This window comes from Nicotiana tomentosiformis, chromosome 1, assembly GCF_000390325.3.
Source record: "Nicotiana tomentosiformis chromosome 1, ASM39032v3, whole genome shotgun sequence".
NCBI classification, from domain to species: Eukaryota; Viridiplantae; Streptophyta; class Magnoliopsida; order Solanales; family Solanaceae; genus Nicotiana; species Nicotiana tomentosiformis.
In genome coordinates this window covers 90570578-90642666 of record NC_090812.1, presented here as the reverse complement: position 1 = coordinate 90642666, position 72089 = coordinate 90570578, and the positions used below count along the sequence as shown (strand labels likewise).

The 72089-nt window shown below is 36.6% G+C and overlaps 5 protein-coding genes and 1 long non-coding RNA gene across 8 annotated transcripts; 5 read left to right on the top strand and 1 right to left on the bottom strand.

The window, feature by feature from the left end:
• Positions 1-9479: 9479 nt before the first annotated feature.
• LOC104116329 (uncharacterized) lies at positions 9480-14821 on the top strand. The gene is made up of 2 exons (XM_009627160.4): positions 9480-10275; positions 13890-14821. Exons 1-2 carry the CDS (start codon positions 9694-9696, stop codon positions 14646-14648), a joined length of 1341 nt encoding a protein of 446 aa, XP_009625455.1. The 5' UTR covers positions 9480-9693; the 3' UTR covers positions 14649-14821.
• On the top strand, positions 10898-13453 carry LOC108948526 (uncharacterized). The gene is made up of 2 exons (XR_001973259.3): positions 10898-13140; positions 13352-13453. It is a non-coding gene; the product is annotated as an uncharacterized lncRNA (long non-coding RNA).
• Positions 14822-15862: 1041 nt separating the features above from the next.
• LOC104116330 (myricetin 7/4'-O-methyltransferase 2-like) lies at positions 15863-17642 on the top strand. The gene is made up of 2 exons (XM_009627161.4): positions 15863-16639; positions 17010-17642. The coding sequence occupies exons 1-2, from the start codon at positions 15878-15880 to the stop codon at positions 17319-17321; spliced, it is 1074 nt and encodes a 357-aa protein (XP_009625456.1). The 5' UTR covers positions 15863-15877; the 3' UTR covers positions 17322-17642.
• A 21182-nt stretch (positions 17643-38824) lies between these two features.
• Positions 38825-39493, top strand: LOC138907154 (secreted RxLR effector protein 161-like). Its single transcript, XM_070197452.1, has one exon. It carries the CDS (start codon positions 38825-38827, stop codon positions 39491-39493), a length of 669 nt encoding a protein of 222 aa, XP_070053553.1.
• Positions 39494-48863: 9370 nt separating this feature from the next.
• Positions 48864-49533, top strand: LOC104097279 (small ribosomal subunit protein uS9-like). The gene has a single exon (XM_009603835.4). The coding sequence runs from the start codon at positions 48927-48929 to the stop codon at positions 49368-49370; it is 444 nt and encodes a 147-aa protein (XP_009602130.1). The 5' UTR covers positions 48864-48926; the 3' UTR covers positions 49371-49533.
• Positions 49534-52396: 2863 nt separating this feature from the next.
• On the bottom strand, positions 52397-63699 carry LOC104097280 (CSC1-like protein At3g54510). Of its 3 annotated transcripts, none has more exons than XM_009603837.4 (10): positions 63208-63699; positions 61983-62123; positions 60774-60837; positions 60133-60345; positions 59221-59412; positions 56877-57175; positions 56075-56237; positions 55424-55702; positions 54240-54473; positions 52397-53063 (listed from the first exon to the last, which is right to left on the bottom strand). In XM_009603837.4, the coding sequence occupies exons 1-10, from the start codon at positions 63486-63488 to the stop codon at positions 52908-52910; spliced, it is 2022 nt and encodes a 673-aa protein (XP_009602132.1). In that variant the 5' UTR covers positions 63489-63699; the 3' UTR covers positions 52397-52907. The 3 variants fall into 3 exon arrangements, with proteins under 3 accessions (XP_009602132.1, XP_009602131.1, XP_009602133.1); XM_009603836.4 differs by having other exon boundaries at positions 55958-56237; positions 63208-63698; XM_009603838.4 differs by lacking the exon at positions 54240-54473 and having other exon boundaries at positions 55958-56237.
• Between the last annotated feature and the right edge of the window lie 8390 nt (positions 63700-72089).

The following is a 72089-nucleotide window of genomic DNA, read 5'->3' as shown; positions in this document are numbered from 1 at the left end:
ATGAAGATGCAAAAGATGCTCCGCCAGAACTTGAAGCAGGGGTGAAGGCAACGATGGATGCATTAAAAAAAATTAACCTTGGCACTGATGAAGAACCAAGACCCACCTACCTAAGTACTTTACTAGAAGTTGATGAATAAAACATGAACAAAACACTTATATTGAGTTACTCAAGGAGTTTAGGGATGTCTTTGCTTGGAGTTACAAAGAAATGCCTGGCTTGGACCCTAAAGTAGCAGTCATCACCTTGCAGTCAAGAATGACGCTCGTCCTGTTAAGCAAGCTCAAAGGCGCTTTAGGTCGGACTTGGTTCCCCTAATTGAAACCGAAGTTAACAAACTCATTGAAGCTGGATTTATTCGGGAAGTTAAATACCCAACATGGGTTTCAAGTATTGTCCCTATAAGGAAGAAGAATGGCCAGATTGGAGTATGCGTTGACTTCAGGAATCTCAACAATGCGTGTCCCAAAGATGAATTCCCGCTCCCTATTCCAGAGTTGATGATCGATGCTACTACTGGTTACGAGGCAATGTATTTCATGGACGGTTCGTTGGGCTATAACCAAATTCGCATGGCACCAAAAGATGAAGAGCTTACTGCATTCCACACCCCCAAGGGTATTTATTGCTACAAGGTAATGCCTTTTGGCTTGAAGAACGTTGGTGCTACTTATCAAAGGGCTATGCAAAATATTTTTGATGACCTTCTCCACAAAAATGTCGAATGCTATATGGACGACTTGGTGGTAAAGTCAAGAAAGAGAGGCGACCACTTGAAAGACTTGAGAATGGTGTTTGAGTTGCTTCGGAGGTACCAACTTAGGATGAATACATTGAAATATGCCTTTGGAGTTACTTCTGGAAAGTTCCTTGGTTTCATTGTCCGGCATCGAGGGATCGAAATTGATCAAGACAAAGTGGATGCCATTTTGAAAATGCATGAGCCTCGGGATATTCATGAATTAAAAAGTCTGCAAGGAAAGCTAGCATACCTTAGAAGATTCATCTCGAACCTGGCTGGGAGGTGCCAACCATTTAGTCGCCTCATGAAGAAAGGTGTTCCTTTCAAGTGGGACCAAGCTTGTAGCAATGCCTTTGAAAGTATCAAAACCTACTTGATGAAGCCTCCAGTTTTAGCAGCTCCTATACCTGGAAAGCCATTGATACTATACATTGCGGCGTAAGAAAGATCTATTGGAGCACTGTTGGCCCAAGAAAATAGTGAGGGGAAAGAAAACTCTCTTTACTACTTGAGCAGGATGATGACACCAAATGAGTTGAATTATTCGCCAATTGAAAAGTTGTGTTTGGCGTTAGTCTTCTCAATTCAAAAGTTGAAGCACTACTTTTAAGCTCATGTTGTCCGTCTTATTTTTAAAGAAAATTCCATCAAGTTCGTGATGTCAAAACCTGTTCTTAGTGATCGACTAGCGAGATGGTACCTCCAATTTCAACAATTCGAGATTTTGTACATCCCTCAAAAGGCTGTAAAAGGACAAGCATTGGCAGATTTCTTGGAAGATCATCCGATACTTGATGACTAGGAGCTAATTGATGAACTACCTGATGAGGACGCAATGGTCGTTGAAGTTCAACCTCCATGGAAGATGTACTTTGATGGTGCTGCGCATCGTGGAGGAGCTGGTGCTGGCATAGTATTTGTCACTTCCCAAGGTGAAGTCTTGCCCTATTCCTTCACCTTGACACAACTCTGTTCCAACAATGTTGCCGAGTATCAAGCATTAATACTTGGGCTTAAAATGGTCGTTGATATGAAGCAATTGCAATTGCAAGTCTTTGGTGACTCCCAGTTAGTGGTCAATCAATTTTTAGGTAGTTACGAGGTCAAGAAGCCTGAACTACGCCCATATCATGATTACGCTAAAAATATAATAGGGTGGCTCGGTGATGTGACTATTCAGCATGTGACAAGGAAAGAAAATAAGAAGGTTGATGCTTTAGCTGCCCTAGCTTCATCGTTAACCATGTCTGATCAAGCGCAAGTTATTGTCTGCCAAAAATGGGTAGTACCGCCGCCAAATGAAGCTGAAGGTGAAGAAAATAAACTCAATCATCTTGTCGCTATTTCCGAAGTTGAGAAAGAAGAATGGCGACAACCCATTATCGACTACTTATGCTATGGGATACTTCCAGAAAATTCAAGAAGAAGGACTGAAATCCGTCGTCGTGCACCTCGCTTTCTTTACTACAAAGATACTCTATGTAGAAGGTCATTCGAGGGAGTACTCTTACGATGCTTAGGGGAAGAAGAATCACTCCAAGCTTTGCAGAGGCACATTCTGGGTATGTGGGTCACACCAGTCTGGACCAAAGCTTCACTTCCATATAAAAAGGATGGGATATTATTGGCCAACGATGGTAAAAGATTGCTTGGACTACTCTCAAAGATGCAAGGCTTGTCAATTCCATGCGAATTTTATTCATCAACCTCCTGAAGTGTTACACCCGACTGTTACATCCTGGCCATTTGACGCTTGGGGATTAGATATTGTTGGACCACTGCCAAAGTTCTCTAGTGGGCACCTATACATCTTGGCTGCAGCTGACTACTTCTCAAAATGGGCTGAAGTTGTTGCTCTTAAGGAAGTAAAGAAGGAAAATGTTGCAAGTTTCATTCGAGTAAACATTATCTATCGCTTTGGCATTCCTCATTACATAATAACGGATAATGACAAGCCATTTGACAATAGGATGAACAAGATTTGTTAACTCTTTGGCTTCAAGCAACGTAACTCTTCTATGTACAATGCTGCCGCCAATGGTCTAGCCGAGCAACTTGTTAAAGAAAGTCGTCTCCAAATCCAAACGGGATTGGCATGGAGAAAGCTCTGTGGGCATATAGGATAACTCACTGCACGCCAACACAAGCGACCCCTTATGCACTCATTTATGGAGTTGAAGCTGTCTTGCCACTCGAGCGTCAAATACCTTCATTACGATTAGCTATTCAAGAAGGCATCACTAATGAAGAAAATGCTCGACTTCGATTACAGAGTTGGAGGCTCTTGATGAGAAAAGGTTGGAAGCTCAACAGAGTCTTGAATGTTATCAAGCTCGATTGTCTCGCGCCTTCAATAAAAGAGTTCACCCAAGATCCTTACACGTAGGATATCAAGTCCTTGCCATAAGAAGACCCATCATTACTTCCCATAAACCTGTAGGGAAGTTCACTTCAAAATGGGATGGGCCATATGTCGTACAAGAAGCTTATTCAAGTGGGGCTTACAAGCTGGTTGATGCAGATGGCATGAGAATTAGCCCTATCAATGGCAAGTTTTTGAAGAAGTATTATCCTTGAAGTTGCAACGCTCCTTAACGCATGAGCCTAAACCGCATGTTCCTACACTCATGGCCCGCATGAGTTTAAATTGTGCACGGCCCACCACAAAAAAAAAACAAAAAAAAACTACCCATTCTGAACTACGGTATGACTTGATCCTCTTCACTGAGGTACGTAGGCAGCTTAGAGTTTCATTCTGAGTTCAGTCGCGTAAGTTCAAAAGATACATAATCCCCAATCGTTGTCCAAATAAAGTACGATAGAATACAATCCATTCAATTAGCACTTGAAAAACGAGCCGAGATACCATTCTTTTGTTGAACTTTGGATCCCATTTAAAAGGGGCAAACATCTGTGATAAATTTGTATCTTCAATGGAATTATTTTAGTCTTTTAGGAGGCTACTAAGTATTTGCATTGAAGCCCGGAGATTCACTATGTCTTCATGTTTACCAAATCTTTAAGTCCTCCGGTCTTCAAGTTCACCGCTCTTCAAGTTAAAATATTTAAATCCTCCAAGTCTCCAAGTTGAAGTCTTCAAGTCCATCAGTCTTTAAGTTGAAGTCTTCAAGTTTGCCGCTCTTCAAGTTGAAATATTTAGGCCTGTTAAGTCTCCAAGTTGAAGTTTTCAAGTCCGTCGTTCTTCAAGTTGAAGTTTTCAAGTCCGTCGGTTTTCAAGTTGAATTATTTAAGTACTCCAAGTCTTCAAGTTGAAGTTTTCAAGCCTTCTAATTTTTTAAGTTGAAGTTTAAAAGTCTATCACTCTTCAAGTTAAAGTCTGCGAAGTACGCCAAATTTTCAAAGTTCACCAAGTGTTCGAGTTGAAACTTTCTAATTTTTCAATCTTAAGTTGGACATTTAAGTCCCTTTGCACCTTAAGTTGGCCTCTTCATGGGTTTGTCCTTAAAAGGAAACTATAACTTTCCAATCTTAAGGTGGACATATAAGTCCCTTTGCACCTTAAGTTGGCCTCTTTGTGGGTTTGTCCTTAAAGGAAACTATAACTTTCCAATCTTAAGGTGGACATATGAGTCCCTTTGCACCTTAAGTTGGCCTCTTCGTGGATTTGTCCTTAAAAGGAAACTATATTTTCCAATCTTAAGGTGGACATGCAAGTCTCTTGAGAGTAATCTCTCCGATAGTCGGACCATATTGAGAGTAATTTTTTCGATAGTCGAGTCACATTGAGAGTAATCTCTCCGATAGTCGGGTCATTTTGAGAGTAATCTCTCTGGTAGTCGAGCCATATTGAGAGTAATCGCTCCGATAGTCGAGCCATATTGAGAGTAATCTCTCCGATAGTCGGGTCATATTGAGAATAATCTCTCCGGTAGTCGAGCCACATTGAGAGTAATCTCTCTGATAGTCGGGTCATTTTGAGAGTAACCTCTCCGGTAGTCGAGCCACATTGAGAGTAATCTCTCCGATAGTCGGGTCATTTTGAGAGTAATCTCTCTAGTAGTCGAGCCACATTAAGAGTAATCTCTCCGATAGTTGGGTCATTTTGAGAGTAATCACTCCGGTAGTCGAGCCATATTGAGAGTAATCTCTCCGATAGTCGGGTCATTTTGAGAGTAGTATCTCCGGTAGTCGAGCCACATTGAGAGTAATCTCTCCGATAGTCGGATCATTTTGAGAGTAATCTCTCTGGTAGTCGAACCACATGAGAGTAATCTCTCCGATAGTCGAAATCTTTTTGAGAGTAATCTCTTCAATATTCGGGCAAGGATGAGTACTCATCCCCTCACACCCTGAGATCATCATCTTCATGCAAGAATTTGTACTTGCCTTCTCGGCCTACAAAAAAAAATACAAAGAAAATGCAGAGGAATTAAAAAAAAATTACCTTTGTGCAGGCTCCCTAAACGTCAAAGGTCGAAGTAAAATTGACTTTGAGGATGACGCTGGTTGTAATCAATTACCATGAGAATGAGGGGTTTATATAGCTAATGAAACATGGAATTACAAGGTTGTTAGGCGATGTGGGATCAGGTGTGAGGCGGCATCAACAATTTGTTCCCAACATGGAAGGGAACATAAATGGATGTCTCGCTGACTGGCAACGAAGGCAGCGGAAAGTACTTGTTTGAGATTAACTGAAAGTTGGATACGTTCATTCACTTACGTGTCCTAGGCGGAATCTAATGGAGTTAAGCCAAACTCCACTGAACGCATGCAAATGATACAAATTTATCTCCAGCTAGGCAGATTAGAGTAGAAAATCTAATTCTTGAATTTAAATGAAATTATAATATCTTTTAATTGGAGGCTAATATAATGGTGCTGGATGTTGCTATCTTATTGTACAAAAAAGGGGTCAAACTTTGAAGGGCTGTAATACTTCGAGCCTCGTCTTCATGATACAAAAATATACATACCCAACAAGTTTTGAAGTACGGGCATTTGTAGACATAAAATTTTGTTAAGTTTAAATCCATAAGAAATTTGGATTTAATCTCAAATTAATTATATTTTGGCCTAAATAAATATTATGGGCTAATATATGTTGACTTAATTATTTAAATCTAATAAAATTGATTTAAATAAAGGTCCAATATTATCGGGCTAGCCCATTTAATTAGGCCACGAATAATGAGCCCACTTTTTAAGCCCAAGATGCCATCTTCCTATCGGCCCAGATTGGTGCCACGTGTCAAATGACATAGCGCGCCAAGTCAAACGGAAGAGCCGATAGGATCATGCCAAGTGTCAAAATGACAAGGCATGTCAAGTCACATTAGAAGGCCAATGAAACCGCGCCACGTATGCAAGTGACATATTTTGGCCAATCAAATGCGGCCATGTCACACTTCAATTTGATTGGTCGGAAAAAGTTTATTCTTATCACAACTCCTCCCTTCCACAACTATAAATAGGGGTCTTCATAACTCAGAAAAGGGACCAGAAGTTATAACAAGAAGCAAGAAAGAGCTCGTGGATCAAACACTGCAAATTCCTCCACAAGTTTCAAGTTCAAGCAATCAAGTTCAAGTTTAAGCTCAAGAACGAAGAACAAATCAAGTTCAAGCTCAAGAACGAAGAACAAATCAAGTTCAAGTTCAAGCAATCAAGCTCAAGAACAAGATCATCGTTCGTGGCAACAACTACATATTCAAGATCAAGCTCGAAGGCCCTTGAATTTATTTACTATTGGAAAGAAAAATCAGAGGATTTATAGAGATTATACACACATATTATTTGAAATCAAATACTACGATTATTGCGATATTTTTCGGTTTTGATTTTATTTTCTTGATGCAATTTATTGTCTACAGCTGCTACTGAGATTTCTGCTAACGAAGCCCACAAAAATCAGATTGAAGTCTCAAAAGTCTCCTAAAAATCCAGTACTAGGCTGTGAAGGTCGTCAAGATTGAGCATTGTAAACCTGGATAATAATGGTGTGGTTAATAGTATAGAGAGAAGGGTTACACGTAGTTCTACTCGGGACCCACCTGTCAGTAAAGTACTAGGTTGTGCTTTCACTCACAATTCAGTTAAGAAAAAAAAGGGTGATTTAAAGAATGAGCCAAAGATCCCTACAAATGCTCAAGAGACTAGTAAAGAAAGTTTAGCTGGCCCATCATCTGAAGTTGCAGGTTGTCAAAATGATAATAATGGCACGAGAAAGAAAGAGAACTAACCAAGGAACAGAGGAGAGCAGTAGTGCTAACGGGTGAACCAACAAACAGGGGATGGCATTGCAGAATGCTTATTTTACGGCAAAGGCAATGCCTAACTTTTGGAAGAAAGTTGCTAAGATGGTAATTTGGCACTGATCTTTAAATTAGCTTATGTTTCATTTTGTGTTTTCCATAATTCTATCTTCATGACAAACTAATTTAGCTGAGCATTGAGCATTTATATACTACTTGATGATATATAAGGAAAGTTATCTTTAGGATTTATGGTTTTAAGTGTCATAAGCCAGGTAGGATTTCAGGTATGATGCAAATTGCCTGCCTGGACGATTTCTGGGTCTTATATTCAGACCTACCAAGTGATCTTAGTCTATTGGATATGTTTGCATATCAACAATATCAATGTAATAAAAAAATAACTTTTGCAAGTATGGGAGCTGATAGGTTGGGGATGGTTTAGTCAATTTTAGTCTGAAATTGGGTCTCTCGGAATTAAGTTGATCTTTGTCCAGGAGAAACTAAGAATTTCAAAAAAAGTCTTTTGATGGTCTTAAGATGCACGACCGCCCGACCTGTAACCAATGTAAAGGGTTTAATTTCACTTTTTCCTCTTTTTCTTTCAAGGGTTTACCTCACCCTCCCTCCCCTCCTATTGGAAGCTAAATGTGCATGATCACTTGTTTGCTGTAAAAATGTAGTTGTATAACTTTGGACCTAGACAAGTGGATTGGCTCTTCTAGGAGCAGATGGTAGTGTTATTGGGTTTGTAGCCATCTCATAAAATCATCCTATTGTCAAATATATATAAGGGTAATCGCTTCTCCATTTATCTTATGATTGTAACACTCGATCCAAAAATCCACTAGTAATGAGGATTGCCTCTTTCATTGTCAGCCAATTGGATAATGAGCAACCATAAGTAACCAAGATTTGACATTTTAGGAGTCTATGTTGTGCCCCGAAAAAAACCTCTTTTACACTAGTGTAATGATTATTTTTTCTCTTACCTTCTGTAAGAAATCTAACTGCACAGATACTTCTTGTGGGTAAATTATTTTCACACGTGCATGCTAGGCTATTGCTTTTTGTTGTAATGAAGGTTCCCAAGTAATGAACCTACCTACGTCAACGAAATTAAGTCTTAAATCATAATATTGCAATTTGACCATGCTCAACGTGTGCCCTGTGTCTGTTATTTGAGATTTCTACTTGGAACTCCAACCTGTGCTGTGTTTATAAGATGATAAAAATGCATTTGTAAGGTTGTTAAACAACATGAATGCGGTAGACGAATTTATGTTATTTGAAGTGTGTGCATTATCACTCTTCAAGTTCTTTAGCCTTGCAGAAATGCAGACGCAAGTTCATTTCTAAGATGCAACGGAACAATATAAATTCTGCTACTTAACTCTAAGAAGTCATAAAGATATTTTTATTTTTATCACATAAACAAATTTTTTCTAAGAATTATTTTTGTTGAAATTGCACCGATATTTATAAAACTAGAGAGTAGTTAAGACTTAAAAGTGAGTGTTTGGATTGGATACAGATACGTATCCAAACGTTACCTTTTGTTCTTGCTCCCATAGAATTTTGTGTTTCTTTCATTTTCTTTTCCCTGATTTGGTTTCATATCAACGATCTTCTTTGATATAGGTTTGTAGACATTGACCTCAAGTTACAAAAGAGTCCTAAAACATCAAGTAAGAAGACAATTATATTAAAACAAAGACCGCTTGTGAATTTCAAGAAACCGCTCTCCCTATATGTTGTGCCAAATCTATTCTCCTTTCTATAGGGAGTCGCAATTTACGTTTGGGATTGACAATATGAGTTTAACATTTGAACTTTGTTCAATATTCCTTAGACTTATAGCTTTTGACAATCCAAAAATCTTCCTCACGACTCAAAATTCGAAGGCCATGACTGACACTCGACGTTATAAGTTCCACGGAGTGAACCCATTAAACCGTCTATAAGTTTAGAAATTTACTTGTATTTACCGTATGAGTGATCTAATGTAATTATTTTCTACAATATGCGTAGAATTTAAACTTGTAGGCTTAGTAAAAAAAAAAAAGAAATACCCAAGACCGAAAAACCATTCAAAGTTGAGAACCAATCTTGGGCAAAGTACACCAATAACCACTTTTAAGCATGCTATTTAAAATATATCCACAATTACAATATATTTAAAGATTAGCCAATACACCCAAATTTCATAACTAACTATCCTGAATTTTTAATCTGTTAATTTGAAATTTAGAACTTAGTGTCCTAAATTTTGAGTTGTTAATTTGAAAGTCAGGATTAAGTGTCTTGAATTTCTAAATTACTAATTTGAAATTGAGGACTAAATATCCTGAATTTTTGAACTGTCAATTTAAAATTCAAGACATAAGATTCAAATTTCTGGACATAATTTTTGAACGTTAGAATACGATGACCTAAAATTTAAGCAAATTGGATCATCTTTAAATACATCGTAATCTGTGTATATATTTTAAACACTATGTTTAGTGGCTACCCGGCGTCATTTCCGCACCAATCTTGAGGCCGTTACAGTTGGACCTTCACTACGGGTCCAGTATTCACCTTCTTCTTTTTTTTTTCCGAAGAAGTCCAGTATCCAGTTTGTCGGCCCTTGATTTTCCCCCTGCTCACAATTTCGAAGCAGCATATTCTGAAGTTTTCCATCCCTAGTCGGTGTGTGCCTCGGCTTCATTTCCGTCACTTATCTGTTTGCGAAAATGCCCCAAAGAAACTCGAGAGGCCAAGAAAAACCAACACCCACTCTGAGAAGATCACAACGGTTTACTGCCGCTGCTACTGAGATTTCTGATAACGAAGTCCACAAAAATCAGATTGAAGTTTCAAAAAGCTCCCAAAAATCCAGTACTAGGCTGCGAAGGTCGTCAAGATTGAGCATTGTAAACCTGGAGAATAATGGTGTGGTTAATAGTATAGAGAGAAGGGTTACACGCAGTTCTACTCGGGACCCACCTGTCAGTAAAGTACTACGCTGTGCTTCCGCTGACAATTTAGTTGAGAAAAGAAAGGGTGATTTGAAGAATGGGCCAAAGATCCCTAAACATGCTCAAGAGACTAGTAAAGAAAGTTTAGGCGGCCCATCATCTGAAGTTCCGGGTTCTGGAAAGGATGATAATGGCACGGGAAAGAAAGGCACGGGATTGAAGAGAAAGAGAACTAACCAAGGAATGGAGGAGAGGAGTAGTGCTAACGGGTGGACCGACAAACAAGAGCTGGCATTGCAGAATGCTTATTTCGCGGCAAAGGCAACGCCTAACTTCTGGAAGAAAGTTGCTAAGATGGTAATTTGGCTGTGATTTTAAAATTAGCTTATGTTTCATTTTGTGCTTTCTATAATTCTATCTTCATGAAAAACTAATTTAGCTGAGCATTGACCATTTATATACTACTTGATGATAGATAAGGAAAGTTGTCTTTAGGATTTATGGTTTTAAGTGTCAAAGGCCAGGTATAATCAAAGGTGGGATTTCACGTATGATACGAATTGCCTGCCGGGACGATTTCTGTGTCTTATATTCAGACCTACCAAGTGATCTCTATTGGATATGTTTGCACATCAACAGTTTCAATGTAATAAGAAAATGAATTTTGCCAGTATAGGAGCTGATAGGTTGGGGATGGTTTAGTCAATTTTAGTCTGAAATTGGGCCTCTCGTAATTAAGTTGATCTTTGTCCAGAAGAAACTAAGAATGTCAAAAAAAGAGTTTCAGATAGTCTTTGGATGGTCTTAAGATGCACGACTGCCCAACCTGTGACCAATGTCAAAGGGTTACTTTCACTTTTTCCTCCTTTTCTTTCAAGGGTTCCCTCCCCTCCCTCCCCTCCTATTGGAAGCTAATGTGCTTGATAGCCTGTTTGCTGCAAAAATGTTGTTGTATAACTTTGGGCCTAGACAAGTGGATTGGCTCTTGATTTTTACAATAGTTAATTGGGGGATTTTATTTGGTTACAGAAGAGAAATAGTTGATGGGTAGAGACAATTTCATTTCATCTTTCCCATCAGTAAAAGTACCCGTAAGGGATATTATTCTTATATATAAGACAAATAACAGCTGTATATTCTCGTATCTCACTCCTTTCTCTATTATCCTCTTTTTCAACTTTCTCTGACCAAATGTAGTTCGTTTATGTAATCCAAGGACCTCATTTCAGTTTTATGATTCGTCCTCTATAGATTCTTAGATAGTCACTCTTTCTATTTTTGTTTTCCAATTTGGTTCAACATACCGAGTGTTCTAATATGGTTGTCTCTGTGGATTTTAATCCGTTTCTACCACCTGATCCTCCAGCAGCGAGTATTTTTAGTATGATACGACCTAATTTTCCAGCACTCTTCATTGGCCTCCTCCCTCTACCAGCTCTACTATGGTACTATTTTACCCGCTTTCTTCCATGTATGCTTATTTTACTTGAACAATCAATGTCATCTTGACCAGTAAACTACTTTCACCTTCCAAATTGCTACCATATCTTCAACTCGCTGCTAAGTCGGCTGGTGGTTTTGAATGGAAATAATAAATAAAGCCATACCAGTGTATTCTCACAAGTGGGTCCGGGGAAGATAGTGTGTACACATACGTTATCTCTACCTTGTGCAGGTAGAGAGGCCGTTACGATAGGCCCTCAGCTCAAGGAAAACAAAAATCATAGCAGTTTAAAAAGAAATACGATAGCGAAGAAGACATGGAAGAAGAAGTGTTAACAATGCAAGATAATAAGAGAACCAAAGCATAAGAAACATCAGGCAGTAATAGAAATATGAGGTTAAGGGAATACGAGACTGATACTAGTACTACTGATAAGGGAAGGAAATGCGCTCGACGGTTCTGAATGGAAATAATAAAGAGGAAATTGATGGATTTGCTTGCAGCTGGAAGAGGGGAGAGAAAATTAGATAAAGGTGGAGACTAGAAATTGGGAGAATTGTCTCTTTAGGATTGAGAGTTTTTAGTTGTTCAGATATTCTCTTGTCACATTTTTATAGACATCTAGGGCACAAAAGTAGAAGAAGCATAATTCTTTAAAATTTGAGCTGACGTGTCGAGTATTAATCTACGAAGTAATATGGTAGTCCATTAATACTGAAAGGAGAAATTTTTAATTAAAGTAGACGACATTCTGGAGTGGCTTGAAAGGAACTTAAGATAGTTTTTTGTTACATTATCAAAAAAGGAAAACAACTTAAGATAGTTTTATTTGGACAAAGGGGTCGGAGTAGGAAAAATCATTATTACGCGCATGATGATTTTATTTTCCCTGCTTATACCATGAAATATTGGAATAGCAAGATAAATTATTGCAGGAGGGAGAAAAGGAGAGAGACATAAAGGTTGATCTTTTACACTTTAGAAGATTGTCATGTTGCCAGAATAACTTCCTCCTGCAGTTAGATAGAACTTGTGGTTCATCAGCAGAGAGGGGGAGGGAGAGAGAGGGAGGGAGGGAGAGGGAGAGGGAGAGAGAGAGAGAGAGAGAATTGATCTCTTGGGGTACTGTAACATCAATGCGGTTGGAGCATCAACATTAATTCCAGCATTAAGTGAGAAATAGTACAAATTGCATGGGAAGAGTGGAAGACTGATTAGTGGACTCATTTCATCTGGGGAAAGTGACTTTTAACAAGAACATTTGAAATCTGTGAGCAGCATGACTGTAATGGTGCTGACGAGCAGTACTTGATACATCAGCCACCCAAGTATCTTACTGGTATATCAATCGCTTGATGGTTGTACGAGGGCGTGTCCAAAATAAAAGTTAGGTAGCAAGTTGATAATGCATAGAACCTTTACTGTAGAAAGAGGGTGAAAGGCTAGTTTATTGTGAGGCTTGGTGATACTTCCGGAGCCAGAGGATGAACTACAGTGAATGACATCAGGTGATGAAAAAATAAATAACAGCGCTATCTCATTCTATAAAGTAGGACTTTAGTTTGTCCAGCGTAGTACTTATAGGTCCATCCCATCTTCTTTGACCTTTTTTGTCACTACTGATCATGTCTCTTTTGTAATGAAGTAAAGGACAAAGTAAAGGCCACAGATGATGCTGTCGGACTTGAAGAAAGTTTGGCTGGAGCATTTCATCATTTGACGTAATATTGGGTTTTGGGACTATATCAGCAGATAAGTCAACAATATTGGGTATTCAGGTGACAAGAGTGGGTTGCTCTAGTGGTGAGCACCCTCCACTTCCAACCAAGAGGTTGTGAGTTCGAGTCACCCCAAGAGCAAGGTGGGGAGTTCTTGGAGGGAGGGAGCTCTACCCCAGGGTAGGGGTAAGGTCTGACACACTACCCTTCCCAGACCCCACTAGTGGTATTATACTGGGTTGTTGTTGTTGTTGTTGTATTGGGTATTCAGGTATTGTCTAGCTAGAGGGGTTGATCCTGGGGTTTACCAGCTGTGACTGGAGGATGTAAACAGGTGCCAAAAGCTAAGCTGTTGTTTCGTATTAATATTTTTCCCAAGATGAAACCTATATATGAATGACATGGTAGTGGATTAGCTAGAATTACTTATGGTGGTATATTTGTTCTTAGATCCAAATATTTTTGCATACCTACAGCTCATTTGGACACAAGCTGCTAGCCAACAAGCCTTGAGATCTGAGAAGTAACTTAGTATATACTTCTACTCCTCAGCTTCCGATTAGGAACTATTAGGATCACGCTCCACCTAGAAATCCATGAATGTGGATTCTAGGTCCTTTGTTGACATCAATATATTAGCAAATGGTGCTTGTAACCTGTGAATTTTCTGAACACTGCAATTCAAATATGAAAACCAAAGAAAGGTATGGTAGTTATCATTTCTGGTTCGTTTTAGTTTTCCTTGTAATTTTGAACGCCAGCTTGCGACATAAATGGTCATCTCAGTAAACTTTGGACTTGCTTTGCAGGTGCCTGAAAAATCAGCAAAGGAATGTTTTGACAAGATACATTCGGATTTCATGACCCCACCTCAGCCTCAACCACGTTCAAGGATTAAAAAGATGAACACGTCATCACTTTCTCCTTGTGCAACTAAACTGCTCCTGTCTACGGGGAAACCCATCAAAAAGCTCAGATATAGCAAGCCGAAGAGCCATCTCTCACGGAAGAAAGTGAGACAACTACTGCAAAAGCAAAACGACGTAGATCGAGATAAGGAGGCAGACTTCTTCAATGTTCTTGAATCAACAGATCCAACTGCTAGGGCATTTTGCCAGAATACAGAAATTTTCACCCCCGAGCGCAACAAAGAAGGTTTGCATTATCTTAGAAAGTGCCTGGAGAGATCCTCTTCAGCCCATAAAAAGCACCTTTCCCGATTAAGTGATTCATCAGTAGCAGCTCTTACCAGCCCACCAGTGCTAAAGCCAATTAAGAACAAGGTGCTACATGAGAGGTACATTGATCAGCTACATTGCAGGGAGGCAAAGAGAAAAGCAGCCACTTCAAGATCAGCAAAGGGCCGCCAAAATAAGAATGATCACAAGGATGAGAGTGTCAGAAAAATGGATGTGATTAAAGTTGCAAAAAATGCTCTCATATCCAAAGCAAGAGATGCAATCAACCAGTTTCAGAGTATACAGATACATGCTATGGACATCTTCAACGATGGCGATGATGATCATGATGAGATTCATAATTCTGATGATGACGCCGAGGATGTCTGATGAAAGGTGGACCTTGACATTTCCACCCCATGATGGTGATCACATTTGTATTGTTAACTCGATTTTCAGTTAGCTAACCCGAACTGTATCACTTTGAGTTAGGATTCTGTAATAAAGCGTATTGTGTATATGTGAATCTGAGTCTCTTCTTGAAATTCAGCAATTCTTTAGTATAGGCATGTGTAGTGTATAGTGTATTTCAAGTGATAAGCTACCCGATGAAGTTGAAAAATGACATAAAATAGTAAAATATCTGATAGGAGAATAGTTTGATACTTTCGTAATAAAAACTAAACATTCATATAGCTTATGCTTAGTAGATTTATAGGGTGTTAGGCCAAGCTATTATTTTGAGAAGCACTTTTGTCAGCTAAAATTGGAAAGGAAAATCTCGCACTTCATGTTAAAGATCCGATAATTCTAGCAAGACTGGAAAATCTTCTATCTTGTATTAATGCATACAGGCATATTTAAATTACTGCTCCAATTTACTAGCCGGCACCTATACAGTTAGACATCTCTATAACAACATTCTCATTTAACAGTCATTCACTATAAAAACTATATTTTTCTTGGAACCAATTTTTATATTATGTTTTAATATATGTTTTCTATAACAAACTTCACTATAGCATCCAAAAAAATATCGAAACAAACGAGACTGTTATAGAGAAGTTTGATTGTACTCTCTCCAAAACACTAGTTGAATTAGGAAATATTGCACCAATGGAGCAATCCGTGACTTTGACAGATTCAGTCACCTGCAAAATACAGGAATCTCTACTGTTTTCTTTTTCTGCTACGTAATGGATATAAAGCTGAGTGAGAGCCCTATCGTTATTGCATAAATAATAAAATATACTCATTGTAATGGAAATACGAGAAAATTAATTACAACAACGGAAATGGAGATTCAAGAGAAATAATTGGAGGGGCTCAGATTGTGGAGGCCAAACTTAAAAAGATAAAAAAGAACATAGCAAATTGAAAAACAAATGCTTCTTTTATTCATCTTGGTTAATACTTTCGAGAATTTACCCACGCTCAATATTCTCATACAGAGTATCGATATAGTATTTGTGAGACAACATGACTAGTCCCCACCATGTAACAAGATTAAACAATCGTTATATTATCTTAATTTCAACTAGAGAAAAAAAACGTGGATTATGGATAGTTCTCATTAGTTCTATAAATATGCAAGTCTAAGCAAAAGAAGTCCCTTAGAAATGTCAGCGAGTGAGAGTAGCACTGAGCTTCTCCGCGCGCAAGCTCAAATCTGGAACCATATTTTCAACTTCATAAGTTCTTCAGCAGTAAGATGTGCACTTCAACTAGGCATTCTTGATGTTCTCTATAAATATGGTAAGCCCATGTCTCTTTCCGATCTCTCGGCTGAACTTTCCCTAGTAATCAACCCTTCAAAGGTTTCTTTCTTGCCAATTTTAATGCGATTTTTAGTGCATTCTGGTTTCCTAAATCAAGATGATCAAGATCACCACTATTCTCTTACCCCAGCTAGTTGCCTTCTTGTGAAAAATGAGCCCTTTAATGTTAGATCACTCTTGGTTATCAACCATGATCCAGTCTTTTCAAAAGCATGGTTTGTGTTAAGTACTTGGTTCCAAAATGATTCTCCCACTGCTTTTCATACTGCTAATGGCAAATCTTTATGGGACTATATTGTGGATCAAGAATCAAGGGTACTAGGTGATATTTTCAATGATGCATTGGCTAGTGACTCGAGGTTGAATACCAATGTGCTTATTACGGAGTGTAAACATGTGTTTGAGGGGTTGAATTCATTGGTGGACGTTGGTGGTGGCACTGGTACTGTTTCAATTGCTATAGCTAAAGCTTTTCCTAACATAAAATGCACTGTACTTGATCTCCCTCATGTTGTCGAAGACTGCAAAGGAAGTGGAAATTTGGAGTTTGTTGGAGGAGATATGTTCGATAACATTCCCCATGCTAATGCCATCTTACTCAAGGTACGAAAACATCTTTATTCATGTGAACCTATTCTTTTCCGTGCGTTCCAAAAATAAAGATCTATTTCTCAATTTGAAAACAATTTAACTTCAATTTCTCATTTTACCCTTAATGAAAAGCTTTATAGCCACACAAATATCATGACATGTAACCACAAGTTTCAAAAGTCTTACAGCCAAAAAAAATATTGTCGCATGTGTAATTAGACCACTAGATTTCAGAAGTCTTCCGTTCTTTCTTAAACTTTATGTCCAATAAAATAGGTCGTTAACATGAATTGAAACGGAAGGATCGGATCGGAGTAGTTGGTGTTCCTGTAATTTTATACTACCCCTCTCCCTTTCAACTTAATTCTTCATTGTTGAACAGTGCATTCTGCACGACTGGAGGGACGAAGATTGTGTGAAGATACTGAAGAAATGCAAAGAGTCAATTCCAAATAGGGAGAAAGGAGGGAAAGTGATAATCATAGATACAGTGATGGAGGATGATACAAAGAAGCAGAGTAATGATGAGTTTATTCGAGCACAACATAATATGGATATGTTGATGATGGTTCTTTGTGCGTCCAAAGAGAGAACTAAGAAAGAGTGGGAAAAGCTCTTCACTGATGCTGGTTTCACTGAATATAAAATAATTTCCGCACTTGGCTTAAGGTCTCTTATTGAAATCTATCATTAGCTCTATTTCAGCTAATTCAGATTCGTGCCGCCGATCCATTCAACGGGAACACCCGTACTAATATTTCTCAATTATCAAGACTTGAACCCGATATCTCTTGTTAAGGATGGAGGAATCACATCTATCCCGCCAAATTCCGCTATGCATTGTCTTTTATATATATATATATGTGTGTGTAGTGATGAGATTGTTATATGTTATTTTTCTTTCTCATTATAATCTTATTTGTTACTATTTGATAACCTTATTTTTACCCTTTATCCTTTTGGATGTCTTCGCGATATATATTTTAACATGCTTCTTGTCACTCCGAGTATTAACTTTCCCTTCTCTCTCTTTTTTACATATTATTTGAAATATTGTTGTAATTAAATTTATGAGTTTGTATGAATTTAATACTTTAGTATACTGACAAGGCATAATTAGTGAAAAAATTAGGAGACAGAAAAAGTTGTCTTAAATTATGTGGAGTAATTGTTGATAAATCCTGTATGCACACAATATGTAAGGACATATTAGCTGATATATTTATCAGTTGTTGTGCAATATAAAACAACGAAATAACTAACAAGAAAAATTCTTATTAAACTAGAGCCACGATTGTCTATACAATACAAAACAAAAATAATATGAAACAATGAAAAATCTCATACATATGATACGATATCTTAGAACTTGCTTTTCAAAAAAATTAATTCTGTCGTATGGTGACAGTGGCCCTTTGTAGATTGAAACCAAATTACAACAAAGGAGGATACTGGATAGTGCTCTAACGAATCCAACCCTATACCAACAATTCACATGAAAACTTCAAGCAATATTCTAGTAGCATACCACCTAATTACCAACCTCATTCAAAACCAAAATTCACTCAGATCCATATTTATATTGCAATAATAATGTCATACATTATCGATTTACGTCTTTCATTTTTCTGCAATTGATGTAGCAAATTAGACAAAAAATATATTCTTTCCATGATAACCTATTTTTTAGTCTGTTTCGGAAAACAAAGGCTTCTTTCTAAGAGCAAGCTTTTGGAAAATGCGGTCACCGCGTGGCACGGCTCCGTTTCGTTTTTCTCTTTCTTTTTGTTTGTTTCTTCCTTTTTCTTTTCTCGCCCATAAGGTGTCCCCCAACAAGCATGTGACAAACACGATACGGCAGCAAGCCCATGTATTGCTTGGATATAATCATATAATAATGATAATTGTAATATAGCCATTATTTTGTCAAATAGAGTCCATCTCACATAAGCATAAGCATCTTTGCAGAGTGTAGACTTTGTTGACAATATTCTTTGGGACCCAAAAATATTGCATTGTGTGTTGGATATCATTTGCATAAGTTGTATCTCTTCTTTTACACATAAGAGGTCAAGACTTTTTTGCATATAAAAGGGAAGACCATCAGTTCATTTTAAACACACCAACAAGACTAGAGTCTTCATTTCTTGTTTCTTCCTTTATTCATTTATTATGAGTTTTTTTGTATGAGAGTTAGTGTTGGGAAGCATTTATGTGAACCCTTTCTTTGGAGTGATCTTGTGAGGTTATTCCCTTAGGGTATTTGGGATTAATTAGAGTATTTACTCTAATTTTGTACTCTTATTGTTATAGTGAAATTACCCCTCTCCGCCTGTGGACATAGGTCACTTTGACTGAATCACGTTAAATTTGTGTCTTCTTTATCTATTTTAATTATCGTTGTTATCAACTTCCATTGTCTTTGTTATTGTCATTATACCGTTGTTTGGCTATATTCCGCAATACTCGGGTTCCCGATCCTAACAATAGTAAACCAATTTCACCAACACATTTATTTACTGATTAGTGAACTTAAATCTTGCAAATAGCAATAATAACAGACTCAGTGTAATCAGCAACTTACATCTCGCAAATCATGCGATACTAGAGCTCGCGATGCGAGAGCTATCGCATGCTCTCTCTTGCCTGACTGGCAACTAATTCTCTAGCTCACGGCCATCAAGAGTTCATTATCCCTCAATTTCTTGATGTCTTCTCTTGCGGTTATGCACACAATGCGTTAACCCACTTTTTCAATTTATACCCATTTTTTAAAAAACTTTTAACTTGTATCCAAGTTAGGAGAAACTTCAAATAGTTGTTGATGATGCTACTGCTTTTTCTTTTCCTTTTTTATTTCCTTATTCATCTGGTGGAGATCGACATGGAAGAAGAACCTCCTTAATCACAAATTCTAGTAGTATACCACCTAAGTCCTAACCAACCCCATTCATGTTATTCCCGCCAATATTGCTGTATTTGTAAATAATAATTCTGCAAAATATAAGTTAGCGTAATGAAACAGTAATTAATTCGAGCCCACTGAATTCACAGTGTTTCCTTAAGGAATTTAATCCCCTCCTAGTACCCAAGGTAATGGATTATTTCCTCCCAGGATAGAACGAATCACACACTGGTGTAGCGGTACTTCAAACCCCAGTGTTTCAGCGAACACAAAGTTCGGTAGCAAATCACACTTACAATTGCTTTGTTTGAAGTTAAAACAATGCAGAACGAAGGAGTAGAAACTCAGAAAATCGTATGGAAATGCTGAGAGGAAGGAGTGCAATGTATAGCCAAATCTGTTGAGCGATTTCAGGATTTCAGTTTGTGTGTTGTGTGTTGAGTGTCTTTCTTCAACATCTGCTGCACATATATATAGCAGCCAGTGTTGAAGAAGACCAAACGTCCACCCTCCATGGTGGAGCAAGCATTAGCTTGTTTGTGGAGCAAGCACATTCATGTTTGTGGAGCAAGCACATTCATGGTGGGAAGAGCATTAGGCGGCTGCCAAATGGTCAATACACGGATTGAAAAATATCCGTTACAAATGCGGATAATCTTACGTTAATATTTACTATTAACAAATAAATTTGGTCCAAAAAATTAATCAATCAATCGATCATTTGACCAAATCCAAATCCAAATCCAAATCCGAAGCCGAAGCCGTAGCCGTAGCCGAAACCGAGCCGAACGAGCGACGACGACGACGGCGCGAGGCTTACTTTCTTCTTAACTCTTTAAGAGCTACAAGAAGAGCAATTATATATATATATACCCACCAAAAATCTCTTCCTCTTCCAATATGGGACAATGTCTCATTGTCAAGAGAGGAAAACTTAAAATTTTACTCAAAAATTTTATTTTCCCTCCATTTCCCATTCACCCTCATTTTAAGACTATTTCATCTTAAAAATAAAACCTCAACAATCCCCCACATGAATGGGGAATGGCTATATCACGGAAGTATGCATGAAAAAACTGTGTGATTTACAAGCAAGGATTAATCGCATCTGGATAAGTAGGTTTCCCTTTGAACTTTCCGTAGTAAACTTATGTCGGATATACTCGGTCAATCGGTAGATTTGATATCTTTGAACCGTCGATCTTTGGTGTATACCTAGACAACCATAAGTCACACAATCAACCCTTAACCGTCTTTGGTTCTCATTGTTGTGTTCGTTTCAGCCATGAACACCGCCTGGTTTCATAAGTGCGTAGAGAACTGGCCTTACAAAGTTCTCCTTGAAGCGGCTAACACTTCACACTTACATAGGTGATTCCTAAACGTGTCATCCTGTAGATACACTATTTGATATACCCCGTATCAAATTTAGAAATCATTAAAAAGCCTTAATGTTTTATCCTTGGTACTGAACATTGTCTCATCACGAGAACGGACTAAAATTTTATTTGACAATGTTGAACCGTCATTAATGACTTTGTTTGATCTCCTTGAACCTAGATCTTGGGATCTCCAGTCTTCTAGGTAGAGTTACCGCCACAATGACTTGTTCTCGGCCATAGCCCCATTCCCCTTGATGATTTCTCAACTACCTCTCTAGTTAGGCCTTTTGTAAGTGGATCCGACACATTATCACTTGACTTTACATAGTCAATTGTGATAATTCCTCTAGAGAGTAATTGCCTAACGGTTTTATGTCTTCGTCGTATATGACGAGATTTACCGTTATACATAACGCTCCCAGCCCTTCCAATTGCCGCTTGACTATCACAATGTATGCATATTGGTGCCAACGGTTTGGGCCAAAATGGAATGTCTTCCAAGAAATTCCGGAGCCATTCAGCTTCTTCACCGGCTTTATCTAAGGCTATGAATTCAGCCTCCATTGTAGAGCGGGCAATACATGTTTGTTTGGACGACTTCCAAGATACCGCTCCTCCACCAATAGTGAATACATATCCACTCGTGGACTTAGAATCAGTTGAACCGGTGATCCAATTTGCATCACAGTATCCCTCAATCACTGCAGGGAATTTACTGTAGTGCAATTCAAAGTTCTGGGTATGTTCTAAATATCCCAAAACTCGTTTCATTGCCATCCAATGAGATTGGCCTGGATTGCTCGTATATCGACTCAGTTTACTTATAGCACAAGCTATATCTGGTCGTGTACAATTCATGATATACATTAAGCATCCCAACACACGAGCATAATCCAATTGTGATATGCTTTGGCCTTTGTTCTTTGCTAATGCAAGATTCACGTCAATTGGAGTCTTTGCAACTTTAAAGCCCAAGTGCTTGAATTTTTCAAGTACTGTCTTAATATAATGAGATTGTGACAATGCCAGACCTTGAGGAGTCTTATGGATCTTAATTCCCAGAATTAAATCAGCAACTCCCAAGTCTTTCATATCAAACTTGCTATTGAGCATACGCTTAGTAGCATTTATGTTGGCAATGTCATTACTCATTATCAGCATATCATCCACATATAGGCAAACAATGACTATGTGATTTGGAACATTTTTAATGTACACACATTTATCACATTCATTTATCTTAAAACCATTTGACAACATTGTTTGGTCAAATTTCGCATGCCATTGTTTGGGTGCTTGTTTTAGTCCGTAAAGAGACTTAACAAGTCTACATACCTTCTTTTCTTTACCTGGAACCACAAACCCTTCAGGTTGTTCCATGTAAATTTCTTCCTCCAACTCTCCATTTAAGAAGGCCGTCTTAACATCCATTTGATGAATTTCAAGACCATACACTGCAGCTAATGCTACTAACATCCGTATGGACGTAATTCTTGTAACTGGAGAGTATGTATCAAAGTAGTCTAGACCTTCTCGTTGTCTATACCCTTTGACTACGAGCCTTGCCTTGAATTTATCAATAGTGCCATCATCTTTGATTTTTCTCTTAAAAATCCATTTAGAACCCAAAGGTTTATTTCCAGGAGGAAGATCAACCAATTCCCATGTATGGTTGTTCAATATGGATTCTATTTCACTATTGACTGCCTCTTTCCAAAACAATGATTCCGAAGAAGTCATAGCTTCTTTAAATGTTTGAGGCTCATTCTCCAATAAGAAAGTCACAAAATCTGGTCCAAATGAAGTAGACGTTCTTTGACGTTTACTACGTCTTGGATCCTCCTGATTACATGTACTTTCTTTTGTTTCTTCCCGAGGTCGTTTAGATCCTTCACCAAACGACTCACATTCCTTTTTATACGGATATATATTTTCAAAGAACTCAGCATTATCTGATTCTATAACCGTATTATTATGAATGTCGGGATTTTCTGATTTATGAACCAGAAATCGATATGCTTTACTATTTGTCGCATATCCTATGAAAACACAATCAACGGTTTTCGGTCCTATCTTTACCCTTTTGGGTTTAGGAACTTGCACTTTTGCCAAACACCCCCACACTTTAAAATAATTCAAGTTGGGCTTCCTTCCTTTCCATTTTTCATATGGAATGGATTGTGTTTTGCTATGGGGCACTCGATTTAATATTCGATTAGCCGTAAGAATGGCTTCCCCCACAAGTTCTGTGGCAAACCAGAACTTATCAACAACGCATTCATCATCTCCTTTAATGTGCGATTCTTTCTTTCCGCAATCCCATTAGATTGGGGCATGTAAGGGGCTGTTGTTTGATGAATAATTCCATATTCTAAACATATTTCTTCAAAAGGAGATTCATATTCACCACCCCTATCACTTCTTATCATTTTTACTTTCTTGTTAAGTTGCGTTTCAACTTCATTTTTGTATTGCCTGAATGCGTCTATTGCTTCATCTTTACTATTCAGTAAGTAAACATAGCAATATCGAGTACCATCGTCAATAAAAGTTATGAAATACTTCTTTCCACCGCGAGATGGTATTGACTTCATGTCACAAATATCTGTGTGAATTAAGTCTAAAGGATTTGAATTCCTTTCAACTGACTTATAAGGATGTTTAACATACTTAGATTCCACACATGTTTGACATTTTGATTTTTCGCATTCAAACTTGGGCAGTACTTCCAAGTTAATCATTTTCCGCAAGGTTTTATAATTGACATGACCCAAACGTACATGCCATAAATCATTTGACTCAAGTAAGTAAGAAGAAGCTGAAATATTATTATTGTTTTCCACAACCATTACATTCAGATTGAAAAGGCCCTCGGTGAGGTAACCTTTTCCTACAAATATTTCATTCTTACTAATGACAACCTTGTTGGACACAAAAATGCACTTAAAACCGTGCTTAACAAGAAGTCCAGTAGAGACTAAATTCTTTCTCATTTCGGGAACATGAAGGACATTGTTCAAAGTCATGACCTTGCCAGAAGTCATTTTCAGAAATATCTTCCCATATCCTTCAACTTTTGCTGTTGAAGCATTTCCCATATAAACTGTCTCTCCGGGTCCAGCAGGAGCATAAGTAGCAAAAGCTTCTCTAACTGCACAAACATGGCGAGTGGCTCCTGAATCAAACCACCACAGTTTAGGATTTCCCACCAAGTTACATTCAGAAAGCATGGCACACAAGTTATCAACATCATCATGGTTTACTACCATGTTTGCTTGACCCCTTTTCTTGTCTTTCTTCGGAGCACGACACTCCGTAGATTTGTGTCCGGTTTTCCCACAGTTGTAGCAGTTTCCACTGAACCGCTTCTTGCTTGGGTTGTATTTCGGACCAGAAGCCTTCTTCCTCTTTTTGTTATCTTCAACAATATTTGCTCCCATTATTGTTGAATTTCCACCGGCCTCTCCTTTCAGCAGCTTTATTGTCCTCTTCGATTCTCAACCGAACAATGAGATCTTCAAGGGACATTTCCTTTCGTTTGTGTTTCAAATAATTTTTGAAGTCCTTCCACAACGGAGGCAACTTCTCAATCATTGCTGCTACTTGGAATGCTTCGTTGATGACAAGACCTTCAGCAAGTAGATCATGAATAATCACTTGCAATTCCTGGACTTGGGTAATAACAGACTTGCTATCTACCATTTTGTAGTCCAAAAATTTTGCGGCAACGAATTTCTTCATCCCGGCATCTTCAGTTTTATATTTCTTTTCAAGCGCATTCCACAATTCTTTTGACGTCTCCACGCTACTGTATACATTATACAGATTATCATCCAGTCCGCTAAGAATATAATTCTTGCATAAAAAATCAGAATGCTTCCACGCTTCAATCACGAGAAAGCGTTCATTCTCTGGAGTTTTATCTGGCAGATCAGGAACATCTTCCTTGATGAACTTCTGTAGACATAACGTAGTTAAGTAGAAGAACATCTTCTGCTGCCAGCGCTTGAAATCAATCCCGGAAAATTTTCCGGGTTTTTCTGCCGGTGCCAACGCCGGTGTTCGGCTTGTCGATGCGTTGACAGTCACCATCGGAACAACTTGGTTTTCGCTTTCAGTCGTTATTTTTTTCTGTAAAAGAATGACACAAACAAACGTTTAATACACGTTTTCAAACTGGAGTAAAAATCACGTAGATTTTAATCTCCAACAAAATGCCACGAAGGCTTTACTCTCCAAAACGGGAGTACACAAAACCACAAAGGTTTTAGTTTGCAGAATAATAAGAATAACACAAATACAGAAATAAATATTAAATTCCTTAAGATTGTTATTCCCGCCAATATTGCTGTATTTGTAAATAATAATTCTGCAAAATATAAGTTAGCATAATGAAACAGTAATTAATTCGAGCCCACTGAATTCACAGTGTTTCCTTAAGGAATTTAATCCCCTCCTAGTACCCAAGGTAATGGATTATTTTCTCCCAGGATAGAACGAATCACACACTGGTGTAGCGGTACTTCAAACCCTAGTGTTTCAGCGAACACAAAGTTCGGTAGCAAATCACACTTACAATTGCTTTGTTTGAAGTTAAAACAATGCAGAACGAAGGAGTAGAAACTTAGAAAATCGTATGGAAATGCTGAGAGGAAGGAGTGCAATGTATAGCCAAATTTGTTGAGCGATTTCAGGATTTCAGTTTGTGTGTTGAGTGTTGAGTGTCTTTCTTCAACATCTGCTGCACATATATATAGCAGCCAGTGTTGAAGAAGACCAAACGTCCACCCTCCATGGTGGAGCAAGCATTAGCTTGTTTGTGGAGCAAGCACTTCATGTTTGTGGAGCAAGCACATTCATGGTGGGAAGAGCATTAGGCGGCTGCCAAATGGTCAATACACGGATTGGAAAATATCCGTTACAAATGCGGATAATCTTACGTTAATATTTACTATTAACAAATAAATTTGGTCCAAAAAATTAATTAATCAATCAAGCCCAAGCCGTAGCCGTAGCCCAAGCCGTAGCCGAGCCGAGCGACGACGACGGCGCGAGGCTTGCTTTCTTCTTAACTCTTTAAGAGCTACAAGAAGAGCAATTATATATATACCCACCAAAAATCATTTCCTCTTCCAATATGGGACAATGTCTCATTGTCAAGAGAGAAAATTTAAAATTTTACTCAAAAATTTCATTTTCCCTCTATTTCCCATTCACCCTCATTTTAAGACTATTTCATCTTAAAAAATAAAACCTCAACAATTCAAACCAAAATTCACTCAGATCCATATTTGTATTGCAAATTTGCAATAATAATGTCATACATTCTCGATTTACGTCTTTCATTTTTCTGCAATTGATGTAGCAAATTAGACAAAAAATATATTCTTTCCATGATAACCTATTTTTTAGTCTGTTTCGGAAAACAAAGGCTTCTTTCTAAGAGCAAGCTTTTGGAAAATGCGGTCACCGCGTGGCACGGCTCCGTTTCGTTTTTCTCTTTCTTTTTGTTTGTTTCTTCCTTTTTCTTTTCTCGCCCATAAGGTGTCCCCCAACAAGCATGTGACAAACACGATACGGCAGCAAGCCCATGTATTGCTTGGATATAATCATATAATAATGATAGTAAACCAATTTCACCAACACATTTATTTACTTCTTCCGCGGTAATAAAAACATTAACTAATTAACTTTTTATAATAGCCAAATATTATACTATTCAAACTAAAATTTGAAATACTTTTTTATTCTTCAAGTCTAATAAATTTATAAAGGTGAAACATTTATTTCTTAGTTTTCTTATAAAAAAAATGTAAAGACAGAAAATGATCAAGAAAATTTGATCTCTTTACGTTCATATGTATATTAATTTGAAAATACGATTTTGTACTCTGTCATTTAATATGTGTATATAAATTAAGTTTTCTCTTCAATATTAATGCTTTCATAAAATAAGAAGAATGAAATAAAAAAGTGCAAAATCAAATTCATCTACCTTGCTCGTTCAGTTTTAAAAATAAAAAGAAATATCAACCAACCTTTACTATAAAATAATTTCTTTTCATCCTCAAAGTCATTATATTATACTAAAATTTCTCAAAATATTAAAAATATATTAAATCCCCTGACAGTTTTCCTATAAATTTAACATACACATAAAAGAAGTGCAGAGAGAATCCTAAAAGAGTTCAAATGGATAATATTCCAAGCTGCAATCTCTTTGAGAAAAATCTTTCTGTTCATTCATGTGAATAGCTTATCACATCAGAATTACTAAATGAGAAAAATAAAATAACCAAGAAAAGAATATAAAAAAATGAAACAAAAAGAAAAGAGAATAAATAGGAGATAAACTTTGTTATTTAGATCAACTCCGGACAAACTCTTCGTTAGCGATAAATTAATTCAAGAGGCAGACACCTTACCCGTTCGCTATAATCATTTTTCATTTAAAAGAATAAAATAGAATAAAAAGAAGTATGTCATACATGTTCCATGTTATAATATTTGCTAAAAGTAACCACTTCATGCAATATTTCAGCCGATAAAAATAGCACTATTATGTGAGAGCTTAAACTATATGATGTAAATATATGATATAAAGTAATTAAAAAACTTATATTGAGTCATTTACAGACCTTACTTCTTTTCTCCTGATGCAATGCTAATTATTACCTGAGGACTGCATTAGATCATTAGAACAGAGGACATTAGAAAAGATGCAGTAACATGAAGCCAAAAAACTGCAATACTAATCTATTATTATACTCTAGGAAGCCTAGTTAGCAACAAAAGGTGGAAACAAATGGACATAACAGGTCCTCCCGAAATGGGGATTGACAGCATATATATATATATATATATATATATATATATATATATATATATATATATATATATATATATGTGTGTGTGTGTGTGTGTGTGAGAGAGAGAGAGAGAGAGAGAGAGAGAGAGTTTGAGGGAATAGGAGAAGATAGAGGAGGTGAATTTAGGGTAAGGATTTGATATACACCCTATTTGAATAGAAAAAAAGATAATTGAGTTTCTTGGTCAAAGAGATGTGTCAAGTCATCACTATTTTTTCCTCCTTTATATATATATTAGGTGAACTTATATCTTGCAAATAACAATAATAACAGACAGAGCTAGTGTAATGAGCAACTTACAACTTGCAAATCGTGCAATATTTGACAGCGTAAACAAACGAACATACAGGTTAAAAAAGGTCAATTGGTCTGTGTAGACGTGAGAGTATAGCACTAGATCTCGCGATGCGAGAGCTATTGCTCTTTTTTTGGTCACCCTATTTTAACTTATACCCATTTTTTAAAAAACTTTTAACTTGTATCCAAGTTAGGAGAAACTTCAAATCGCTGTTGATGATGCTACTGCTTTTTCTTCTCCTTTTTTATTTCCTTATTCATCTGGTGGAGATCGACATGGAAGAAGGACCTCCTTAATCACAAATCTTTGAGCGCTTTGGTATTAAAAACACCATCCAAAAGAACTTTGTTGCCTATTATATTTAATTTCCAGATCGATCGTTCCCAAGTATGTCTATTTTCCTTTCTGTCGGATATTGAGTTTGGATCTCGGGTCGCTCCATGTGGGCTGACCCGACCCATCTAAAAGAGATAAGGTGAAAGGAAGTTACTAAAAAAAACCTACCATACACAATTAAATAGTGATGGGGTTAATCAGTTTTTGAATGTGGGTTAACTTCTCTTTTATATATATCACTTAAGTTTCCTTCTTCTCAACAAGATATAGAAAAATATAAACTTTCTTCTGCTTCCAAAAAAATCACACAAGGATAAAAGACACTTAGTTCGTGAAAATTCTAACTTTGTTTCCAAGAGATTCAAAGTTCGACTTGGGGCAATTCTTTTTGTGGCGAGTTCAACAATCTTCGCTGCGACAAAAAGTTACACAACTTGTTGTTCTCACCCCTTGTTTTATCTAACAATGGTATCATTAGCCATTATTGTGTATTCTATTTACATAAATATGGATACACAATGAAATTTTTTTCTGGAAAAAAGAACACTTTTTTTTTGTTTTTGCATTAACAGAGAGCTGATTTTGTATAATTGTATATTACCAATATGTATGACGTTCAGTAACCTTGAGAAGTCAATCCAGAGCTTCACACTGGTTTAGAAGAAACATACCATTCTAGTACTCAAAGTGATGGGTATTTAAGCAATTCTAATCACTCATAGTGGTGGAACTTTATACATGTCGTATTTATCTTACTTCCGGATTTTTTTATTTTGCTTATATATGTGATAACTCCAGACTAGACTCTCAACATGTTCTGCTAGGAGTGCCATAAATATAGGTACAATAAAAATACCATCATACTGACTTGTTCATCCTCTTGGTTAACCGGTGAAATCAGTGAATTCTTGTGTTAATCACCTAAAATATATTGTTATACTTTCCCTGTTAAGTTATCCACAATTGTTGTCAAATATTTTTGGAAGGAAGTATTGATTCTAATGGTCCTTCATATTTTTTATTTGGTTGTATATTTCATCACTCGATGTTATTCACTACCTTTTGGGACATACTGCTGATATATATAACAAAAGGTTTCATATTGATCAAAAGATGTCTGCATCCTGCTAGAGAAAGAGATTTCAACGTGTGTTATTCTGTTTTTTCCATTTCTTTCTCTTTTGTCCTTTCTCAATTGGTGAAATAGTGGAAAGACGATAAAGATAGGAACGACAAAAGATATTTAGAAAATTCAAATCTTGAAAGTATGGATTGTATACAACCACAGAAACTTGCCTGAAAAGAATTTTTTCTTTGTGTGGACTATGAACTGATATAAACTGGCCCTAATATATCTTAATATCTTCTTACTATAGAAAATTAGTTTAACATTAATCCCTTACATTGATGTATTTCTACGAGTTATTGTGACATATGTTGTCACATTGGATGGTTGTAGCCATTCTTATTATTTTCTTGATCCTATTTCAGATATGGATGAACAGGGACAAGTTCGAATTACTCCAAGTGGGAGTTCTCGAAGTCAAGGAAGGGGACAACATAGAAGGGTACATCGTCGCAAGACTTATTTCTATAATGATTCAGACTCGGAGCTTGAAGTCATCAGGAATGTCCCAAGGGCGAGACAAAATGAGTTAAGGGATCGAAGGGCTGAACGAAGGGAAAGAAAAACAAAATTTAGGGAGTTTAAGGAATTTAAAATGGGCCCTAATATTTCTATTCCTGAACATGTACACCTTTTTCAGTTAAAAAGAGTTGAATTGGCTAATTACATAGAAATTACTGATTGGGAAGCATTAGCTATTTTAGCGGACTCTCTTCGAGAGCCTTGGGATAAAATTTTAACTGAGATTTATCATGATATTTGGCCCAGTGCACCTTTTAGCATGTATGTGTAAGAGTTAGTGTTCGATTGGTACATGTATGTCCTAGCAAATATGTAAATTATTAATTATGTATTTTATCTTAATGAAATTTAAATTATGTTACTTGTCTCACCAGTTACATACATTGTTTATCATTTTTTTGTAATGGATTGAGACTTGAAATAAAGTACACACTAAGAAGTGATTTTAATATTAATTAAAATATTTAGATATAGATGATGAATAAAAACATAGTAACCGTTCGATTCTATACTAAATGTAGAATTAATATTATAATTAATTTACTTAAGTGTGTAATCACATGCATAAATTGACTGAAGTATATATTGATGAGTTAAACTTGTAATATTGTCTCTAATAACAGACATGTCATCGAAAAGTATCATTGCTGACTTGAACAAGGGTGACAAACTGAATGATGAAAATTACGATATTTGGAGTCATAAGATGTGGTATATACTCGAAGAGCAAGATGCTCTTGAAAGTATTAACCATGTTATGAGTTACCCAGAGGAGGGTAACACTGCCCAACACATGAGGGATCCGAAAACTTACAATATTTGGAAGAAGAAAGATTCCACTGCATGTGGAATTATTGTAAGTTCAGTTGCTGATGATCTCATCCACGAATGCGAACAATATCCTACTGCTCAAGCCATGTGGGCACATTTAAAAGAGGCATATGGAGGTACAACTGTGACTCGCCTTCGACAGCTGACAATCAAGTTTGGCACGTACAAAAAGCGTCATGATCACAGTGTCAAACAACATCTAAGGGTGATGTCAAATATGATTTCTCAACTCAAAAGTGTTGTCCATGTTCTCTCTGATGAGCAGCAGGTTCAGGTAGTGATTCGGTCTCTTCCCAATAATTGGAAACATCTTAAGGTTAACTTAACCCACAATTATAGCATCAAAACTTTTGCTGATGTTACCCGTCATGTAGAGCTTGAAGACGAGCATCTTGGTGCTGCGAAAGCTGTACCTAATGCCTTTGTGACAGAATCAAGTGGTACAAAGAGATCAAGCTTCAAGCGCAAGAGAAACTGGAAAAATAACGGAAAGGGTAAGGAGAACGGAGAAGGATCTTCCAAGAAAAGAAACAAGCCAAATTCCAAGAAAGGAAAACGGTTCTATAAGAAGAAAGACAAGAGCAAGATGAAGTGCTACAATTGCCAAGTCCCGGGGCATTTTGCTCGTGAGTGCACTGAGCCGAAAAAGGTAGCATTTCAAAATGCATCTCTTAGTGTTATATATGTTTCTAGCACTGTTTTACTAACTGAATCTTATCCTGTATGGATTGTAGACTCAGGGGCCACCGACCATGTGAGCCGTGATAGAGAAGCGTTCATAGAATTTCGTCGAGTTTCACCTGGATCAAAGCATGTATATGTGGGAAATAATGCAAAGCTTGAAGTCAAAGGAATGGGCACTTGTAGAATGGACATGCGTGGTGGCCGATCTTTGATGTTGCATGATGTCCTATATGTTCCAGAGATTCGACGAAACTTAGTCTTTGTGTCTGTTCTTCTAGATTTAGATTTCAATTTGAACTTTAGTCGCAGTGGTCTTAGAATTACTCAAGACAATATTTTTTATGGTTTTGGACATCGTTTTGATGGTTTTATTGTGTTAGATTGTAATCCTTCTACGTATAACTATTATGTTGATCGTTGTGTTACAACATGTTATTCTAGTAACAATGATGTTGATGTTATTACATGTCATGCAAGATTAGGTCACATAGGGCATGATCGAATGAATAGATTGGCTAAGGAAGGACATCTAGGTTCTTTCTCTAAAATTGAAATGCCAATTTGTGAAATTTTTCTTGCCGGAAAGATTACACGTAAACTATTTGGAAAGGCTAAGAGAGCTGATTTTCCATTGCAATTAATCCATTCTGATATCTGTGGTCCAATGAATATGAGGGATAGGCCTAGTGCTTTATATTTTATTACATTTATTGATGATTTCACACGCTTTGGTTATGTCTATTTGATTTCTCATAAATCTGAAGCACTTGAATGCTTTAAGAAATATTTGAATGAAGTTGAGAATCAATTAGATAAAAGGATTAAGACCTTAAGAATCGATAGAGGGCGCGAATATCTATCAAAAAAATTTGAAGAATTGTATAATGAAAAGGGCATCACCAGATAGTTAACTATTCCGCACACACCTCAACAAAATGGTGTAGCAGAAAAAAGGAATAGAACACTACTGGTCATGATAAGGTCCATGATGGCGCAGGCAAGTTTACCTATCTCCTTTTGGGGAGATGCGTTATTGACTGCAACCTACATATTGAACAAAGTGCCTTCTGAATCAGTTTCTTTCACTCCTTATGAGCTATGAACTGGTCAAAAACCAAACTTAAAGGATTTACGACCTTGGGGTTGTGCTGCATATGTAAAAGATTCTTTTAGCAAGTTTGGTAAATTAGGTCCAAAAGTCAAGAAATGTATCTTTATAAGATATTCAGAACACTCCAAATGGTATGTGTTCATTGGTGAATTAGAGGATGGAAGTGTTACTGAGATTGAATCGCGAGATGTCACATTTTTGGAAAATGAAAAGAAGGGCGAGGTAAAGAATGGAGAGCCTCTTTATAAAATGTTGAACTCAGACAGTCAGCAAGTGTCTTCTTATACAGTTAATAATCAAATTGATCAAGATCTTATTGTTGATCCGAGTGGGAGTGGGAACTCTCAATCCCAAAATCCTTCTGACGAACCTGAATTTCAACTACGAAAGAGTACCAGGAAAAATATACCAAACGTACTTATGACATTGAAGATTATGTTTTCTTGGTATCTCCCATAGAAATAAATGAGCCAAAGTCTGTGAGTGAGGCTTTATCGAGCCCTGGAAAAGATGAGTGGATGAAAGCAATGAAAGAAGAATTAGAGTCCATGAAAACCAAAAAAGTCTGGGATCTAGTTGACCTTCCGCCTGGGCATAGAGCCATTGGGAACAAATGGATTCTCAAAGTTAAACGCAAAGCGGATGGGTCAATAGAAAGATACAAGGCACGATTGGTGGTAAAAGGCTTTACTCAAGAAGCTGGAATAGATTATGAGGAAACATTTTCACCAATTATAAAGTTTACCTCAATTCGCTTACTTTTGGCTATTGTTGCACGTTGGATTTGGAATTACATCAAATGGATGTGAAGACAACTTTTCTCAATGGAGAACTAAATGAAAAAATCTACATGGAACAACCTGCAGGCTTCATCGTTAAAGGCCAAGAAAAGAAGGTCTGTAAATTGTAAAGATTAATTTATGGCCTGAAGCAATCTTCAAGGCAATGGTATTTAAGATCTTACAAGGAGGTGATCTCATATGATTTTACCATGATCAATGAAGACTATTGCATTTATGTGAAGAAGTCCAATGGGATGTTTGTAATTCTTTCTCTTTATGTGAGCGATATTTTATTGGCCGAAAATAATTTGGAGTATTTGAAAACTATCGAGTCATGGCTTTCAAAGTCATTTGACATGAAAGATATGGGCGAGGCAGACTATATCCTTGGAGTTAAGATCCAAAGAGACCGTTCCAAAAAGTTATTGAGTCTATCTCAAAAAACTTATATAAAGAAAATTTTGGAGCGTTTTTGCATGAATGGTTGTAAATCCATGGATACTCCTATAGCGAGAGGTGAAACTTTAAGCCTTGAAATGTGTCCCAAGACTGAAAATGAAAAGGAAGACATGTCTCGAGTTCCATATTCAAGTGTTGTCGGGAGCTTGATGTACGCTATGATGTGTACTCGCCCAGACATTTGTTATGTCGTAGGTCTGGTTAGCAGGTATCAATCCAATCCTGGAAGAGATCATTGGAAATTTGTGAAGAGAATTTTCAGATACCTGAAGGGAACTGCAGATTATTCACTATGTTATAGTGGAAATGATTTATACTTGAGAGGATATACAGATGCTGATTAAGCTGGTGATCGGAATGATAGAAAATCAACATCTGATTATGCCTTCTTACTTAATGGTGGTGCTATATCATGGAAAAGTAAGAAACAAACCTGTATAACCCTTTCAACAATGGAAGCTGAGTTCGTGGCTTGTGCGTCTACAATACAAGAAGTTGTTTGGTTGAAGAGATTCTTTGAGCATTTGGATATTACAAAGAACTCTCAAGGTCCCATGACTCTATATTGTGATAGTCAAGCGGCTATTGCATATACAAATGATCCTAAGTATTACAGCAAGACCAAACACATTGACATCAAGTATAACTTTGTAAGAGGCATGGTAGCAAGTGGAGAGATAAATTTACAGTACATTCCTACGCGAAGCATGATAGCTGATCCTTTTACAAAGGCGATATCTAGAGACCTATTTGAGAAACATGTTATGGCTCTAGGTTTGCGAAGGATATGAACATATTTATGTATTGTAAAATGACTTTAGTATTATAATATGCTCATCACTATTTGACTCTTGAATTATGCTTATATCTCGTATGTATGTGATGAATGTTTTTGTTGATAAAGTGTGTCGAACAATTCGCGAGATTGGCTCTCTCGCACGAGCAATCGCCTCATACATTAAGAATCGTGAAGAGATGAGACCTTATAGAACCTTGGATAATGCGGGGTTATATTTACTTGTAGAGGTCGTTGTTGACAATTTACAAATTTCACTATTCGATTATGACTTGTTTTGTAAGACAGATGCGAGTTTCTCTAAGAAGATGGTTTGAGGATTATTGAAGTGAGAAAATCGGGTTAGACACTTAAAGGTGTCTAGACCAAGATATGTACGGTGTTGAATGATTAAAAGAATAAGAAACACGCGCCAATATAAGGTGAGACCACTGTAACATGTGTTTCATACCACGTGTGCTAGCGACCAATGGGATAATAGAAGAACGGATCCCTGCTTCTTCATTGTGTGAGATCTCGAAAAGTTATATTAACTTTTATTAAAATACCCTTTGACCTTTTACTGTATCTTGAAGTGCCAATCGATGTTGCTACTTTAGCATAACACTAATAGCCATGAGCGATTCGGCAATGCAGCGCATGTCTAGGAAAGCAGTTAATCTGGAATGAATAGATTCGAGTGGAAAGGGAAGACAACTAAAATTAGTAATAGCTTGTATTTACAGGTCGGCCATTACACTTACCATGGGGGTATTGAGTGTAATTGTGGGTACAATGTTATATTTAAACTCGAGTTCACCTCTTCCGAGGATGAGGGATCAAATAACTACTACTGGAGTAGCGAATGACGTCTAGGGTATTGCGAGTAATAAGATCCTCATATTGTTTCCATATGTGATTGGATTTATACATGGAGCTTTAGTACAACTTTAATGAGTTTGAAATATTATAGGTCTTAATGCTCGTAGGTCGCATGAACTATTTGTCTGTATGAATTACGTGTGTTATTGACATAAAATTGGTTCGGGTATAGCCCACCATGAGCGAAGTGGGAGATTGTGGATATTGGGTTTGGATCTCGGGTCGCACAATGTGGGCAGACCCGACCCATCTAAAAGAGATAAGGTAAAAGGAAGTTACTCAAAAAAAAAACCACCATACACAGTTAAATAGTGATGGGGTTAATCAGTTTTTCAATGTGGGTTAACTTCTCTTATATATATATCACGTAAGTTTTCTTCTTCTGAGCAAGAAAGAGAAAAACATAAACTTTCTTCTGCTTCCAAAAAAACCACACAAGGATAAAAGACACTTAGTTCGTGAAAATTCTAACTCTGTTTCCAAGAGATTCAAAGTTCGACTTGGGGAAATTATTTTTGTGGTGAGTTCAACAATCTCCGTTGTGACAAAAAGGTACACAACTTGTTGTTCTCACCCCTTATTTTATCTAACACTTTCAAATTCATTGTTATATCACTCAACATGCAACTTGTTTGGTCTTTGTATGAAACGTGTAATATGGCCTAATTGGCTTTACAAGAAAAGGATGGTTTTTTCTTTATTGTAAAACCCAACTCATTCTTAGTTGGCAAATAGGCATGTGCCTATATGAAAGATGTGTTTGGTAGAGTTTATTCTTGGCTACCAAGTTTGGATAAGTGGTGGAGATCTCTTGCAAGTTGGCAACTTGCCTTTGTGAACTTGCAAGATTTAGTTTAATTTCTCCTATAAATACTGTTGCTCCTCTCCTTTCTTAAACACACCAACAATTCAAGAGTCTTTATTCTCTTATCTTTCTCTCCTCTTGTATTGAGAGTATTTTGTAAGAGAATTGAGTATTGAGAAACACTTGTGTGATCCTTTTCTTTGGAGTGATCTTGTGAGGTTATTCTCTCGGAGTTATTTGGGACTAATTAGAGTATTTACTCTAATTTTATACTTTTGTGGTTATAGCAAAATTGCTCATCTCCGCTTGTGGATGTAGGTTACCTTGACCGAACCACGTTAAATTTGCGCCATCTTTATCTGCTTTAATTAACGTTATTATCAACTTGTATTGTCTTTGTATTAGTCATTATAATGTTATTTGGCTAAATTCCGCACTACCTGAGTTGCCGATCCTAACAAATTGGTATCATAGCCGGATATAACCGGGTTAGTTTCGGTAGCCAATATGACTCTAACAAAGACTTATGTTGAGAAATTCGATCGAATTACAAACTTCGAGATGTGGAAATTAAAGATTGAAGCTATCCTAATATAGGATGTCTTAAATATGGCACTGCAAGGAAAGGAGAAGAAGCCGAATAAAAAGATAGACGGGTAGTTTGCCGTCATAGACAAAAAGACAAAAGCAGGTTTTATTTTAAATCTTTCAAATTAGGTTTTGCATGAATTTTGTTGCAGAAAGCTCAGCCAAAGACATACGGGAAAAATTAAAAACCCTATATATGAAAAAGAGAGTAGAAAACAGGTTTTATCTAAAACAAAAACTCTACACTTTTCGTAGGGCTGAAGGTACCTCTATACTTACACATCTTGATACTTTTGATTCCATTCTTATGGATTTAAGTAACATAGATGCTGAAATCAAAGATGAGGATCAAGCCGTGTTATTGCTTATTTCCTTACCCTAGTCGTTTCAGCATATAAGAGATATTATGTTTTATGGAAAGGATAATATCTCTTATAAAGATGTCAAATCTATTTTGAAATCAAAAGAACAAATAGTTAAAGATATTACTGGGGAAACTAATGGGAACCAAGAAGAAGGCTTGTTTGTAAGAGGTAGATTCAATAAGAAAGATTCAAGTAGTGAGAGACCTAAATCAATGTCAAAATCCAGATACATAAATATCATGTGCAAATACTGCTATAAGAAATGCCACATTATTTTTGAATACTTTAAATTGAAAAACAAAGAAAAGCATACAGAAAAAAAAAAAAAGAGCATAAAAATACTAACACTGCGAAGCAAGTGTAGCTGCTGATGAGACTGAGGGAACTATATTTTTAGCAACTAATAATAGTTTCAAATCTAACAATGAGTGGATTTTAGATTCGGGCTATTCTTGTCATATGTGTACCAATTGAGATTTGTTTACCACATATGAATATGTTGAAGGTGGAGTTATCTTGATAGGCAACAATACTACCTGCAATGTTATTAGTAAAGGTACAGTCCGAATCAAAATGTACGATGGTGTGGTGAAAACTCTCACCGATGTTAGATATGTTCCTGACTTAAAAAAAATTCCATCTCTTTGGGCACTCTAGAATCTCTTGGGTGTAAGTACTAGAGCTCGCGATGCGAGAGCTATTGCTCTCTTTTTGGTCACCCTGTTTTAACTTATATCCATTTTTTTAAAAACTTTTAACTTGTATCCAAGTTAGGAGAAACTTCAAATCGTTGTTGATGATGCTACTGCTTTTTCTTATCCTTTTTTATTTCCTTATTCATCTCGTGGAGATCGACATGGAAGAAGAACCTCCTTAATAACAAATCTTTGAGCGCTTTGGTATTAAAAACACCATCCAAAAGAACTTTGTTGCCTATTATATTTAATTTCCAGATCGATCGTTCCTAAGTATGTCTATTTTCCTTTCTGTCGGATATTGACTTTGGATCTCGGTTCGCTCCATGTGGGCAGACCCGACCTATCTAAAAGAGATAAGGTAAAAGGAAGTTACTCAAAAAATAAAACTACCATACACAGTTAAATAGTGATAGGGTTAATCAGTTTTTGAATGTGGATTAACTTCTCTTTTATATATATCACGTAAGTTTCCTTCTTCTCAACAAGATAGAGAAAAACATAAACTTTCTTCTGCTTCCAAAAAAACCACACAAGGATAAAAGCTACTTAGTTCGTGGAAATTCTAACTTTGTTTCCAAGAGATTCAAAATTCGACTTGGGGCAATTCTTTTTGTGGTGAGTTCAACAATCTCCGCTGCGACGAAAAAGTACACAACTTGTTGTTCTCACCCCTTGGAATTAAGATCCAAAGAGACCGTTCCAAAAAGTTATTGAGTCTATCTCAAGAAACTTATATAAAGAAACTTTTGGATCGTTTTCGCATGAATGGTTGCAAATCCATGGATACTCCAATAGCGAGAGGTGAAACTTTAAGCCTTGAAATGTGTCCCAAAACTAAAAGTGAAAAGGAAGACATGTCTCGAGTTCCATATTCAAGTGCTGTCGGGAGCTTGATGTACACTATAATATGTACTAGCCCAGACATTTGTTATGTCGTAGGTCTGGTTAGCAGGTATCAATCCAATCCTGGAAGAGATCATTGGAAAGTTGTGAAGAGAATTTTCAGATACCTGAAGGGAATTGCAGATTATTCACTATGTTATAGTGGAAATGATTTATACTTGAGAGGATATACAGATGCTGATTGGGCTGGTGATCGGAATGATAGAAAATCAACATCTGGTTATGCCTTCTTACTTAATGGTGGTGCTATGTCATGGAAAAGTAAGAAACAAACATGTACAACCCTTTCAACAATGGAAGCTGAGTTCGTGGCTTGTGCGTCTACAGTACAAGAAGTTGTTTGGTTGAAGAGATTCTTTGAGCATTTGGATATTACAAAGAACTCTCAGGGTCCCATGACTCTATATTGTGATAGTCAAGCGGCTATTGCATATACAAATGATCCTAAGTATTACAACAAGACCAAACACATTGACATCAAGTATAACTTTGTAAGAGACATGGTAGCAAGTGGAGAGATAAATTTACAGTACATTCCTACGTGAAGCATGATAGCTGATCCTTTTACAAAGGCGATATCTAGTGACCTGTTTGAGAAACATGTTATGGCTCTATGTTTGCGAAGGATATAAAACATATTTATGTATTGTAAAATGACTTTAGTATTATAATATGCTCATCATTATTTGACTCTTGAATTATGCTTATATCTCGTATGTATGTGATAATATTTTTGTTGATAAAGTGTGTCGAACAAGTCGCGAGATTGGCTCTCTCACACGAGCAATCGCCTCATACGTTAAGAATCGTGAAGAGATGAGACCTTATAGAACCTTGGATAATGCGGGGTTATATTTACTTGTAGAGGTCGTTCTTGACAATTTACGAATTTCACTATTTGATTATGACTTGTTTTGTAAGACATATGCGAGTTTCTCTAAGAAGATGGTTTGAGGATTATTGAAGTGAGAAACTCGGGTTAGACACTTGAAGGTGTCTAGACCAAGATATGTACGGTGTAGAATGATTAAAAGAATAAGAATACGCGCCAATATAAGGTGAGACCACTGTAACATGTGTTTCATACCACGTGTGCTAGCGACCAATGGGATAATAGAAGAACGGATCCCTGCTTCTTCATTGTGTGAGATCCCGAAAAGTTATATTAACTTTTATTAAAATACCCTTTGACCTTTTACTGTATCTTGAAGTGCCAATCGATATTGCTACTTTAGCATAGCACTAATAGCCATGAGTGATTCGGCAATGCAGTGCATGTCTAGGAAAGCAGTTGATCTGGAATGAATAGATTCGAGTGGAAAGGGAAGACAACTAAAATTAGTAATAGCTTGTATTTACAGGTCGGCCATTACACTTACCATTGGGGGTATTGAGTGTAATTGTGGGTACAATGTTATATTTAAACTCGAGTTCACCTCTTCCGAGGATGAGGGATCAAATATCTACTACTGGAGTAGTGAATGACGTCTGGGGTATTGCGAGTAATAAGATCCTCATATTGGTAATGCATCCTTTCCATATGTGATTGGATTTATACATAGAGCTTTAGTACAACTTTAATGAGTTTGAAATATTATAGGTCTTAATGCTCGTAGGTCGCATGAACTATTTGTCTGTATGAATTACGTATGTTATTGACATAAAATTGGATTGGGTATAGCCTACCATGAGCGAAGTGGGAGATGTTGGATATTGGGTTTGGATCTCGGGTCGCACCATGTGGGCAGACCCGACCCATCTAAAAGAGATAAGGTAAAAGGAAGTTACTCAAAAAAAAAAACCACCATACACAGTTAAATAGTGATGGGGTTAATCAGTTTTTCAATGTGGGTTAACTTCTCTTATATATATATCACGTAAGTTTTCTTTTTCTCAGCAAGAAAGAGAAAAACTGAAACTTTCTTCTGCTTCCAAAAAAATCACACAAGGATAAAAGACACTTAGTTCGATGAAATTCTAACTCTGTTTCCAAGAGATTCAAAGTTCGACTTGGGGAAATTATTTTTGTGGTGAGTTCAACAATCTCCGCTGTGACAAAAAGGTACACAACTTGTTGTTCTCACCCCTCATTTTATCTAACATTTTCAAATTCATTGTTATATCACTCAACATGCAACTTGTTTGGTCTTTGTATGAAACGTGTAATATGGCCTAATTGGATTTACAAGAAAAGGATGGTTTTTTCTTTATTGTAAAACCCAACTCATTCTTAGTTGGCAAATAGGCATGTGCCTATATGAAAGATGTGTTTGGCAAAGTTTAATCTTGGCCACCAAGTTTGGATAAGTGGTGGAGATCTCTTGCAAGTTGGCAACTTGCCTTTGTGATTTTGCAAGATTTAGTTCAATTTCTCCTATAAATACTGTTGCTCCTCTCCTTTCTTAAACACACCAACAATTCAAGAGTCTTTATTCTCTTGTCTTTCTCTCCTCTTGTATTGAGAGTATTTTGTAAGAGAATTGAGTATTGAGAAATACTTGTGTGATCCTTTTCTTTGGAGTGATCTTGTGAGGTTATTCTCTCGGAGTTATTTGGGACTAATTAGAGTATTTACTCTAATTTTGTAGGTATAGCAAAATTACTCCTCTCCACTTGTGGACGTAGGTCACCTTGACCGAACCACGTTAAATTTGCGTCTTCTTTATCTGCTTTAATTAACATTTTTATCAACTTGCATTGTCTTTGTTATTGTCATTATAATGTTATTTGGCTAAATTCCGCACTACCTAGGTTGCCGATCCTAACAAATTAGTACCATAGCCGGATATAACCGGGTTAGTTTCTGTAGCCAATATGACTCTAACAAAGACTTATGTTGAGAAATTCGATCGAAGTGCAAACTTCAGGATGTGGCAATTAAAGATTGAAGCTATCCTAATTCAGGATGTCTTAGATATGGCATTGCAAGGAAAGGAGAAGAAGCCGAATAAAAAGATAGACGGGTAGTTTGCCGTCATAGACAAAAAGGCAAAATCAGGTATTATTTTAAATCTTTCAAATTAGGTTTTGCATGAATTTGTTGCAGAAAGCTCAGCCAAAGACATACGGGAAAAACTAAAAACCCTATATATAAAAAGGATAGTAGAAAATAGGCTTTATCTAAAGCAAAAGCTCTACACTTTTCGTATGGTTGAAGGTACCTCTATACTTACACATCTTGATACTTTTGATTCCATTCTTATGGATTTAAGTAACATAGATGCTGAAATCAAAGATGAGGATCAAGCCGTGTTATTGCTTATTTCCTTACCCTAGTCGTTTCAGCATATAAGAGATATTATGCTTTATGGAAAGGATAATATCTCTTATAAAGATGTCAAATCTATTTTAAAATTAAAAGAACAAATAGTTAAAGATATTACTAGGAAACTAGTGGGAACCAAGAAGAATGCTTGTTTGTAAGAGGTAGATCCAATAAGAAAGATTCAAGACCTAAATCAATGTCAAAATCCAGATACATAAATATCATGTGCAAATACTACCATAAGAAATGCCACATTATTTTTGAATACTTTAAATTGAAAAACAATGAAAAGCATACAGAAAAGAAAAATGAGCATAAAAATACTAACACTGCCGAAGCAAGTGTAGCTATTGATGAGACTGAGAGAACTATTTTTTTAGCAACTAATAATAGTTTCAAATCTAACAATGAGTGGATTTTAGATTCGGGTTAATCTTATCATATGTGTCCGAATTGGGATTTGTTTACCATATATGAATATGTTGAAGGTGGAGTTGTCTTGATGGGCAACAATACTGCCTGCAATGTTATTAGTAAAGGTACAGTCCGAATCAAAATGCACGATGGTGTGGTGAGAACTCTCACCGATATTTAGATATGTTCCTCACTTAAAAAAAAATCTCATCTCTTTGGGCACTCTAGAATCTCTTGGGTGTAAGTACACAGGTAAATGTGGATTTTTAAAAGTTTCTCGTGGTGCTCTTGTTATCATAAAAGCACGTAGATCTGGTACGTTGTATACTCTATTGGGATCTACTGTTATAGGTGCTGTTGCAATTTCAACATCAGATAAATCAGATTCTGACATCACCAAATTGTGGCATATGCGATTGGGGCATATGAGTGATCCTCAGCAAAAAAGGTCTCTTGTGTGGCCAAAGTACTGAAAATTGAATAGTGTGTGTTCGGAAAGCAGAAAAGAGTCATCTTTAAATCTCCAACAATTCATAGAACAAAAGGTGCTTTAGATTATATTCATTCCGATCTTTAGGGTCCTTCACGTACCCCGTCAAAGGGTGGTGTCAGGTATATGTTAACTTTCATTGATGATTATTCAAGGGAAGTTTGGGTTTGTTTCCTGAAAAATAAAAGTGATGTTTTCTTAACTTTCAAAAAATGGAAAGTTTTGATTGAGAACCAAAAAAAGAAAACAGGTTAAGCGGTTTAGAACAAATAATGGTTTGAAATTTTGTAATGATGAATTCAACGAATTCTGGAAGAATGAAGGAATTGCTCGATACCATACTGTGAGAATGACACCTCAACAAAATAGTTTGGCAGAAAGGATGAATAGAACTCTTTTGGAAAGAGCTCGTTGCATGATTTTAAATGTTGGGTTGACAAACGTCTTTTGGGCAGAAGCTATCTCTATAGCTTGTTATATTGTCAACCGTGCTCCTTCTGCACCTTTGAACTTTAAGACTCCAGAGGAAATGTGGTCAGGTACTCCTGCTAATTATTCCGATTTAAAGATATTTGGTTGCCCTTCATACATGCATGTAAATGATGAAAAATTATAGCCAAGGGCTAAAAAGTGCACTTTCCTTGGGTATCCATCTGGGTTGAAAGGATACCGACTATGGTATCCTGATCCTATGACACCAAACTTTATAATTAGCAGAGATATAACCTTTGATGAATCCTTTATGTTACATTCCGGAAAAGAGTCTTCTAGTTCTTGTAATACAGATAAAGGGAAGAGTATACAGAAGCAGGTGGAAGTTGGGATTGGCATTCCTTTTGAGCCAAGCTCATCAACTTTGGAGCAAAATACAGTTGAAACTCCTGAAGTCGAGCCAGAAGCTGAAATTCCTAAAGTTGAGACTCCTGAAGTTGAACTAGAAGAAGAGGAGTATTCTATAGCCAAACATAGACCAAGAAGAGAAAGTAAACAACCATTAAGATTAAGATATTATGTTTCATTTGATTTTTCAGTTGCACAGGAAACTGAAGAAATTGGAGAACCATCAAAATATTCAAAAGCAATTTCTGGTGCTGATTCAGCCAAGTGGTTGGTTGCAATGAATGAAGAAATTGAGTCTCTCCACAAGAATGGTACTTGGTCTCTTGTGAACCGGCCATCAGGAAAGAGAATTGTTGGTTGCAAATGGGTCTTCAAGAAAAAAAAATGGCATTCCAGGGGTTGAAGATGCGAGGTACAAAACACGATTAGTTGCAAAGGGCTATAGTTAGGTACAAGAAGTTTATTTTAATAATATTTCACCTGTTGTTAAATATAATTCTATTCGTATCTTGTTTGCCTTAGTTGCCATGTATGATCTGGAACTAGAATAGCTTGATGTTAAGACAACTTTCTTACATGGCGAACTTGAGGAACAAATATACATACATCAATCGTAAGGATTTGAAATCGAAGGAAAAGAAGATCATGTTTTCTTGTTGAAGAAATCCTTGTACAGATTAAAACAGCCTCCAAGACAATGGTACACAAGGTTTGATTCCTTTATGTTGGGTCATGGTTATTCGAGGAGCATGTATGATAGTTGTGTTTACTTTCGGAAGTTAAATAATGGTTCATTTGTATACCTATTATTATATGTTGATGACATGCTCATTGCTGCTAAGGATTTGACACAAATTCACAATTTGAAAAGTCAGTTGAAAAGTGAATTTGAGATGAAAGATTTGGGAGCAGCTAAGAAAATCCTTGGCATGGAGATCAAAAGATATCGAGTAACCAACAGGCTATTCCTGACCCAGAGAAGTACTTGGAGAGGTTTGGCATGAAAGATGCTAAACTTGTAAGTACCCTTCTTGCTACTCATTTTAAGTTATCAGCTGCTTAGTCCCCACAGTCAGAGGAAGAAGCGAGGTATATGACACATGTACCTTATTCCAGTGCAGTTGGTAGCATTATGTATGCAATGGTTTGTACACGTCTAGACATTTCACAAGCAGTGAGCTTGGTAAGTCGGTATATAGCTTGCCCTGGTAAAGCACATTGGCAGGCTGTGAAATGTATTCTCGGATACTTGCGAGGTACTTCAAACACATGTTTGGTGTTTGGGAGAAACACTAACACTTTGGCTAGTTTTGTAGACTCAGATTATGCAGGCGATCTTGACAAAAGAAGATCACTGACATGCTATGTATTTTGCATTGGTGGTTGCGCTATCAGTTGGAAAGCTGCATTACAACATGTAGTAGTTTATCTACTACCAAAGCAGAATATATGGAAGTGACCGAGGAGATCAAAGAAGCCTTGTGGTTGAAGGGTCTATTTGCTAAACTCAGTTCACACTAAAGTGGTATTACCATTTTCTGTGATAGTTAAAGTACCATTCACTTGACTAAAGATCAAATGTATCATGAGAGGACGAAGCACATTGATATCAAATATCACTTTATCCGAGAAACCATTGATGAAGGAAAAGTCTCTGTTCAAAAGATCAGCACTAGAGACAATCGTACTGATATGTTTACGAAGCCTCTTCCGGTTGTCAAGTTCAAGCTTTGCGTGAACTTGGTTGGCATTTATGAAGAATGATTTTGCCTATTCGGGCTTTTGCGGATAAGGTGGAGAAAATTTACTATATTAGCCAAAATTAGGCCAAGGTAGAGATTTGTAATATGGCCTAACTGGCTTTACAAGAAAAGGATGACTTTTTCTTTATTGTAAAATCCAACTCATTCTTAGTTGCCAAATAGGTGTGTTCCTATAAGAAGATGTGCTTGGCAGAGATTTATTCTTGGCCGCCAAGTTTAGATAAGTAGTGGAGATCTCTTGCAAGTTCGAAACTTGCCTTTGTGAACTTGCAAAACCTAGTTCAATCTCTCCTATAAATACTGATGTTGCTCCCTTTCTTAAACACACCAATAATTTAAGAGTCTTTATTCTCTTATCTTTCTCTCCTCCTGCATTGAGAGTATTTTGTAAGAGGGTTGAGTATTGAAAAATATTTGTGTGATCATTTTCTTTGGAGTGATCTTGTGGGGTTATTCTTTCGGGGTTATTTGGGACTAATTAGAGTATTTGCTCTAATTTTGTAGTCATGTTGGTATAGTGAAATTGCTCCTCTCCGCTTGTCGACGTAGGTCACCTTGACCAAACCACGTTAAATTTGTGCCTTCTTTATCTGCTTTAATTAGCGTTATTATCAACTTGCATTGTCTTTGTTATTGTCATTATAACGTTATTTACCTAAATTCCACACTAATCGGGTTGCCGATCCTAACAAAGTAGACAAATGATTTGTGGGGTTTAAAAATTATGGCTTTAGGCTGGTTATTATGTTGAGTATTATAAAGATAACTTTAGAATTTTATGTTTGAAGTTAGGTTTGACAAGCTTAACTTCAAATTTTTATGTCTGAAGTTCAGGCTTTGACAAGCTTAGCTTCAGATTTAAATAACTAAAGTTATATTTGAAAGATAAAACTTCAGGTTTGAAATTTGATGTTGCATTGAAGAGATTGAACTACTTCTGATCCTAACGGGTATACTTTACAAATTTTTTTGCAATACGGGTATAACTTCAATAGTGGCCCCAAAAGTGGGTATGTATGAAAATGCCCCGCACAATGCATGCTAGAGCGAGCAATTCCTGAGCTCAAGCACATCCTTCTCGTGACGTAGGAGCTGGCGCGAGGGAGCCATGTACCATTACCTTGGTTTCTTTCCAACTTTCATCAACCTACTGTCGCTTTCACCACTCTGAACCCTCAACAACTTGTATGGTTGGGGCGAAAACTCTAAAAATCAAAATATTGGTTAAGGTTCAAATCATTCTGTAATAATAATAAGAAAAGCTTTCAAACTCTGTGCACATGTTACCATGTCCAATTATTTCACCATCCTTGTATGGTCCATACACACCTTGGAATCGTCTGAATCACATCATTATACATATTATTCATCATTAATTCAAAGTAGTGTTAAAATTTATTGGCTTTACATTTATATTTTGGCAGTGAAGAAGCTTAAAGTGCAATTTGAATTTTTCGATGATAACTCATTATATGAATTAGTGTATGAACTAATGCATCTTTTTAAAATTTAAAAATTTCTAGCAGTATTTAAAGAAGTTTAACACTTGCACTCTAGCAATAAACATTCTAGTAATTTTGTTTGGGATTTTTACTTAGATATACTATAATAGAAACATATTTACCACCTTTATTTATATTCCTTATTAATTAATTTGTATATCTATATTTACAAGTTATATACAAAACCATTAAAAAGATTTTAGCCTGTCAGTTACACCCGCCCTCCCCCCATTTCCAATAACTCCCCTTACATTTAAGATTCTACTTTTTCCCCTCTCTTTCTTAATAATCACCCAAAAACTCTCTTTTATTTTTATAACCACCCCCCCCTCCCCATTTTTTTTGATTCTTTTTCTTTTCCAAAGGTTTTTAAACCCAATTTCTCTCTTTCTTACTAATCACCCAAAATCTCTATTTCTTATTGATACAATGCAGAAGAAATTCAGAATATTGCTCTAGAATCAAGTTGTGGGTAAGTTTTGAATCTTGTTTTCTTTCTTTCTAAAATCTTTATTGTATGTGACTTGTATATGATACATCAATACCCAAAATAATACTCGATACAATACTATACGATTATATTAGATTTTTAGTGTAGAGTTGTGATTGAAACTCGAAGAAGATGAAGATCATAATTGTATCACAATTTTTCAGAAATGTATCGTGATTGTATTATAATTGTATATGTATCATAATTATTGCAGGAATTATATTATAAATATATGGTAATTGTATATTCATTGTGTATTGTTACGAGCAATTGTGAGTTCGTGACGAATTTCACAGTTTGTATCACAAGTACGATAATTGTATATTAATTCATTAGTATTGTTCATGTATATTTTTGGGTATTAATGTACCAGATATAAGCTAGATACAACTGTGATACAAATATGATACAATTATATTTTAGACATTGATGTATCTGATACAATTCAAGTACAATTATGATACACTTATCATACAATTCCTGAATATTTCTTCATTTTCAGTATAGTCCAGTCTCCCAGCAAAAGAACGATACAATTGACGAATTTTTAATAATATAAAGCTATCGGCAGTGGTGGGAAGAGAGAAGATGGAGATTCTAAGAGTAGATTAAGGGATTTTGATGTAAAAAAAAAAGGAAAGAGAAGAGGAGAGGGAAAAAAAGAGAGAGGAAATGATGTAATTGAATCCCTTAATTGAAGGCATTAATAATGGAGTGGAAGCCTTATAAGGAGCAATGTATATAATTTGTAAGAAAAACCTAGATACTTATTAAAAATTACAAAACATAGAGAACATAGGTAAATAGATTTCTAATATAGTATAGCTAGGTGAAAATTCCATTTTCTTACCACCAATGCATTTTCTATTGTTGTGTATAAAAACGAAAGAGAATCGAAGAACTAACTTAATAACCCATCCAATCGCTTAAACTAGAAATAGTCAACGGATATATTAAATATGTATAATATTTATATCATATATATATAACAGTGTTAGATTTGTGTGTTGTTTATGTACACCGGCTAGAAAAAATAAACAGTAAATTCAACCGGCTATTTGTGTAAAAATCCCAAGCATATTGGGCCACTCTAGTAGGTAAACGAAGAAACCCAAACTAAAAAGTTCTCAAGCCCAAACTTGTTTTACTTCAAAAACCCTAACCACACTCTTTCGCCTCTCACACTCCCATTTTCAGCTCTCAATCAAGGCAAAATGCAGAAGCTAGAAGCAACGGCGGAATCAGTGCAATGCTTCGGGAGGAAGAAGACAGCAGTGGCGGTGACTCACTGCAAGCGCGGACGCGGTCTGATCAAGATCAACGGTGTCCCAATCGAGTTGGTCCAGCCCGAAATCCTTCGCTACAAGGCCTTTGAACCAATCCTTCTCTTGGGCCGTCACCGCTTTGCTGGTGTGGACATGCGTATCCGCGTCAAAGGCGGTGGTCACACTTCTCAGATCTACGCTATCCGTCAGTCCATTGCTAAAGCACTTGTTGCTTTTTACCAGAAGTACGTTGATGAGCAGTCGAAGAAGGAAATTAAGGATATTTTGGTGAGGTATGATAGGACTTTGCTTGTTGCTGATCCTAGGCGCTGTGAGCCTAAGAAATTTGGTGGGCGTGGTGCTCGTGCTAGGTTCCAGAAATCCTACCGTTAATTTGATTTTCAAGCTTCAGTACTTTGATGCTTACCTCCTTTACGGTAATATTTAAATTAGTGTTTTGGATTAGTACTTTTTGTGTTGTTTAAAGACCTCTTTTGTTGGAAGGTTTCTGATTAATTTTGCGTGTTTGAGTTAAGGCTTTACTATTTTTGCTGAATATCTTACACTGCTTCTTATGATATCGTTAGTTGCGATTGCCTTATTAGCTCAGTGGATATCTTGTGATAAAGGTTTAATTGTTTAATTAGGATACCTATGAAGCTTGTCATCCAGATATTGGGCAAGACAAGCTGTACAAAATTGAAAGTTAAATGTTCAAGCTACTAAGCTTGATCTCATTATTCATTTGACACTTCATATTTGGGTTCGATCTATTCAGATTCGTGTCTATTAATTACGTGTTTGACAGAAAAGAGATAAAATACAAAGTGCCTGATTTTTAGATGCAGTGAGACACAACAATCAAAAAGAAAAAATGCAGTGAGAAACTGTCCCTTTCTTTTTCTTTTTCTTCTCTTTCATTTTTTCCTTTTTGAATGAATTCAGTTGCGGTAGTTGGAAGATTGAGTCGGGGTTTGGAATGAAGTGGCTTTTTGAATGAATTTTAGTGGTGATGATGGGAAAGACTAAAGATTGCGTTGGGGTTTGAGAGGGGAAATAGTGCGAAGGGTACATATTTTGAGAGATGCAGGAGGTGTAAGTTCTTAGACGGGTATTTGCTTATTCTTTTTAGCATGTGCTAGCTAAAGGGTATCATTCTATTGGATTGTTGTGAGTCCCATTGAATGAGAGTGGTTCACTCTGTCCTGCCTTTATGATTTTCAAATTATAAAACAAATTGTATGAGTTTAGACATTAACCATACATTCAATTTTGAACAATTATCACAAACCACTGTTCCCATCTCTTGGGATTGTATCTATGGAGGAAATTGTGACCGGAAGTATGAAGTCGAGTTAAAGGAAATGAATGGTGATGGGGATGCAAGGATAAGGGAAGAGGAAGGATTGTATATTAAAAGCACTCATGGATACTAAAATTACGTTAGTGGTGAAGAGTATAAGAGAGTGATTTTGAAAAAATCACGAGAATGTTGCAAACCTACATCGATAGACATGAAGTTATGTATCTTAATTACATCGTAGAATTGGATCGATTGAAGTAAAGGATGTAATGGAAAATGTGAGGGTAGAAAAGTTTAGGAACTAGATGGTCTTCCTTTAGAGGTTTGTGAGTGCCATGGAGATGTTAGAAAAGCATGGGAAGTCAAGCTATATACTATTATAAATGCTACAAAAAGTAAAAAAAGGATTTGAATGCATACATGCTCCTAGATTATTGTTGAGACACATTTGGAACAAACACTACATCAAAAGCATCAGGTTGTGCCTTGTCACTGTATGCTGGTTCACGGGACCAATCTATGCCTTGCTTGTCTCTGTAAAAATCACTGATGGATAGGTACATCATATTTTACTACTGAGGAAGAAAGGCAAGTATGACCAAAGTAACATATTCAAATACACTACTGTCGACGGTATATTCAAGATACGGATTGCTGAAATTTTTGACAAGTATGCTGATACAAGTAATTATGCAAGTGTAGCCAAGGAAGATGTATGCGAATACACAAGGAGCTACAGGTTGCTAGCTAATGTATTATGGCATACAGTCGACAATGTTCTGATACCAGTCAACCTGAAAGAGAAACTTCATTGGATTTTGACAGTTTGTATCATTTGAGGACATGTATCAATGCATATGACTCCTACCGAGTAGCAGGTTATGATGCTTATATCAGTGGTTTTTACAGAGACAAGCAAGGCATAGATTGGTCCCGGGAACCAACATACAGTGACAAGACACACAAACTGATGCTTTTGATGTAGTGTTTGTTTCAAATGTGCCTCAACAACGATCTAGGAGCATGTATGCATTCAATCCTTGTTTTTAATTTTGTAGCATTTATAATAATATATAGGAAGACCGGAGATATGCAAAGAAATCCTGCTGTATGTGCTTGATGAAAATCAATTTTAAATATGTAGAATTACTTCTTATATATGATTGAGATATCACAAGTGTAAGGCATTAACTCAAGGATCCGCCGCAAGTTTGTATGCGTTATAGATGTGCTGACCTATAGTATATGTGATTCGATTTCATGTTTCATGCTAATTTCAAGTAATATTATATTAATCGACGAATCGACCTAATGTTAAAACTAGAAAGAAAATAAGAAACTTGACACACAATCTTACTTTAGCTTAACCGTCGTGAGAAGAATTTCGGTATGCGAGTCACACATAGTCCAGATATCTATGCTTAGTTTATAAGAAAATAATATGGTAAATATGAGATGTTCGACTGTAAGTCATAGAAAATCACTATTAAGACCAATAATGTTACACGGTAGCGATAATTGGAACACAGAAATAAAAGGAACGTGTTACCTAAAATGGTTGGCGTCACTCTATAGACTTCTAAATATATACGATTTCATTGGCAATTCGATGATTGAAGGTGTCACAAAATGACTATTTTTCAATGATTTTTGAATCAATTATTTTTTATTTACAAGTCTGAAAAAATAACTCTTTTTTAACTTCACCCGTTTTGCCTACAACCCGAACACTCGAGTAAGAGAAGTGTATATTTCCGTAGGCGTAACATCACAAAGAGGGAAGATCCAAAAAAAAAAAAAACTTAGAACCAACGCAGTTAATAACGCAATAGAAGCAAATTGATCTGTATAACCAATGCCACCTAGCTAAACCAAAACCTATAACCAATGCCACCTAGCTAAACCAAAACCGAGATATCGATATAGTAGCGCGTGTAAGACGATGGAAAAAAAAATCGGAACTGAGTTCAGATATACTGGAGTAGGGCGAAATGTATAGCGATTCATGTAGCCAAACGTAGCTTATTGATTCATCGATCTAAATGTTCAATTAAGTAACAATAAGAACTGAAAGCATCTTTCACATCTCTGTAATATAAGTAAATAAGAGCTGAAATTCCAATACCAATGTCGTCCATTTGATGTAAACAACAAACGAATTCGAGGTTTTTTCCTCTTCCCAGAAAAAAAGGGGGTTTAGAGGCTTTATCTCCACCCATTAACTTTACGAAAAATGATAACCAAATACAAAGATAACTTCATAAAGAAATTTTTTCTTGAAAATTACGTTACCTCTTACCAATGATATCCTATATTCTAGTTTTGGTTACAACTAGAACACACATGAATATAATAACATTTATTTCTTGAGGCTGTTTTCCTGCGTACGATTACTCAGACCCAACAGATAATTTCCAAATGGCCTTAGCAATGATGAGCCTTGTCAATAAAACAAAATGGCACCATCAAAATTGGTACATGACTTTGGGCAGTGAACAATACATAATTTTCGTCAACTTTCTTCTCGTGGTGTAATCTGACGATGTGAAGTTGAAACACACACACTAACAAAATGGCAGATATGCGCATGTGGTAACCAGGAAGGAAAAGAGAGAAGAGAACATGTTCTATGCAGGAGATAGAAATGGCTTCGTAGAGCTTGTTCCTTCCATCCCGAGGTCCAAGGGCCGCAAACATGGAGGAGAATAAGCATCGAGAGCCTTCCGGACATTTTCCTCCATCAACCCATCCTCCTTGTCAAGTTCATCATTTTTCTTTGCATCCTGATGACAAATACCATAACATCAGTTGAAAACCAAATAAACTCACAAGACATAACTTTTCGCAGAAACAAAGCAAGAGTTGCCCTTTGGACCAACAATTCTAGCGCCTAAAGTGCCAGTTAAATTTTACAAGTTGATGGAGTTCATAAGAGCAACAAAGAGCAACAACATCGAGTCGGTCTCTATCCAAGCGACTCCTAGTCACATTCACCAGAGTGACATCCAACATTAAAATTGTGATAAGCGAAACAGCTTAGCCTTAGATGAATATAAGTGCATCTCCTTTTAGATAAGATTATCTAGCTTAGCCTTAGATGAATATAAGTGCATCTCCTTTTAGATAAGATTATCCTTTTCATTCCTAGTTAAGCTTATCATGCAATATTAATAGGACAGATTATCATTTATACACACACCTAGTGTTTGCCCCAATTGATTTTACCTCGTTATGCAATTTTTCGCTTAATCTATACAATCCAAGTTGTTACAAAATAAATAATGGCAAAAGAGGAAAATGCTGGAGATTTGAGCCTAGCTCTGTGTTAGCACTTTGGGGAACACCTAGTCCTCCAAAATAGTCTGACATACTTGGCTCAATTTTGAGGGTCAAGGGACATATCTACTTCAAATAACAAATCTTTTGGCAAATCTTTTCTTTTAAAAAAGGAAGCCCTCAAGACTTTCTGACAGATCAATTCAATGGAACATGTTTTCTTCAGACATCATTTTTCTATGTATTTTACCTTCTTTTGACGATTATATGATTTATTTGAAGAATAAAGCTCGAAGGAATATGTAGAAACTTTGAAAAATAAAAATCATTCACATTGATCCAGGGGTTTGTACGATTCGACCACTTTAAAAGCTCTTATTTATTCCAAGGAAAAGGGGTGAAAAATCTCAGCAAATAAAAAGAGAACCTCGGGTGCTAGAAAAATCATTTTTTTGGTCGTGATCCACATCCTTAACTATACAACCTTTCCACAAACTCCAAGTGAGAGAGAGATAACATAAGATGCTAGAATGTATAGGTCAGTGCTGACCCATAAATTCAAACAAATGTACCTTGCGGTGTGTTCTTTATGCGACTTTGCACTGCTTCGCTGGAGTTCTACTTTGGGAGGGGGATGAGGGGATGGGGAAGGTCTGGAAGGTATCAATGAACAGAGTAGTTACCTGAACTGAGACTTGGTTGAAAGTTGGAAGAAATCGAATCTTGCAATACTCGTTAAAGAGAATAGTGACGACCAAGAGAGGGATAACAGAGAAAGAAGCTGAAGGCTTTGCTTTCAGTCCAAAAAGACCAATCGTTGTGACTTGCATAAGTATGATTGCAACTATAATGTAGTGATGAATGTATGGCCAATATCGACCACATGTCTCGTATGTAGTTATATACACATTTTCAATCTGTATTGCAAAAAACATCATATTATTCATATTCCTTCATATTTATTCTAAAAAAATTGAGCTCGCCTTCAATAAAGAAGCACCAAATAAAGTGTATCAACAATATATTTTATTATCAACAGGATACTTAACCCTGGTGATAGTAATGTAGTTTAAGGGGTGTAAAAGAAGATGAATGTAATAACAGCTTATATTAAACTAAGGAGTGAAACTTGCTGCAATCCCCTTAACAGAAGAAAACTAGTTACTTAGGATAAGAACTATAGCCATTTCTCGAAATGAAAAAGAATGAGAGAACCAAACAGCGAATATCTAGGGCTATAATAGCATCGATAAGAAAGCCCCCAAAACCACAAAAGGTTGAGCTGCTTCGTAATTTTATACATATCAGTGCTGCAGATGCAGCTAAAGCAGAATGATCTCCCAAAAATCCGAGGCAAAAGTACATATGAGCACTTAAAACTTCATTAATCTAAAATGTTATTTCAAATGATTGTAGGTTTGCATCTCTGTGAATTCACCAACAGCTGTACAACGACATATTATCCAGACAGACTGGAGTGTTCAAAAATTAAAAATCACGAGATGACATTAGACAGAGGAAAATGGTATATAAGCTCATAATATTTTTGATAACAAGAGGAGTATATAAAGTTCGTTGTTGGATGATTACTTTTCTTCTTCCTTTTCTCCTCCTTTTTGGGTTAAGGCAATTTTTGACCAATTAAGGAAATTACTACTCAAAGCTATAAAGTTCGTTGTTGGATGGTTACTTTTCTTCTTCCTTTTCTCCTCCTTTTTGGGTTAAGGCAATTTTTGACCAATTAAGGAAATTACTACTCAAAGCTAAGACAGGACGAACTATGATTACACATGTGCAAAGTGATATGGGTCAAGCTTATAAGCAGATTGTTCTTAACACACAAATATTGCATGTAGAGAAACTTCACCTGGTTGATGAACACCGCATATCCAAGCAGGAAGTAGCCTACCAGAAACGGAAGAAGCAAAGGAGAGACCACCGCATAAACAATCCCAATCAGCATACACAGCGCAACAAAAGGGATAATTCTATAATAAGGTAGTGAATAAACATAAGGATGTTTCTTCTTTCCATGGTCCCACGTGTAAGATTTTAGAGTATCCCATAGGAGTAATCCTGGCTGAAGTATCTCTAAAGAGAATCCTGCCAGCCCATTTGTCAAGATGTACGTCACGAAAAAATCTGCCTGAAAGAACAAAAAGGAAATATGCAAATGCAAAGATTAATCATCTACATGTCAAGTAGAATATATTGACTATGATAGGCCCTATCAGTTCTTTATTAGACAAGTAGTGTAAACATCAAAGGCTCCAGCTGAATGTTAGCAACTATCTGAAAACGTGCATGCACCAATCCCTCTTTTCTAATCAAATATTCAATATCCTAACACAGGAGCAAAATACATATTAAATGAAAAGAGTAAAGCTAACATGTTTTGCACCTGAGCAGAGACAGCACTAGCAAGACGGTTGGGAATATCCTTGGGATGAAAGAAAGATTCGCCAATTTGATCTAGTAAAGATCCTGACAACAAGCTTAAAAAGAATACATTCCCTACCAGGAAGTAGAACACCATGTTGCATGCATTTATATCCTTCTTACTCCGCGAGATATAACCAGCTAATCTTGCCAGTCCGATCATGGCAAATGGAACAATGTATATGCAACCATTAAGAATGGCACTAGGAAGATATCCTGTGATGATGGACCTTAACTTCGGTCTGCCACAATATTTCAAAAAGATTGAAGATCAGCAACCTACTACACAGTTTTTCAACCAAAAAACAACTGTAAATAGGAGGATTCAGTAACTACCCCTACTCCACCTCAAACCCCTCCCCACAAAGAGGAGATAAAAACCAAAGGGGGAAAGAAACAATAATATATCTAATTTGAAAAGAAAGAGGAGAAGATAAACAACAAAGAATGAGCAACCTAAGAGCAAAGACAATCTTGTCCAGGACTCCATCATTGCGTCTTCTGATCTTCAGCCAATGTACAGAAGAACTTTGATGTGAAACGAGTTACTCTCTCGCCCCAAAAGAATGGTGTTATTACTGTTTGGAAAATCAAACAGTAACATTTTGAAATATTCTTAAAAATAAAAGTTAGATTTATAGTACTTTTTATGTAGTTTCTAAATATGCAAATTTTCCCTCAAAATTAATAAGAAGTTGATGCCAAATTCACACTAAAAATCAGAAGGTTGAACCTCGTATTCTCATCCCCACCATTCTTTTTGTGACACGGGGAGTACTTCAAAATACTCAACGTATTGGGGAGTATGAGATATTACAGCATGAAACATTTTATATTTGAGATATCAAAAGGCAGAAATAATAAAGAGATGAAGCTTGTACATTAAGTCCACAGCCATGGCAGGAGGAAACCATTTCTTCAGTCGATCATATTTGGCAATTCCCTGAACAGCTGTCACTGGTATCACGAAGAAGATGGTAAGAAGTGATGCTGCAACAATTATCACTATCCTGTACAGTGGCAAATGACGATATTGAATTGCCAAATTTTGCCAGATCACATCTCTCGGTTCTGGAGCCACTTCAGTGATCCAGAGGAGTGGATTTGTGTGCTGTTGAGATTGGGCAGCTAGAACAGCGCCCCATCGTGAATTAAATGTAACAAAAGCCACAGGCAATTCCTAAGCAATAAAAATATGGCCAAGTTAAACCAATTGTTCAACTGTTAAAAGATCATTACAGAATCATTCCATGACCAGTTATAAGATAACAGACAAATCCTCATGCACTTTGTTAGATCTCCATACACAATCTCAATAGCACACAAATGGATGACAACAGATAATATTTTCCTCACTCCTATTTAGATGGAAAATTCACCAAATGACCTAGACATATACCTCAATATGTCGGGATATCATGGTGGCTAACTCATATGAGGTCAAAATTGCAACTGAAAGATTGAAGCATTGCTAACATTTCCAGGCCCATCTTCACAAGTAGCAAGCAATAAGAGATAATTCCTGAACAAGCAAAATATTTTTTTGATATCAACCAATCAATCTAACCTCAATCTCAAACTAGTTGGATCGGACATAAGTCATCTTTATACATCCCGTTCTATTCAAACCCATTTCATTCCAACAAGGTAATTTGTTCTGTAAAGCAATATAAGAGTTCTCCAAATCGCACACCTATGCCTAGATATATACAAGTTCTAATCTTAAAAAAAAGAAAAGTTCTAACCAGAATAACAAAAGACTTCTCAGGGTACATCAGACCTAAATGTAAATGTCATAACAACTAATTCATAACCAAAAAGTTACTACCACTATATAGATCCTCTTAGCTAAGGCTGTATTGATTCCGAGAGATTGTCAATATCTTGAAACAAGTTTCCTTCAGTGATTTAAAGGTTTACCCATTTCTTTATATCATCTTCAATCACCATAGAAGTTTATATAGAATGAGCAAACCACTCAAACAAAAGGTAACTTTTATTTACCAGAGTCAAAGAAGAAATACCAAATAGAAGATGTTCGCGGTACTTCAGGAAACATAATAATTAGTCTAGAATTCCTTTCAAAAAGTTCAGCAAATTTCTTGGCAGAAGCCTATGTTGCACTAAATAGAAATCCAAATCCTAATGAACACACCAATTGCAAGAATGACCTTACTCAATTGACAAAGATGAAATATAGAGAAGTAAAAATGATAAGTAGATGTGACCAGTAACTGACTGGCAGGGAATGCAACAAGAGCAAAGCCCCACAATGTAGCTCTCAATGAGCAAAATATCGACGTTCTAAATACGAAGTTTAGCAACTGAACATCAGAATAAAGATAGCCCTCCCGACCTTATATTTGCTTTAGTCTAAATTGCGTTTGCATTAACAATTTTTAGTACCTCTTTGCCTTTGTATTTAAGTGACACTTCTTGCTGCGCAGGACATCAGATTAACAAACTCGATTATGAAATCCTAGTGATGAAACACATGAGTTAGACATTAAAATGTAAAAGATGTGTGATGACTCATTAAGTATTCATCTAGCAGTGAGCTGTTGATAATCTGTTTTTGACACTAAATGTAGTTAATAATTTGAAGCTTCCTTGAAAAAGATCTTAATTCCAGAGTTCCTCTTGTAAATGAGTGTGGCGCACAGCAATATGAGACAAACCTGAGAAACTACACAATTACTTCAGATGGTCTTGAATGAAATCGAAATAGCATTTTTAGACTGCCATCTGATCATTGATCTCAATTGCTGATGAAAGCAATAGAAGGAATTACCAGCAAATATAACACTCTTAGCTTGTGACCAGGCAGCACAAGCTCAGGATAGAGACCATACTCTATCTATCAGGACCCATTCCCTTCTGCCCCTTTCCATTTTCATTATCATGATCGATAAGGCATGCAAAGTTCACTCTAGAATTTTCCTTATCTTCTATGGATGACACAATTTAACACAGTTTTCTTTTAGATATATCTGACAGACTTAACCTATTACCCCAACTAATAAACTAACGATGAGAGCTAAGTGATCACTGTGCTAGGCTGGACTTCTTTGACATATTAGAGTAGGCACCACACAGACTGAACAAAAAAAGCTGCAGGGAACTGGAGCAAGCATATCTGAAAGGGAAAAAATAAAACACGCTAGCAAAGCTTGCTGAACTCCAGTACTGTCATTACCATCACAAACTTTTGCTGTGAATACTAACCTTCTGCTCAATCGTCATTCTGCACTGTATACGCCTTATTTCACAACCAAGGGTTTGAAGCATGTCTTTCAGCTGCTCCATTTTAGTGTCATATTTCCACGCATCAGATACAGATGAGTTTCTACTATATTTCTTAGTAGAAGAAAGATGCCTCAGGTCCTCAATCTTTTTGGTGAGAGACTTTGCCTGGCACTACGATCCATACCATCTGTCAGTATCATGATGAGGGTAAAACGTATAAAAGCTGAATCACAGGGAAAGAAATTTTACTAGAAACACTTACGATTTTCAACATATCAAGATCAATGCAGAGTACCTTCTTTTATTCTCTACCCTTACCCCTTATCTTCAAGGAATAGCATAAATCTATGTAGTACTATTTCTTTTTGCTAATCACTGAAGCAGGCTGGCTATATCTGGAGTGCGATACTACTATGAGTGGCACAATTCTTTACAAGGGTTTAACTTACAATTATGAGTGACATTTTAAAATTTATCAGAGTCATACAATTGTATAGCAAATTAATGCCTGCCTTTCAAATTTATTGTTGTGACTTGACTTGAGAGGATCATTATGACACAAATAACGTGGACTAATTCATAGAGCTGGAAAGGAACATCAAACAAGGAGCCCCCCGTACTCTACTTTGTATTTTTGCATTACAGAGACGTGTCAATTACTTGAAGAGTGAAAAGGGTATGACTTTTCAGTTATGTCGGACCAGTAAAGCTGGAAAATATCAATAGAGTCCTCCATTTTTGATTGGTGGATATTATCTAGATAAGCCATAAATAAACTACAACTAGTTCGAGATAAAGGCAGTACTTCTGCTGAAACTTAATTCTTAAGGAACTAATAGAAAACTAGCTAATGGAAATAACTTGAATGAACCAAGTGTAATTTGTTCTTACTAGTAGCTTATCTAGATGTTTCCCATCATATAAAATTTGAAAAGACTCATATGAATATGGATGATGTTTGGAAAAGAAGTGGTCTACGCTGCATCCACGAGTCTTGTGCTCATTGCAAAGTGGAATTTCTCGAACCAGAATGGTGAATTGATCAGGTTCACTCCTTCTATTACATAGCTGCTGAACCCTTTTGAAAAGAAGGTCATTGTACTCCTGAAGAGGCCATGGAAAAAAATTTCAAGTCATACAACTTCATGCATTATTTCCATGCAACACCAAAAACAAATCTTAAAAATATGAAGTATAAACAGTTGTATTTCATGACCAATAACTTCTTTTTTCCCCAAAACATTTTTTCACCAATTCGCAGATATAAACAATTCCAAGTCTGAGAGATCGCCAACTAGAAGCTTCTTTTTATATATGATCTGAAAAACTGTTCATAAAAAAATTAGAAAACTAACCCAGATATTAGCATTTACTGCCAAAAAAAAAAAGTATGAAACCATTACATCTACGAAGCAAACTGCCATTAAAGACGGAAAACTTTTTCGAACTTAACAACTTGTCAACATTATTAACAAGCAATAACAGTCCAAAATTATTAAAGCATGAATATAAGAGTACTAGCTAGCCATTACCTTGTAAAGTAGGTACATTCCATAACACGAGACAAAGCACAAGAAAGAAAAATGCACCCAAAGCCTGTGAATGACAGAATAAATGCAAAAAATGAGTCCATTTTGTAAGAACTTAACAATCCACACATATAACAGATCACGTACAACTAAAAGACAAGAATGAAGATGGTTATTGGCTACAAAACTTGATGTTATCCGAATGGCTAAATACCAGAAAAAGAAAATTTATAGAACTCTGTTAAATTAAAAATGATAAAAAATATACAAAAATTTAACATCTTTCAGTTCCTACTAGGTATGTTATCACACCTAAAGGCTGGATTTCAAGAAAATTAATTAACAGTTCCTCCTTCCATTTGACTTCTATTTCTTCATCACAATGAATATCAAACATTAACATTCCACATCTTCTAGAAACCCTTTTCACTGGCAACACTCCTTATTCCAGGAATGCAGCAAAGAACATGAGGAACTTCTACAAACATGGGGTACGAGCCCCAAATTTGTTTAAGAAGCAAAGAGAAGCAAACATGGGTTACTTCTACCTCAAAAATAAGTCTCAACTCCTTAGCTAGACGGTCGGGTGCTTCTCCAAGCTAACTGAAAACAAAACTTAATTCGTGATTCCTGCCTTAAACCATTTAAAGAAACTTGGTTCTTTATAGCTTCCGTATGCTGCATTTCTTTCTCCAGGTTCTCTCTTAAGTTGCTCTCGCAAACTTAAAAACTTGTATCACTCCCCATCGACCAATATGAACTTGTTTTCACATTGTTGGATGTACTGAACATGCCCGCCTATTTTAAACCTGTAGCTCCTTAAGGATCTTGTCTGAAGTCTTTGAGCCAACAGAATACGGAACTATCTCCCTCAGTTACACCAACCTTACTGCTTCCCTTTCTTGCATTAATTCAACTCTAAAACTTTTCAGAATACAAACTTAACTCTTCAAAAGCATATCTGAACATTTAATGATCATGTCCAGAATCTTAACAATTATAGAAAACAGCTGTACAGATTTTGTTACAAGAAATGATGGACTCAGCAATTGTATTAAAAAGTTAGCGTTCAACACCTAGAAATTTTGTGCGACTTATGAACCTGTCGTAGGACTGATAAACCAGGTTGTAGATTACACGAGCTAAAGCATAGATGAGATATGTTATCTGCATGAAGTTGCAGAAGTATACAAGTAGCATTGAGAACATTACCTGTCAGAGCCACTGCTGATATTAGATATTGTGAAAGCATCCATGGAATGAGAGCTCGTATTTGGTACAGTACTCCCAGTATAATTTAGTGGGAGAAGTACCAGAACTCCAACAATAGAACAAACAACAAAGAATCTGATCCTGAGAAACAGTTTCAAGTAGAAATGTGAGTTCAATCTTTGCATGTCACTGATGATAATTGAAGGCATAAGTTTGGATTGATAGGAAAATGTGCTTTAGTCAGAGATGTTCACATGTCACAGAAAAAAAATTATACTCTTTCACTTCTCAAGATCTGCAATCCTATACTTTGCACAAACACCATTGCATTTAGGGGAGAGCTTGACATACGGAGCTTTACTTTATAAAGAAGCTTATACCTAGAAAAATTCTCATGCATGACACAATATCAGATTGGTGAAGGTAAATCTTTATACGAAGTTAAAACTCAGACAGTAATCAACCAGAGATCAACATATACCAGAACAATCTAATACGCATGCTATGTGCCATTTTTACTGCAATTTTCTCTTAAATATAATGAAGTTGAAGTCATCTCATAAAATGTAAGGCATCACTTTGCAGAATAGCGCAGATTGTTGAAGTAGTATATAAGGCAAAGTCCCATGTGTATGCATTTGCAGATGATACCGTCTGATCGTCAGTTTAACTACCAAGGGTGTATCAGCCAAAAGGGAGTTAAGAGCATATTTGTAGTTTGCTGATGTACATTGGCAGTACTTTCATGGTACTTGACTTAATAAAATTATTATCCACAAAAAAAGAGTAAGGTTTTTAGGATAAGTAGAATTAAGACAGTATGTGCAGTAAAGTCTAGCTAGAATACAACGAGCCAAATTATATCGTGGTGGAAAGATTCATGTAGTCGACCATAACTAGTAGTATGCAATTCCAGGTTTAATTGTTGTTGTACTTTAATAGTCTAGCCGCCCCAATTAAATTAGGATACATAAATTGAGTTGAAAAGAGTTTCAAGGCTGCAATTTTCACTAGTGTTTCTCTAATTTTTTGTCCTCTCCAAATATATATGTTTAATAGAGAAAGTTTATCCTTTTCATACATGAGAATCAAAAACAAAAGGTATCAAGGATCAACAATGAGAATATAAAACAATAATTAGAATAACACTCCAAATAAAACAATTCACATATAGCTCTCAGTTAATTCTAGTTTCTAGAAACTAAATAACAGGACGACGACTGACCCAAATTTGAAGAGTCTAACGAAGACGAGAACATCAAGGCCACAGCTGTCGAGAATCTCCTCCTCTGTAACCCGAACGGCACGAGAAATCCAGTTCAGCTCCGGAAGCAACCGCCGGAAATTAAAAGACTGGTGGTCGGTACGGTGGCCAAGTGAGAGGCGGCGAGCATAATAGACGGGGGCGTAGAAAGGCAGTTTTTTCAGTATGGAGAAAAGCGAGAGAATCAAAATAGCTAAGCCTATGTTAATGGCTGCTGAAACCACTAAACTCTCTGCCTTCATTTTAATTTGTTCTCAATCTCTTATTATTTCCTTTTCATTTTCATTTGTCTCATCTCTTCTTTTTCATTTTCGCTCAGAAGATGTAAGCATAGCTGAGGGGCGTGGGGTTGAAGAAAGAGAGGGGTGAAGGTGGCACATCCATGAATACGTGGCAAAGCCTGAGAGATCGACGTAAACACTCCATGCTTAACTGCTTGTGACTGGTGACTATTTTGTCGAATAGACCTCGTAAGCCGTTTTTTAATAAAATTAGTCTTAGCATAAGTTGTTTGCATGAGTCGATAATTCTATAAATTGGAGTGTTAGTTTCCATGAATATTGTTATAAAATAAAGATAGTAAAGTAAAGACAAGTATAGAGAGAAACTGATATATTATTCTGATTTCAAACTTATGTACATAATGAACTGAATTCTCCTCTATTTATAGAAGAAAGGAAGCTGGTGTGTAAGCTGCTACTGCAAGCTGCTGTGTAAGCTACTGCTGCAAGCTGCTGTGTAAGCTGCTTGTAAGCTGCTGCTCTAAACTGTTGTGCCAGATATAGATAATCTTCTATCATGGGTAATATTTATCCATAACGGAGTACCGAAAGGATAAGCTTCTCCAGGAGGCTTATTTCCAATAGAGTACTAAATAGATAAACATATTTATGGCGGAGTCTCATATGGATAAACTTCTTCAGGAAGCTTATTTACAACGGAGTACTAAATAAACATCCATAATATAATATATTCATAACACTTCCCCTTGGATGTTCATTAAAAGATAATGTGCCTCGTTAAAACCTTACTAGGAAAAACCCCGTGGAAAAAATCCTAGTGAAAGAAAAAGAGTACACATATTTAGTAATACGCATTGCTAGCTGCCTCATTAAAAACCTTATAAGGAAAACCCTGTGGGAAAATAATAAGGAAAAAAAAGTACATCGCGTATTTTACTCCCCCTGATGAAAACCTTGTTTCAAATATTTAAGTCTCTGCATTTCAATCTTGTATACCATCTTCTCAAAAGTTGAAGTTGGTAAAGATTTGGTGAATAAATCTGCCGGATTGTCACTTGAACGGATTTATTGCACATCAATGTTACCATTTTTCTGAAGATCGTGTGTGTAGAATAATTTTGGTGAAATGTGCTTCGTTCTATCTCCTTTTATAAATCCTCCCTTCAATTGGGCTATGCATGCAGCATTGTCTTCGTATAAAATTGTGGGTCTTTTCTCACATTCCAAATCACATTTTTCTCGAATAAAATGAATTATTGATCTCAACCATACGCATTCCCTACTTGCTTCATGAATGGCTATTATTTCAGCATGATTTGAAGAAGTAGCAACAATAGATTATTTTGTGGAGCGCCATGATATGATAGTACCTCCACATGTAAACACGTATCCGGTCTGAGATCTAGCTTTATGGGGATCAGATAAATAACCTGCATCTGCATAACCAACAAGATCTGCACTATCTTTGTTAGCATAAAACAAACCCATATCAAGAGTTCCCTTTAAATATCGCAATATATGCTTAATCCCGTTCCAATGTCTCCGTGTAGGAGAAGAGCTATATCTTGCTAGTAAATTAACAGAAAATGCTATGTCAGGCCTTGTAGCATTAGCAAGATACATAAGTGCACCAATTGCACTGAGATAGGGTGTTTCAGGACCCAGGAGTTCCTCATCCTCTTCTGGAGGTCGGAACGGGTCCTTATTCACTTCAAGTGATCGAACAACCATTGGTGTACTCAATGGGTGCGCTTTGTCCATGTAAAAGCGTTTTAAGACCCTTTCTGTATAGGCAGATTGATGCATAAAGATCCCATTTGCTAAATATTCAATTTGCAGTCCAAGACAAAGTTTTGTCTTTCCAAGATCTTTCATCTCAAATTCTTTCTTAAGATATTCAATTGCCTTTTGGAGCTCTTCTGGAGTTCCAACAAGATTTATGTCATCAACATAAACAGCAAGTATAACAAATTCTAATGCCATTTTCTTTATAAAAATACATGGACAAATGACATCATTTATGTAACCCTCTTTCAACAAATATTCACTGAGGCGATTATACCACATGCGCCCAGATTGTTTTAAACCGTACAAAGATCTTTGTAATCTGATTGAGTACATTTTTCGAGATTTTGAATATGCTTCAGGCATTTTAAATCCTTCAGGGATTTTCATGTAAATCTCATTATCAAGTGACCCGTACAGATAAGCTGTAACCACATCCATCATATGTATTTCAAGCCTTTCACGTAAGGCTAAACTGATGAGATATCGAAATGTTATGGCATCCATAACAGGTGAATATGTTTCTTCATAATCGACTCCAGGTCGTTGTGAGAATCCTTGTGCGACAAGGCGAGCCTTGTATCTTTCAACTTCATTTTGCTCATTCCTTTTTCGCACAAAAACCCATTTATGACCAACTGATTTTATACCAGCAGGTGTTTGGACTACTGGTCCAAAGACCTCTCTTTTAGCAAGTGCGTTCAATTCTGATTGAATTGCCCCTTGCCATTTTGGCCAATCAGATCTTTGTTGACATTCTTCGACAGATCGGGGTTCAAAATCCTCACTATCTTGCATAATGTTAAGTGCAACATTATATGCAAAAATATTATCCACCACTATTTCTGATCGATTTAAATTAATCCCATCACTAGTAGAACTTATTAAAAGTTCTTCGCTCACTTGAGTCTCGGGTTTATTGATTTCTTCAGGAATCTCATAACTAATCAGATCTTGGGTCTCTTCAGGAGATCTCTTCATAATATCATTTTGATCATTTGTCGATTTTCTTTTTCTAGGATTTCGATCCTTAGAACCCATAGGCCTACCACGCTTTAGGCGTGCTTTAGGTTCACTAGCTCTCATGCTAATAGATGGTCCTGCTGGGACATCAATTCGGATAGGCATATTCTCTGCAGGGATATGTGACTTAGTTATCCTTTTCAAATCAGTAAATGCGTCTGGCATTTGATTTGCTATATTCTGTAAATGGATGATCTTCTGGACCTCCTGATTACATATAGGGGTACGTGGATCAAAGTGAGATAATGATGAAACTTTCCACACAATTTCTCTTTTGATTTCCTTTTTCTCTCCCCCTAATTGTGGGAAATTTGTTTCATCAAATCGACAATCTGTAAATCGAGCAGTAAATAAATCTCCCGTCAATGGTTCAAGATAGCGAATAATAGAGGGTGATTCAAACCCAGTATATATTCCTAACCTTCTTTAGGGGCCCATCTTACTGCGCTGTGGTGGTGCTACTGGCACATATACAGCACATCCAAAAATTCGTAGATGGGCAATATTTGGTTCATGACCAAAAACTAATTGTGACGGAGAATATTTATTATAATGTGTTGGTCTGAGACGGATAAGTGATGCTGCGTGCAAGATAGCATGGCCCCAAACAGTAGTGGGCAATTTTGTTTTCATAAGTAGTGGTCTTGCTATCAATTGCAGTCGTTTAATAAATGACTCTGCAAGGCCATTTTGAGTATGAACATAAGCTACCGGATGTTCAACTTTTATCCCAACTGATAGACAGTAATCATCAAAAGCTTGAGATGAGAATTCTCCAGCATTATCAAGGCGAATAGCCTTTATAGGATAATCTGGGAATTGTGCCCTTAATCGAATTATTTGGGCTAATAACTTTGCAAACGCCAGGTTGCGAGATGATAATAGGCACACATGAGACCATCTTGAAGATGCATCTATTAGGACCATAAAATATCTAAACAACCCACTTGGTGGGTGAATAGGTCCACATATATCCCCATGTATACGTTCTAAGAAGGTAGGGGACTCAATACCAACCTTCATTGGTGATGGTCTAGTGATCATTTTGCCTTGATAACAAGCATCACAAGAAAATTCATTATTTGTAAGAATCTTCAGGTTCTTTAATGGATGCCCACTCGAATTTTCAGTAATTCGTCTCATCATTATTGATCCAGGATGGCCCAAACGGCCATGCCAAAGCACAAAAGTATTTGAATCAGTAAACTTCTGGTTTACGATAGAGTGTGCTTCAACTGTAGTAATCTTTGAATAATATAAGCCAGAAGATAAAGTTGGTAACTTTTCTACAATGCATTTCTGGCCAGAAATATTCTTTGTAATACAAAGATATTCCACATTCATTTCATCTATTGTCTCAACATGATACCCATTTCGGCGGATATCTATAAAACTCAACAAGTTTCTTCGGGACTTGGAGGAGTACAATGCATTGTCGATAATAAGTTTTGTTCCCTTAGACAGAAATACAATAGCTCTTCCGGAGCCTTCAATCAAACTTATATTACCAGAAATTGTAGAAACAATTGCTTTTTCCTTATGCAAATAAGAAAAGTATTTCTGATCTTTGAATATGGCATGAGTTGTTCCACTATCAATTACACAAATATCTTTATGATTGGTCTTTGATCCAAACATAATTTGAGGATTATCCATATTCTTCAAAATAACATAAACAAAATAAATATGATAGTAAACATTATAACTTTTATTTATGTACAATAATTACATAACTATACTATTTACTACAAATAACAAAAATTAAAAATATTTACATCTCTACAGATTCACTACCGATCACATGACTTGTTTCTCCTTCTGGAGTGCAAAGTAATCAGCTACATCCAAATGCATGAAGTCTAAATTATCTTCAGAAATAAAATTTGCTTCAGCATTTTTCTCTGTCTTCTTCAGGGAAGCTTGATATAGCTCAACTAGGTGCTTTGGCGTACGACATGTACGTGACCAATGCCCTTTTCCTCCACATCTATAGCATGCATTTTCTGGCTTTGCTGCTTGCACCGCTTCATGCTTTTGCTCCTTCCTTTTCCACTGCTGTTGGTGAGGAGGGTTCTTTGGTGCATTATTATTACCACGATTAGAGTTTCCTCCTCGACTACGGCCATGACCACGACTGGGGCCACGTCCTCTTCCACGTTTAGCTTGGTGGAAGTTCGTCTCATTCACTTCAGGGAATGGACAAGAACCAGTAGGTCGACTTTCATGGTTTTTCATTAATAGCCCATTATGTTGTTCGGCTACAAGAAGATGTGAGATAAGTTCAGAATACTTTTTGAATCCCATCTCTCGATATTGCTGCTGCAGGAGCATATTCGAGGCATGAAAAGTGGTGAAAATTTTCTCCAACATATCATGATCAGTAATATTATCACCACATAGTTTTAATTGGGAAATAATTCTGAAGATAGCAGAATTATACTCACTGATAGACTTAAAATCTTATAGCCTTAGATGAGTCCAATCATAACGTGCATGTGGAAGAACAACCATCTTCAGGTGGTCATATCTATCTTTCAAATTACTCCACAGTATGACTGGATCTTTAACAGTAAGATATTCCATTTTCAGGCCCTCATAAAGGTGATGGCGTAGGAATATCATTGCTTTGGCACGGTCTTGGTTTGATGCCTGATTTTTATCTTTGATGGTGTCTGCCAGACCCATCGTATCAAGATGAATTTCGGCATCAAGCACCCAAGACATGTAGCTTTTGCCCGATATATCTAGGGCTACAAACTCAAGTTTTGAAAGATTTGACATTATTTAGAAAAAGAAAGTTCGTACCTCTGATACTTTCAGAGTATTTTCTCGAGATGGCAGAGTCTCGTGCTGATAACGTATTATAAAATAAAGACTGTAAAGTAAAGACAAGTATAGAGAGAAACTGATATATTATTCTGACTTCAAACTTATGTACATATTGAACTGAATTCTCCTCTATTTATAGAAGAAAGGAAGCTGCTGTGTAAGCTGCTACTGCAAGCTGCTATGTAAGCTGCTACTGCAAGCTGCTGTGTAAGCTGTTTGTAAGCTGCTGCTGCAAGCTGCTTGTAAGCTACTGTGTAAGCTGCTGCTCTAAACTGTTGTGCCAGATATAGATAATCTTCTATCATGGGTAATATTTATCCATAACGGAGTACCGAAAGGATAAGCTTCTCCAAGAGGCTTATTTCCAATAAAGTACTAAATAGATAAACATATTTATGGCGGAGTCTCATATGGATAAACTTCTTCAGGAAGCTTATTTACAACGGAGTACTAAATGAACATCTATAATATAATATATTCATAACAAATATGAAGTTATAAAATAAATTTTTTTAAAAAGTGCCAACTCTTAAAAATAATGAATATTAATCTTTAATAAAAGGAAATATTATGTCATATAAAAAGTATATAATAACTTTGATATATGAGTCACATTGGCTTTTTTTTGGGGTTTCTCACCCAGCTTTCGGTATCCGTATTGAGGCCTGACTAAATCCTATTTCGCGCTGGGAAGTCTCACTTTATGTGATAAACCGCTCCCTAACAAAAGTGACTCCATATCCAGGACTCGAACCCGATCGGCGCCTCTGATTAAGGATAAAGGAGTAGTTACTACTCCACTATAACCCTCGTTGGTAGTTGCATTTGCTTTAATAGCTCACACAAAGTAAAACAATGTGTTGATTTGTACTCAAATATCATGGAACAATAATACATTATTCATGACCTTAAAAATAATTCTAATTGCTCAAGTACCTCATATGAGTTTTATCTTATTCTTATCGAACCTCAAATTGGAGAATAGAAAAACCAAATGAGACTCCATATTGTTAGGTTAGGTTATCATACGAAGAATTTAATTGGATGGGTAATATTCAAACCCAAGCAAAATTTGTTTCTAGAAACTAATATTTCCATAAAAAAAACTAAGGTAAAAAATTAAATTTTACTTTTATTTCATCCAACATGAAAGGTACCATAATGTAATATAATTCTCATAAGGTATAACTTCTCATGACAGTGGTGAATTTAGAGCACTGTCTTTGTAATCATGAAACTATATATAAAGTATTTAGGAATGTTTTGAGCCAATGAGCCGATGTAATGATCCGGTAGGTCATTTTGAGAGAATTAGCCCCGAACCCCTATTTATTGCTTCCTCTATTTTATTTTTGGGTTTTGTGACTTGCCGGGAGGATTTGTCTTTGGTTTCGAAGTGAATGGAGCACATAGTCCTTATAAAGGGGAGTTTAAGTCGTAGGATTTGACCGTAGGTTGAATTGTGTGAAGATGACTCCGGAATGGAGTTGTGACGGTTTCAATAGCTCTATAGGGTGATTTTGGTCTTAGGAGCGTGTTCGGGTGTTGAAGTGAAGGTCCGTAGATCATTTTAGCGTTAATTGGCGAAAGTTGAAATTAGGATGATTTTTGGGAAGTTTGACTGGGAGTGGACTTTTTGATATCGGGGTCGGATTCCGATTGCTGAAGTTGGAATAGGTCCTAATATCAATTATGACTTGTGTGCAAAATTTGAGGTCAATCGGACTTGATTTGATAGGTTTCAACATCAGATGTAGAAGTTTAAAATTTTAAAAGGCGCGATTTGTGTTTTTAGCGTTGTTTGATGTGATTTAAAGGCTTGACTAAGTTCGTATAGTGTTTTAGGACTTGTTGGTATGTTTGATTGAGGTCCCGAGGGCCTCAGGTGGATTCCGGATGGCTAACGGATCGAAAAAGGGACTTGGTGTATGGTTGAAGGAGGACTCTGCTGGTGTAACCGCACCTGCGGAGCTTTAATCGCAAATGCGATCTCGCAGGTGCGGAACGTGTTGCGCAGATGCGAAGGTTTAGACTGAGGGCTATGGAGCGCAGATGCTGAGGGTGTACCACAGGTGCGGACTCACACCTACGCTTGGAGGGTCGTAGAAGCGGACGCTGGAGTTTGAGTCTGGTCCACAGAAGTGGGTTTTGTTGCGCAGAAGCGGATCGCAGAAGCGGGGTTATGAACGCAGAAGCGGTTGGGCGGCTTAGTGACCTCCGCAGATGTGAGGGCTGAACCGCAAAAGCGGTGCCGCAGAAGCGAGAATGATGGGCAGAACACTTAAATGCAAGGGTTCGCGATTTTTGCTCATTTTAAACATTTTGAGCATCGGGTTTGGCGATTTCTTGAGAGCATTTTTGAGGGATTTCTTGAGGTAAGTCCCTTGTGCTTATTTTTAATCAATAATCTTGCTTCCCCATTTATTTTCCCACCTAGTTAGTGTGTATTTAAGGTGGAATTTGGGAGTTTGAGGCTAGGGATTTGGAGAGTTTGATTTGAGGATTTGAGGGTCGAGTTGATGTTGGATTTTGGTAATTTTGGTATGGGTGAACTCGTGATCGAATGGATGTTCGTAATTTATGACTTTTACCTGATTACGAGACGTGGGCCCAGGTCGACTTTTTGGGGTGATTTTTCGATTCCTTGCTAAAGGCGTAAATTTATTATTTAAATTAGTTTCTCTTAGTTGTATTCATGATATGTAATTGCTTTTGGCTAGATTTGGGCCATTCGGAGTCGGAAAATTGAGGGAAAGGCATCCTTATCGATTGTTGAGCGAGATTTGAGGTAAGCGACTTGTCTAACTTTGTGTGGGGGAAATCCCCTTAGGATTTGGTACTGTTATAACACTTTGTGATATGTGAGTGCCGTGTACGCGAGGTGACGAGTGCGTACACGGTCTAATTTGTAGAAATTTTGGTTCTTGCTGAGTTGTCTTATTTTAAGTTCCTTAATTGAGTTAC

Coding starts and splice junctions, on each gene's coding strand:
- LOC104116329 (XM_009627160.4), top strand. CDS start 9,694: ATGCCCCAAAGAAACTCGAGAGGCCAAGAAAAACCAACACCCACTCTG. Junction 10,276..13,889: donor GGAAGAAAGTTGCTAAGATG/GTAATTTGGCTG, acceptor CTTGCTTTGCAG/GTGCCTGAAAAATCAGCAAA.
- LOC104116330 (XM_009627161.4), top strand. CDS start 15,878: ATGTCAGCGAGTGAGAGTAGCACTGAGCTTCTCCGCGCGCAAGCTCAA. Junction 16,640..17,009: donor CTAATGCCATCTTACTCAAG/GTACGAAAACAT, acceptor ATTGTTGAACAG/TGCATTCTGCACGACTGGAG.
- LOC138907154 (XM_070197452.1), top strand. CDS start 38,825: ATGGATACTCCAATAGCGAGAGGTGAAACTTTAAGCCTTGAAATGTGT.
- LOC104097279 (XM_009603835.4), top strand. CDS start 48,927: ATGCAGAAGCTAGAAGCAACGGCGGAATCAGTGCAATGCTTCGGGAGG.
- LOC104097280 (XM_009603836.4), bottom strand. CDS start 63,488: ATGAAGGCAGAGAGTTTAGTGGTTTCAGCAGCCATTAACATAGGCTTA. Junction 56,238..56,876: donor GCCATGGCTGTGGACTTAAT/GTACAAGCTTCA, acceptor ATATTGTGGCAG/ACCGAAGTTAAGGTCCATCA. Junction 54,474..55,423: donor ATGCGGTGTTCATCAACCAG/GTGAAGTTTCTC, acceptor TTTGCAATACAG/ATTGAAAATGTGTATATAAC.